General features: G+C 47.6%; 1 protein-coding gene and 1 pseudogene across 4 annotated transcripts; one reads left to right on the top strand and one right to left on the bottom strand.

The window, feature by feature from the left end:
• Positions 1-7,448: 7,448 nt before the first annotated feature.
• On the bottom strand, positions 7,449-39,441 carry LOC128848446 (myosin heavy chain, skeletal muscle-like; annotated as a pseudogene).
• Positions 10,954-48,991, top strand: LOC128848447 (myb/SANT-like DNA-binding domain-containing protein 2). Of its 4 annotated transcripts, XM_054048446.1 has the most exons (5): positions 10,954-11,291; positions 12,051-12,163; positions 42,513-42,930; positions 46,828-47,427; positions 48,360-48,991. In XM_054048446.1, the coding sequence occupies exons 4-5, from the start codon at positions 46,878-46,880 to the stop codon at positions 48,443-48,445; spliced, it is 636 nt and encodes a 211-aa protein (XP_053904421.1). In that variant the 5' UTR covers positions 10,954-11,291; positions 12,051-12,163; positions 42,513-42,930; positions 46,828-46,877; the 3' UTR covers positions 48,446-48,991. The 4 variants fall into 4 exon arrangements, with proteins under 4 accessions (XP_053904421.1, XP_053904424.1, XP_053904423.1 ...); XM_054048449.1 differs by lacking the exons at positions 10,954-11,291; positions 12,051-12,163 and adding an exon at positions 31,887-31,906; XM_054048448.1 differs by lacking the exons at positions 10,954-11,291; positions 12,051-12,163 and adding an exon at positions 40,992-42,349.
• Positions 48,992-58,573: the final 9,582 nt, after the last annotated feature.

Here is a 58,573-nt window from a genome sequence, read left to right as displayed (position 1 = left end):
GCCATGTTGTAGGTGAGGAGTGACCTAGTTGTGCTCTTGTATCTCCACAGGCAGCTGGGGGCGGGAGGGGGAGGGCAGATGTTATCGGTTGTTTGGGGGGATGGTTTCAAGACAGCTGATGTCATTCCCCCTAATGATGAAATAGTGCTCCTCATTAGAAAAATAAATGAACAACTCTTTTCCAGTGGGAAACAAGGGCATTGTTCTCTCTTCTGTGACAGCTCTTCCCCCACCAGGGCTGACAGACATGCAGAGGGCTGTGCTTAGCAAACAAGCAGAAAGAGATGAAGTGCTCAGCCTGAGATAAGAGCTACAGTTCCCAGGCACCCCGCCCCGCCGCTTGATCGTGAAACTGAAAACTCAGCACGGATGCCAAAATCTGTGAAGGAACTGTTCCGTATCACAGCCCCAGGCCTGCTCTCCTTCCAGCCACTCATCACACACACAAGAAGAATCCATCCATCATCTCACGAGTAATCAGGAGGAGTATCTTTAACACCAGTAAGTGGGGGAGCATTACCAGAGAGGCAGTCTGAGCATGTGCAGAAGATTAATTCAAACTGAAAGAGGTGCAGAGAAGAGCTCCGAGCATGGTCAAGGAAATGGAGGGCCTGTCTTATGAGAGGAGCCTGGAAGAGCTTGGCTTGTTTAGCCTGGCCAAAAGAAGGCTGAGGGCAGATGGGATTGCTCTCTAGAAATACTTTAGAAGGGTAAACACCAGCAGGGAGGGTGAAGAGTTATTTCAGCTAATGGCCAATGTTGGCACAAGAACAAATTTAAACTGGCCATGAACAAATTCAGGCTGGAAATTAGAAGCTTTCTAACCATCAGAGGGGTGAGGTTCTGGAACACCCTCCCATTAGCGGTTGTGAGGCAAACAACTTAAGTACTTTTAAAAGAGAGTTGGACAAATTTTGAGTGCAATTGTTTGACGGGGCTGTTTGTGATGATGGGGGAGTTGTATTTATTATGTTCCTAAAGCTCATGTTCCAGGGTGTCAGCTGGCCACTAGCCGGTGTCAGGAAGGGACTCTCCCCCAATGTATTCAGAGAGGGTATTTTTTATCTTCCACTGAAGCATCAGGGATGACCATGGCTGGAGATGGGACACTGGGGAGGGATATTGCTTTGAGGTGGCACCGTGCATTCTCTCTCAGGTGCTTGGCTGGTTCTACGCAGATGCTCAGGGTCTAACTGATTGCCACATCTGGGGTTGGATGGGAATTTCCCTCAGGTTGGAGTGGTAGTAACCTTGGAGGGCATCCACCTTCCTTTGCAGCATGTGGATGCGGGACACTTGCCAGGCTTATCTTAGTTCATCTCACTTAATCATTTCCATGCCCTAGCGGGGGCCTGGGATACTGGTGCACCTCGGTCCCTCCTATTCGCTGCCTGTGGCACAGACTAGTCTAATCTCCCGTGGGCTGCGATACTTTGGTCTCTTTTCCATTGTTGGGTTTAGTGCGGGGGGGCTGGTGGTGGTGGTGACCTGTGATATACAGGAGGTCAGATTGGATGCTCTAGTGGTCCCTTCTTGCCTTCACTCTATGACTCTATGAGAAGGCCCCTGGTTCTGACTGGTACTGGGGTGCCTGGCTCCTGGCAGCTGGTTTGATCTCCTCTGAACCCCAGATGCCAGCAGAGGAGCTTGGAGGGGAAGATCCGGGCTCAGTGTGTTTGTGCCGCCTGCCCTCTACACAGTGGATTGTTCCACCTGCCCAATGGAGTGTTGAGTCGTTTGTAACTGTCTTGCCCAGTAGGGTACAGCTGTGCCGCAGCGGGGATCGAGCCTCCCAGCCCGGTGGACAGACACATGCTAGTGGGGTTTGAGCTAGAGCAGTAAGAGTACCAATGTGGATGTTGTGGCTGGGGCTGGTGCATAGAGGTGGACTCAGGGCCGGCACTTCCACTAGGCGACCCTAGGCAGTCACCTAGGGCGGCAGGATGTGGGGGGCGGCATTTTGCCGCCCTCGGCGGAATTTTGGCAGCGATTCCTCTGGGTGGGAAGAAAAGCGGCTGCGGAAATACCGCCAAGAACCAGGGCCACCAAGAGGGGCTTCTTCCGCTCCGAGTCTTCTGCGGAAATTCGGCGGCGGGTCCTTCACTCGCTCCGGGATCTGCCGCCGAAGTGCCCTGAATACCCGGAGCTGAAGGCCCCCGCCGCCGAGAACGCAGCTTCAGAGGAGGAGCGCTGCTGCCTAGGGCACCAAAAGCCCTGGCGCCACTCCTGGGTGGACTTAAGAACCAAGCTCCAGCCCAAGCTGCAACTGCTATTTTTAGCACACTAGCTAGGGCCCTGTCTACCCAGGCTGCCAGCTGGAGTGCAGACATAACCTTAGTGGCTGGAGGCCCAGGTGGGTATAACCATGTCCTGTTTTGCTTCTCTGCAGCTCAGAAAGGAGTGAAAGGCAATGGGGACGGAGAGGTGAAACCATTACAATCTACTCAAGTCACTCTGGGCTACCAGGTGGTTCTCTGAGGATGCTCTTGGGACCTCCCCGACAGCAGAGCAGACGAGGTACTGAATATTTCTGAGCCGTCATTTCATCCTCGCCTCTACTGGGCCCTTCAGTAGGCAGTTCAGTAGGTGTTAACAAAACCAGTCAGTCCCCAAGGTGTTAAAGAGTCTGACAGCAATCCCTGCCCCCTCATGTCTCAGCCTGCACTCTCTGCACATTTGTGGTGTCAGAATGTCACTGGCTCTCCAGCTGCCAGAGCCGTCCAGCGCAGGCCAGACCTGAATTGTGAGCAGATAGCTTTTTAAAAACCTTTCATGCTGCATATACCATGAGGAAGAAATAACGAGCACAAAGCCATTTTTTCCTTTCATAATACCGCCAGTGCATGGAGACACTCTTTCAGCTCAGGTGAGAGGAGCCTGTCTTATTGGAGCAGAAAGTCATGTCTAATGTGCACAGTTAGCTGACAGCCAGGGTGTCTGACCATGACAACAGAGATGATGGGTTCCCTCATGTACACACCTGCACACATATGTGGGGGGAGGGATAGCTCAGTAGTTTGCGCCTTGGCCTGCTAAACCCAGGATTGTGAGTTCCATCCTTGAGGGGGCCACTTAGGGATCTGGGGCAAAAATCAGTACTTGGTCCTGCTAGTGAAGGCAGGGGGCTGGACTCAATGACCTTTCAAGGTCCCTTCCAGTTCTATGAGATAGGTATATCTCCATATATTTATTTATTAAACACTGAATTTCCAGCTACAACCAGAAGTGATAAAACAGCTCTGGCTCCCAAACTAAAGGCAGGAGAGGGTGGGATTCTGGCAGAATGAGAGGTGACCATAGGAACATCTAGTCTGAATTCTTCAGAAATATTTGCTGTGGGAAAAACTAACTGGTATGTTGGTATTTGCTGTGCATCTGTTGTGTTATTATCCTGGTAAAGACAGGAATTCCTCATCAGCTTAGCTACTTTCTGCAGTTGGCAAAAATAAGAGAAAGCTGCCCTGTTTCTCTCACGGAGTCACGTGGCTATGGGCTCCCAGATCTGTGCATCGTGTACTCCACCTCACAATGTTTATACCTCACTTGGAGCCATTCACAGCTGCTGTGTCTAGAGAGACTCAGCCTGTTCTCTCTGCCCAGTCTGCATGCCCCTTGAAAAGGGAAGTGTATTCTGTCCTTTTCTGAAGCCCAGTGGAGCAATGTCTCCCTCAGACTAATTAAACAGCAGAGAGTAGCTCCTAAGCTCTTTGAGGTAGGGTCTGTCTCTTCGACTGTTTGTGTCTAGGGCCGAACACTGGCAATGGGGCTTGATTCTGAGCGGGGGCCGTTGAGCACTGCTGCAGTGTTAGTGGTAATATTAACAGTAACAACAGCAGGAGTGTTTTCAAGGGAAATAATATTTGTCAATACCCTACTGACGCCCCACTTTCCTCAGACATCTCCTCTGTTGGCAGGACACACACCCTGAGTGCATCAGAACCACCAGCATTTTGACTGGGGTGCACATTGAGACACGAGGGAAAGCTGCCCCTCTGTCCCCAACACGGGAGAATGTGCAGGGATCTCCCACACAGGGAGCATTCCAGATCAGAGCGACCCACCATGGTCTGATTTGGTATGAAAATCTGTGTTCTATCCTGGGCTCAGCAATTCCTTCATAAGCATGTCTCAAAGGAACCAGAAAGCTATTTTTATGTGCAGCGGTATCCCTGCTCCCTGGGGTTAGGTTTCAGCAGAAAGAAGCTAGTTTTTCGCTGACATCTTAATACTTGAGGGGAAGTTTGGGCCTCTCAGGGGAGTGAGTGAGTGCAGCATATGGCTTTGCCAACTGCAGTGGGAATATGAGCTGGGCCAAATATATGAACTCAGGGATTTATACATTTGTTTTAAACATTACAAGTTCTTTTTAAGTAAGGAGTCTCTCTTCACCCACGCACACACCATTTATGGGGCTTCCAAATATTCCCTTTGAATAGACCTTGCTGGGCGGTGTAGACTGTGGAGCCTACTTGAGGAAGAAATCTCTTAACAAACATTGCAGACAACAAATATTCCTCACTTCAGGCAGCAGAATTGACTAGCAGAATTTATTTCTCCAATTCAGCTTCCCATTTCTCATTCCTAACTAAACACCTGAAATGAAATGTCCAAAACTAGCCTTTGGAATGAAAGTGAATCCCTTGTCTCAGAGGAGACAGCTTCCTGGGATGACTTCCTGGGGTAGGCCAGCAACAAATTACCTGCCCCAGGAGCAAGGGGGAAGCAGGGAAGGGAATTGTGCATCAGAGGGGTGTCTGAGGGCTTGTCTACACTTAAAACACTACAGAGGCACCACTGCAGCTGCTCCGCTGCAGTGCTTCAGTGTAGACACTACCTATGCCAATGGGAGGGGGTCTCCTGTTAACATGCGTAATCCAGGCAAACTGCTCCTCTGACCCCTCCTGGTCTCTCTGAGCATGCCCCCTCCAGCTCTCAGGATCCAAGTGGTCACCTGTTTCTCAGGGTGGGACCATGTGACTCTTGCCTTCACAGTCCAGGCCCTGGGCTTCAATCCCTGTGTATCTCAGCAGGTCTGATTTGTCTCCTGCACCTACAGGTCTGTTCACTCTGGGGCAAAGGCAGTGGGATCCAGTGATCAAACAGCCTCCGAGAGCAAAGTATTATTTATTTAACACAAAAACATTTCAGAGAAAGCAGAAGTTACAAGCAATAAAATCAGCTGTATGCATGCCTGCCCTTCCCTAAGGCTTAGCATTCCCTGGGCTGGGGATGGCTCTATGGCTAAGACACTGTCCTCAGAGTGTCAGCCTGTCCCCTACCTAGCTTCTGACAAATAAACCCTTTGCCCCCTGAGAAGGGCTTTACCATTGGTTAGTGGTTCTTTTGACCTCCAGGCTCTCAGCTCTGGCAAAACAAGGTTTTCAACCTGTTGAAAACAGAAGTCAGGATTTCTTAAAGCTACAGGTTGCCCCATTGTCCTTCAAGTATATACTGGGGTCCTTACCTAGATATATTGTGTTGCTTTCCTGTTTTCTCTTCCTGCAGCTATACATTCATACAGGAAATTCTAATAACCCACCATAGGAATACACTCACTCACCAGATCACTTACAATATTCATTCCATTATTATATACCAGTCTTCAGAGATTAATACATAACAATTCCCTGTACATCACACATACGTCTAGGAACAAAGAAAGCAGGCTGTATTTACACAATGGGGGACTCTCGTGGGAAGCCGTGCCCCTGAAAAAGACTTGGGGTCATGATAGATAATCAGCTGAACAGGAGCTCCCAATGTGATGCTGTTGCCAAAAGGGCTAATGTGAGCCTTGGATGCATAAAGAGGGGAATCTTGAGTAGGAGCAAAGAGGTTATTTTACCTCTGTGTTTGTCACTGATGCACCTGCTGCTGGAATGCTGTGTCCAGTTCTGGTGTCCAAGATTCAAGAAGAATGTTGATAAATTGGAGAGGATTCAGAGAAGAGCCACAACAATGATCCAAGGATTGGAAAACCTGCCTTATAGTAATAGATTCAAGGAGCTCAATCTATTTAGCTTAACAAAGAGAAGGTTAAGGGGTTATTTGATCACAGACTGTAAGTACCCACATGGGGAACACAATTTGAAAATAGAGGGCTCTTCAAATTGGCAGACAAAGGTATGTAACACATAACACAAGAACCCGGACTCATTCAATGAAATGAATAGGCAGCAGGTTTGAAACAAACATAGGGAAGTACTTCTTCACACAACGCACAGTAAACCTATGGAACTCATTGCCAGGGGATGTTATGAAGGCCCAAAGTATAACTGGGTTCAAAAACAAACTAGATAATATCATAAATGGGGTATTGGTGCCTGCTGTTATTTGGGGGGATCCTGGCTACCTGTTGCTACCATGGCTCATGAAAGCCTACCCCAGCAACAAAGGACCTCGCAGGTTCAGTTCAGTTACATGTTCAGCAGGTGCAGGATGACTGTGGAGTGTGCTTACAGAACAGTTTGGATGCCAATGTCGCCAACTCTGTCCATATGATTGTGGCCTGCTGTGCCCTCCACAACATCTGTGAGGCTAAAGTGAACATTTTCATATGGAGTGGGCGCAAGACAATGCTGGTTTGCTGGCCAAGTACATAGAACCAGAAAGTGCACCTGTCCTTTTTGAGGCTGCTTCCTAGAGTGCAAGGGAAATAAGGGATGCACTGTGTGCCCACATGTTTGCAATCCAGGGTAAAGTTAATGACATTTGATGATGTAATGGGATCCGGAACTGTTTTGACTGTTAATAAATTCAAGTTTTTCCATTTACATATTACATCAATATATGCTTGAATTGGTTCGTGGTTGACACTCTAATGCTGGGGAGGGTGCATGCACCACATATCATGGGTTCATGAGTGGATGACCAAGCCATGTGCACTGTTTTGGTGGATAGATGGCACAGGTGCTCAGGCATGTAAGCAGTGAACAGAGATGGATGCATGCACCACACACATGGTTGTGTAGGTGTCTGGTAACTTACAGGGTCTCAGATGCAGCTGTATGTGTAATTTCCCTGAATGTGAAGCTGCACCACTTTATTATGATCCCACCAATGTCTCACTGTTCACTGCAGTAAAGCACAGGTGTGAAATACTTCCATCAGTGCCAAACTACAGCTTTAATAGCAAACAAACAAGGGGAAAACAAATACATAACTAAGTGTTCAGTAAAGCATAAGTGCACCATAACTTCCACCTGTGCAAAAAAACCCAAATAATAAATAACCAAATGATCTATATAAACATTAAACTGTGCACAGAACAACTTTTATAACTATCAAAGACAGGGAAAAAACAAATAAGAATTTTTTTTCAAAGGTACAAAGTAAACTCCCAACAGCCACTATCAATGATGATAGCCATTGTCTGTAGTGCTGTTTCTATTCTCTTTTCTTCCTGTTCACCTTGACCTCCTGCCACATGGTTGCACAAGAGTTCAGGTTTATACAGGAATGAAGTTGATGGAGTGGTCATGATTCTCCAATATCTGCACAACAGCAAACTAAATTCAATACAAAAATCAACCAAAGCAGCAGTGTTTTTTCTCCCCTAGTTATCACATAGCAATCAGCAGTCAGCACTGCATTCCAGCTTAAAACTCCCACCTCATCCCAGCTCTGACAAACACCGCAACTGGCATCTGAACCAGTGGATGTGCTTGTCACCAGGGTGGTTAATTACTGGCGAACTACACTATTATTGGATTCAGCTTCCCAAATTAACTTGATTCCTGGAGAACCCTGAGTGCTGAAGGGGAAGAGAACCATTTCCACAGGAGTAAAGTTGGTGGCCATTAATAATCAGCCCATGAAAATGGCAGGAGAAATACAAGAGGTTCGGCATATTAAAGAACACTTTGTAGCAACAATTATTTCTCATGATGTTGCTGTGGGAGCAGACTTCAAAGCCCAGCACAAGAGCCCCTGAGGTATTAATGACTCAAATCTTGTCTTGGACAACATATCCTATAGGATCTTGGTAGCTAGAGATGTGGATCCTGAGATGGGGGGACATCTCTTGAAGCCTTAGAAGTGCTCCTGCCATCCTAACAAGTGGACAGGGAATTCCTCCCTGTGGTGGTCTTGAGTAAATATGTAGCCAAATTTTATGCACTAGTAGCTCTGTCAGTAAATAATGGCTGCAGTGGACCTGGACAAATGTTAAAGCTCTGAATTTTTAGGCCCATCTGCTACAGACAAGAGTTCTGTTTCAAGCAGCATCATGGGAAGGGTTCTGGGGAAGAACAATAAGCTTGTCTGATAAAGCTGTTCAGCTGGTGAAAAAGCAGAACCTGGGGACAATGTCACACAGATGCTGTCTCACATCCTCTGACAGAGGCAGAGGCTAAATGCTGCAAAGCAGCATACAGAGCAAGATTTGGGGTAAACTTGATGGAAGACTTGGTGAAAGCGATGGAAGAAATTAGAACTGTTGCTTCTATAGCGTGGCAAATTGTTTAAGAGATAATAAACAGCTCAACTGTGTAGTTGAGAAGACAGAGTTGAGAGCAGTGTTAGATTGTCTTTAACTCAGGGAGTGTAAATACAGCACCCATCTCAGATAGCCCTGCCATATCTGAATGAGAAGCTACTGTTATGAGCTGAGTGAAATGTTATGAAGGGTGAGATTGATAGGTGTGTGAATTCACCCTTCAGTTAACATAACTGTAAGCATAAGACCCACCTGCAAAAGGAATGTGTGAACCCAACCAGCAGTATTGTTTCGGTGGGGGGGGGGGTGTATGTATGTGTGAGACAGAGAGAGAGAGAGAGAGAGAAGGCAGAACACAAAGAAACTGAGAACAGACAAGAAAGACTGGAGAGAGAGAGAGACAGCTGAAAGCACAAGCTGAAAGCATGGTGGCTGACCCTGGAAGAAACTTGGAAGAGATTTTTGGGTCGGGGTGCCAGCTGAAAAGCCAACTCTTGGTGCTGTGGGCAAAAGAAGCTGTTTCTTGCTATTTGATTCCTTCTGTGTTCAGAGACACAGGACTTTGCAGATTCCTTGTAAATAAACACAATGGCATCAAAGAAAACATCAGACACCATCAGTTTCCACTTCCAACTGGAATATCCCACAGAACCCCCAACTTTGACTAGTCACTCGGGTCGAAAGGGCAACATTACTGTTTGTTAAAGGAGGGTTTACTGAGCAATCTACTTTATCCAAGCATCTCCAGCCATTGTAATGGTCAGAAAGTCTAATACAGACCTAAGTATCTGAGTTAACTATAGGACATTTAATAGCCAGACAGTTTAATAGTCACTAACTTCCTACCGCAGCTTCCTAGCACACCTGGGTAAGTGGAAAGGGTACTTTATTTTAGTAGTTTATATGGCATCCACCTACCATCATGCTGCAGTGGAAAAAGAAGATTGAGGGGAAATTGCTTTTGTGACACGGGAATGTTACAGTATCAGAGAACATGGGCTCCCTCTGAGCCTGGGATGGGTGTTCTGTCTATGGAACAGCTGCTGGGTGGTCCCATCACATCAGCAGCCTAGGGATTCCCTGCTGATTTCCCATTGACTGAGTTTCTAGTGGTCTTTATCTCCATATTGCCTGCAAATGTCTTTTGACCGGAGAGCCTCTTGGGGGGAAGGAAGTAGTCTCCCCCATCTGATCCCAGATATAACATGAATAGTTTCCCTATGTGTTTCCTCCAGGTTTTAACCACTTCACCAGCATTCCCTGCTGCCGTTGGTATCAGCATCTTTTAAGGTAACAGAAGTTTCTACTACCACATTGACAATCTTGTGGAAGGTTTTCCCATTGTGGACTAGCTTCTGATAACTTTACTCTTTCTAAAGTACTGCACTCACTGGGGCTACTTGTGGAGAAAGATGTTACCCAGCATGAGTAAGGGCACCCTGGAATCAGCCTCTATGAACTGAGATCATGAACTTTCCCTGCTGAGCCAGTTATAAACCTCAGTTTGCCTTTTGGCAGAGCCCCCTTCCTAAATTGATGAGGGGGTGTAGCAGCTTCTGCTTCCCTTGGGTCATCTCCTATTTGGGGCAAAGGCAGGAGAAGCTCTGTAAGGCTCTGGCTACACTGGGGAGCTTACAAAAAGTCCCACAGACCCTAACATTGTCTTCAAATGAACTGTCATTAAGCCAGTGGGAGCCCCAGTGAAGACAATTCTCTGGCAGCCAGACTTGTGTTGCTACCACTTTAGTTACTCCTACTGAACAGAAAGCCTACAGGAGGCAAGGGTAAAAAGGGATCCAGCCACCAGAACCTCATCAGCACTAGGATTCTCAATGGCTTTAGCACAGCTTCAGTGGAACCAGTTTTAGTTCAGTCCCATTACAGAGAGTTCCTGGGATGGGGTCTGTATTTTCCCAAAGTTCAGAGGGATCCATATTGGGCATTCTGGTTCAGGCTTTTCTCTAAGAGAAAATCAGTGGCACATCAGACTGTGTACAGAGGGTCTAGGTCACCAATTGGCAGCCTCACCCCAGGCCAGGCTGTCCCGATTCGAGGTAATGTTTATCAGGGATCACTTTTAAACACATATAATCTGACCCTGGATCCAAATCACCTAGTTCCACCTCTATAAAGATCTTGGATTTTAAACGTATTATATTTAATTCTGTTTAAAACAATTGTTTTGTTTCGGTGCTTTGACACTGACCCAGCAACATGAACTTTCCAGTGAAACCAAGCTACAAAATGTCTGAATTTCGACTCATTTGGGCCTGCTTTTGTTATCCCTCCTGACATGGAGCAGTATTTTATGCCAGTGAAATCAATGGAACTATCCCTCATCATGAGCAATGGGATCAGGACATGTTGCTTTCCAAATACAAGAATAAAACCATCATCCAGTAAGAGCAGAGGCTGGGACAACGTCACGCCCTTTATCGGCATATAGTAAAACATCACTGAAAACAGAGCAGAACCTTCCAAGGTATCCAGTGAAACTCTGAGATGCTGGCCAGATTTTGTACTGCTTCTGGATTAGCTGGTACATTAATTATTTTCTAAAAACATTCCCTGTGGGATTTTCAGCTTGCAAATGCTGCTGTCTGCCATGCTGTCAATATTAGTAGGGCATGCCTGGAGAGATTTCTTTGCCCTGCAGGTCCCCTATGGAGAGTGTGAAGAGGAATGCACAGCCTCAGATTGCAGCAGCATTTCTGCTGCTCTCCCTGTAAAATTAGAGCTACCAGGAATCTTGGCATAAATCAAGCAGAAATGCTGGCATGGTAATCCTGCCGGCAAAACGTCTCAACCCCTACACTTCTGCTAAAACACTGCTGGGCACTGGACCCTGGAGGTGGTAAGAATACATTTTCCATACTAAAAGGCTCTGTTTATGCTGCTGAGATGTCCTGGGTCAGATTAAGTCATATAAAAAGAGAGCTTTGTGTATTCCATGCAGCACTAACCTATTCCATCTGCTGCCAGAATACTGTATTGTCTAGTTAAGAAATGTCCTCGAGGGGTCTGATCTACCATTATGAGTAGAGTCCCATGCTGGTGGGGCAACAGCAGAGCTGGAAACATTAACTGATTTCAGAGAACAACAAATTGATGCTCATAACTGACAAGAGACTTCAACTAATCATCCTGACTGAAGGGCAATTTGGGCCAGCCATTGTTCTGTCTTATAGTGCATGAAAGCTAAGGGTTCTGAGGCTAAATGTAATCCCATGGAGAGTTTAGCTGTTGAACCCTTGCTTGTGTCAAATGGGCTGGACATGCAGGGGACTGACATGGCCGCCTTCTCTTCTAATTCTGTCCCTGGCCCTGCGCTCTCCCAGGAACGGGCCGTGAACACTCTGCCTCAGCCCCACAGCCAGGTGGATGAGGGATTTCCAGGTGAGTGATGTCTTCTGTTTCCAGTTATGACATCTGAGAGGCTTCCCTCTGGAAGCCAGAGAGTAGGAGAGAGTGAAACGCCAGGAGGGGCTGGGTGGCAACTTTCTGAACAGTAGAGAGACAGGTAAAAAACCCAGCTACCAGGGATTTTAGGGTAGGCAGCTCTTGATCATGCATCAGAGTTTCCTGGTTAATCAAACTTCTCCTATCTCTATAGTAAACACCAGAGAAAGCTATCTGGACAGCGAGTCCTAGCAGAAGAGGATGAAGTTCCAAAATGCCCTTCTCATCACACAGCAGAACAGCTGATGGGCTCAAGTTACAGAACAGGTGAGTGAGAAGCCTATGGTTAGGAGAAGGAGTGCAGACAAGGAGGAGAAGGAAGAAGGAGAGGGACAGTGAAGTGACAAGGAGAGTAAAGGAGGCTAGGAGTATAATATTAGCAACAGCAGCTGCTGGCAACTGGCTTCTAGAAAAAGAGGGAGTAGGTGACACGTTCCTTCCCTGACATTCCATCTGGGACATAAGGAAAGAGATCCCAGGATGAAGAAAGCTTAGTTCAGCTTTGATGTCTGACTGTGGATGCTGTTAATGGATGGTATACCTACACTGTAACTTATCCAAGCCTTTAACATACACTTGACCATATTGAATAGAGGGAAAATACCTGTTATACTACCAGGCCACTTCCCAAGTGGCAGAGTAGATTGGTCCCTGTAGTATATTTTTTAATGTTTGCTGCAGTCTAGTTTTTACAGTGCCAAGCAATGGGGCCCCTATCACTTCCCTGGGAGACTCATCCACAGCCTTATACTTCACGCTACCAGGCAGCATCTCCTGGTATTCAGCTTAAATGTTTCCTTATTTAACTTCACATCATTATACTCATTGTATCACCAAAGAATTTAATGCCCATGCCACTTAGTCATCGCTTTGCCAAGCTGGACAGATTTCTCTCTTTCCCTCTAAATCAGTCCCTCTGGTTTTGCTCTCTTCAGAATTCCCTCATTTGTCACGATCTTTCTGGAAGGCCGTGCCTAGTACTGAATTTAATATTCCATTTGAGGCCACACCAAAGTTGCATAGTGAAGGACTCATAGCCTCCCAATTCATGAAGGATGTTTCATAGATTCAGTTTCCAAGGCCAGAAGGAACCATTGTGATTATCTAGTCTGACTCCCTATAGGCCATAGAACCTCCCCAAAATAATTCCTTTTTGAAGTAGAGCAGATCTTTTAGAAAAATATCTAATCTTGATTGAAAAATTGCCAGTAATGGGAAATCCACCAGAGCCCTTGGTAAGTTGTTCCAATGTTTCATTGGCAAGATGCATCTCATTTTATTAGTTTCTGCCCATGGTTCTCCCCTGGCTAGGCCCCTTGGATTGTTTGTTGCTTGGAGCTACAAAATGAAAATTAGGTATTGGGTGCTATATACTCAACTTTAACCTCTTGAATGCCAAGAGAAAGTACACATTCAGAAACCACATTCGTTTCCAAACGCACCAGTCATCTGAAGGCAGGTGATGGGCACAAAATAAAGGGTCAGAGAGACAGTATAGCCTAAGACCCAGATGAATCCACTTGCCCAGATGTAGAGGACCCCATGGGCAGATGTTCCCAAAGATTCCTCTAGGTTACTGGGCTCTCTCAGTTACACATTTTGCCCTTCAACTTTGCCCATTAGGGACATAATTCAGTAATCTCTTCTTATACTGAATAGCATTTACTCACACCAGTATCCCTATTGACTTCAAAGGGACTACTCACATGTGTGAATGCTACCAAATATGAGTAGGTACAGCTCTAAAGTCAGACTTCAACAGCTTGACAAACCTTTCTTTCTTTCTTTCTTTCTTTCTTTCTTTCTTTCTTTCTTTCTTTTATGCATGAGAGAGAAATCAGCTCTTGCAGCAGGTAGGTTTGCTGAGGTACTAGCACACTGTTTAGGCAGTGTATGGAGAACTGAATAATTGGATTTGGCTTTGTAGACTGGAAGCCTCTGAATGAAAATGTCTTTCTGCAGCCCAGGGGCATTTTGTGAAATTCTGGTGATATTAGTGGGAATGATGCTTTGGTGCATCCATAAATACACACCACTCTCTCTTGTTGATACTGTTTAAAAGCCTCTGCAGTGCAAATGGTGCAGCAGCTTTGGGTGCAGCACATTAGCCGCATCTATTTTAAACCTTCTCCCAGTGATGTTCCTTTATGGCCATTATGGACCAATGTTTTCTCAAGATCAGTTACCTTTGCATCAGCACTTACCAGCTGACGCACAGCCTGAGTCCAGAAATAGTGTGTTGATGCAAAGTGACTCTTGTCCTCCATGTATGGCAGCAAATCACAAACTGAGGAGAAATTAATTTTCCATTCCCCTCTCATTAATGTTTCACTTTGATCCTGATAATCCATCATGCTTTATGAGATCCTCCATTCAATGGCACTACCAGCTCAGCACAGCAAAACACATGGGACTAGTGTGAATTTTCTAAAGATGACATTTAGCATAAAATACCTTGACTGAGATTTTTAGCTAAAGTTAGTGAAACTACAATGTTTATATTTTCCAAGTTAAAAATTAAAATGAATTTCTTCTAAAATAATCACATTCTGAAAAATAAAAGAGCCTACATTTTTCCAAGCAGATTTCAAGATCATTTAAAAGTTAAGTCACATATCTGTCAGTTCATCAACTCCAGATGGTCACTGAAACTTTATCCAAAGTTAATATAAATTAAATTGTTTTAAAATATATTCCGCAAACTGTAATCAGTATCTTTTGTATTCAACTAATTAAATGAATATACTCCTGAAATTAGAACTATTTCCTCACTAGGAATTTTTACAGATTCACAACAGCAACACATACAGAACACTCCAAGATTAACACTCCCTGGGAACAAAACGTCCTTATTATTTGGAATTATCAGGCATAGTGAGACATTTACAGCCTCCCACAAACAGGAACAATGGTACCATTCAGGACTGAGATCTGGCTGTCAAATATTGTCACCAGTGTCTAAATAGATGTGAACTTCATCATTACCTTCTTTTTGCTATGTTTTTCCTTAGACAAAAAGCAAACCTGTACATTCCAAGAGGATTAGTCTTATTTTAGATTCAGGGGAAACAACAAAGCAAGAAAAACTTGTATAAAGTCTCTGTGAGAGAGTACAGTGTGTGTGACTCACTCTGTTATAGCAACAACAAAGAGTCTGGTGGCACCTTAAAGACTAACAGATTTATTTGGGCATAAGCTTTCGTGAGTAAAAACCTCACTTCTTCGGATGCATAGAGTGAAAGCTACAGATGCAGGCATTATATACAGACACATGGAGAGCAGGGAGTTACTTCACAAGTGGCGAACCAGTGTTGACAAGGCCAATTCAATCAGGGTGGATGTAGTCCACTCCCAATAATAGATGAGGAGGTGTCAATTCCAGGAGAGGAAAAGCTGCTTCTGTAGTGAGCCAGCCACTCCCAATCCCTATTCAAGCCCAGATTAATGGTGTTGAATTTGCAAATGAATTTTAGTTCTGCTGTTTCTCTTTGAAGTCTGTTTCTGAAGTTTTTTTGTTCAATGACAGTGACTTTTAAATCTGTGATAGAATGACCAGGGAGATTGAAGTGTTCACTTACTGGCTTGTGTATGTTACCATTCCTGATGTCCGATTTGTGTCCATTTATTCTTTTGCGGAGGGACTGTCCGGTTTGGCCAATGTACATGGCAGAGGGGCATTGCAGCCATCTTAAACAGACTCAGTGGGTAGTGTCCCTACAGACCGGCTAGTGTGTCTACTTTATACTTAAAGTGAAGTTCATAGAAAATAGCCTTATAGTTAAACAGCTAAACACACCACACATCACAACAAGTTCAGTAGCAGCCCTACAAATTTCACAGCTATAGATGAAAGCTAAATCTAATGTAATTTGGTATGGAAGGTATGGAAAACATGTCTTACAATAAGAAGCTAAAGAAACATAATCCATTTAGGTGATAAAAGAGAAGTTTAAGGGTCTAGTTGACCATGGTTTATAAGTACCTACATAGGAAGATGATATCTGACACTCTTTAATCTAACAGACACTAAGGTATAATCCACTGACAGGAAGTTGAAGTCATCAAAGTGTACACTGGAAATAAGATGCACATTTTTAACAGTGAATGTAATTAACCATCAAACAGACTATCAAGGGAAGTGGTAAATTCTCCCGTTACTTGGAGTCCAGCACTAATACAAGTAAGGGGTATTTTTATAATACAATTTGACTTGTATTTTGAGTAATTGGCCTGGTATCTCTTGAACAAATACATTAGCAATGCTTGGTGGCAATATCCTTCTCACTACAGTAAGCGGGCGTGGGTGGGGGGGCTCCACGTTAAAAAAAATTATTAAAGTGGAGCATGATTCAGAAGAGGCTGGGAATTCCTGAATTAGAGCAGATTGTTTAGAACAACAGCCAATATTGATTTAAAAGTTGCACTGATGAAGAATCCACCATGACCCTTGTTCGCAGAGACTGCCGACTTGATCATGTCCCCTTCAGAATCTAGCTAGACAAGGAGGAGGTGGCACCAGCCACACTCTAACTTTTAGCCCAGCAGTTAGAGCACTCACTGGGGATGTGGGGGACCATGTTCAGTTACCCCCTTGCCAGAAAGGGAGAAAGGATTCGAACAGGGGTCACCCACATCTCTGAGGTGAGTGCTCAAACCACTGAGCTGTGGGGCACTCTGACATGGGAGCTCCCTCAACCCCCCCTGTTGATGTGATTCCACTGTGGATAAATGATGGAAGCATCACTGGGGCAGCGAAGGGGGAAATAACTCTGTAGCCTGGTGGTTAGGGCCCCCAAGTAGGAGGTGGGGGACCAACAGGCCAGTCCGTTGCTCCACCGACTCTTTAATTGTTTATCCCCAGTGGAACTGCTTCAACAGGAGAGATTGCTATCTCATAGCTCCGTGGTTAGCACATGCTCGTGTGAGCCCCTGTTCCAATCCTTTCTCTCCTTCAGCAGAGGAGGGAATTGAACCTGGGTTTCCTAGACACCAGGTGAGCATGCTAACCATGAGTTCTCCAAGAGAATCATTCTCATTTGCGAATCACTAGCAGACATTGGCACCTCCCTGCAGCCTGGCCTTCCTGAGAGGCGGGGCTTAGATTGCCATTCAGAACAACCACACTAGGCAGGGAGCTACCTAGGCTAGCCAATAGGAGATGCCGATGAGAAGGATGTGTGTTAAGGCCAGGGCCGGCTCTGTCACGGAGTATTGGGGAACTCAGGGCCCTGCACCCCCGGCTTCCTGCGATTCACCATGACTCTCAGCCAGCCAGTAAAGCAGAAGGTTTATTTGGATGACAGGAATACAGTCCAAGACAGGTCTTGCAGGCACAGACAACAGGGACCCCCCTCAGTTAGGTCCAGCTGGGGGTCCCAGGGCATGCCAGCCCACCCCCCTTGGGGGGTCAGAGCCATCTCTGCCTCCCAGCCATCTCTCCAGCCTGCTTCCAGCACTCTCCTTTCAGCGACCCCTCCCACAGCCTTTGTTCCGTTTCCCGGGCCCCGGAGTCACCTGACCTCCAACCCCCTCCTGGGTTCTCATGTTACAAGCTCAGGTATGTTCCCTCGGGCCGACTCCCATCCTCCGATGCAGACCATCCTAGTCACACTCCCCTGTCAGCATTCCCACACCCCAGCAAGAACAGTCCCAGTTCGTCACACGCTCCCTCTCCCCGCCCCCGGCAGGGAGTGCCGCGGGGAGGGCGGCGAGCCCAGCCGCGGCCCCGCTCTCCCCAGCTGGCAGGAGCACCGGGGGAGGGCGGTGAGCCTGCCGCGGCTCCGCTCTCCCCAACCGGCCGGAGCGCCGGGAGGAGGGCGGAGAGCCTGGCCACGGCCCCGCTCTCCCTGGCCGGCCGGAGCGCCGGGGGAGGGCGGTGAGCCCGCCGCGGCTCCGCTCTCCCCGGCAGCTGGAGCGCCGGGGGGAGGGTGGCGAGCCTGGCCGCAGCCCCGCTCTCCCCAGCCGGCCGGAGCGCCAGGAGGAGGGCGGAGAGCCTGGCCAGGGCCCCGCTCTCCCCGACCAGCCGGAGCGCCATGGGAGGGCGGCGAGCCCGCCACGGCTCCGCTCTCCCCGACCGGCCGGAGCGCCGGGGGAGGGTGGCGAGCCCGCCGCGGCTCCACTCTCCCCTGCAGCCGGAGCGCCCGGGGAAGGGCGGAGAGTCCGGCCGGGGCCCCGCTCTCCCCGGCCGGCCGGAGCGCCGGTGGAGGGTGGCGAGCCCGCCGCGGCTCCACTCTCCCCTGCAGCCGGAGCGCCCGGGGAAGGGCGGAGAGTCCGGCCGGGGCCCCGCTCTCCCCGGCCGGCCGGAGCGCCAGTGGAGGGTGGCGAGCCCGGCCGCGGCCCCGCTCTCCCCGGGTGAGCACCACCCCCCTCCAGGTGCCACCCCAAGCACATGCTTGGAGGGCTGGTGCCTGGAGTCGGCCCTGGCTAAGGCACCCTGTCTCTCCTCACACATTGCATAGGGAACCCAGGCTCCTAACTCAGGCTTTGTGAATTGCAGTGCGTTCCTGTGATTTTCTAGGTGCCTAAAAGTTAGGTGCTGCAATGCTGAGTGTCACATCCGAAGAAGTGGGCTATAGTCCACGAAAGCTTATGCTCTAATAAATTTGTTAGTCTCTAAGGTGCCACAAGTACTCCTGTTCTTCTTTTTGCGAACACTAACTAAAGCCGTTGCAAAAGGCCTTACGTATCTGTTAGAGAAACTGCAGACTCAGGGTGCAACATCTCTTTGCACTTCCACTGCTCACTGAAGACCACCAACCAAGGGATTAAAAGTGCAGACTAATCTAGCCTTTGACCAACATAGCAGATCCTTATGGGGATATCACCACCCAGCACAAGTCAACATTTTATACAGGGAAACATTTGCTTGATGAAGACAACGGTCTGCATGAGGTGGCTTAGGGCAGAAAGAAGGGGGAGCACAAACCCATAACATCTATCTAGCTTCAGGGTTCTGAACTCCCACCCAGCACTGTCCCATCTGAGCACCTTCCACATAAAATCAATTAGAAATAGTGAAGTCCTTCATGAACTTGATAGTGTTTGGCTCTTCTCTCTTCACGGAATGAAAACTCTGCTTGTGCTAGGGTTATGATTATCTTTGGCTGGTTGGTTGGATAGTGTTCTGGGGGAGATTTTTTTGAGGGGGGGTCAGGTTTTTGTGGAGAAGAAAGGTGTTAGGGTTGAGAGTGTAATTTTTGTTATGGTGGAAAAGCTTCGTCAAAGAAGGCTTTGTGACCTTCAGCAACATCTGGTTCTCATTGGAAGCCCTGCTGAGGGTTCACGAGTTATTCCAAACCTACATCTTGGAAATGGTCAAAAATGTTGCTGAGTGCATTTTTGGTGTTGCTGCTGCTGTTGTTATAGTGCATCACATCAAAAGGCACTTGATTACTATTATTTATGTGATAGCTGTCTCGATGGTGCAATTACTAGGGTCATTCAGCTAATAACAAATAGGTTGGTGATTTGAGCCTACCCAAGGATGGTATTATCTTAGTTTTTTTTAAACAAACAGATTGTATATCAGCCATTATGCATTTAAAACTAAAAATGCTCCAGCACTGACTGGCGAAAGTAAATAAGGAAATGTTATTTACTCCTCATAACACAAGAACTAGGGATCACCAAATGAAATTAATAGGCAGCAGGTTTAAAACAAACAAAAGGAAGTACACCTCTACCCCAATATAACGCGACCCGATATAACACGAATTTGGATATAATGTGGTAAAGCAACGCTCCGGGGGCGGGGCAGGGCTGCACGCTCCGGTGGATCAAAGCAAGTTCGATATAACGCGGTTTCACCTATAACGCGGTAAGATTTTTTGGCTCCCGAGGACAGCGTTATATCAGGGTAGAGGTGTATTTCTTTACACAATGTACAGTGAACCAGTGGAATGCCTTGCCAGAGGATGTTGTGAAGGCCAAGATTATAACAGGATTCAAAAAAGAACTAGATAAATTCATGGAGGATAGGTCCATCAATGGCTATTAGCCAGGATGGGCAGGGATGGTATCCCAAGCCTCTGTTTGCCAGAAGCTGAGAATGGGAGACAGGGGGTGGATCACTTGATGATTACCTGTTCTGTTCATTCCTTCTGGGGCACCTGGGATTGGCCACTGTCAGAAGACAGGATACTGGACTAAATGGACCTTTGGCCTGACGCAGTATTGGTGTTCTTGTGTTCTTATGTTCTTATGACTATCTTATTGCCCCACTGGGGGTGTTGGGAAGCTAGGTCCCCAGGGATCCCAAAGAACTGAGCAGCGTCTCCTTAGCATGTAGGCAGCTAGGATCAAGCATTATGAATGGGGAGTCTGGTGCACCCAGAAAACCCTGGATTTAGTCAATGAAATGCTCCTTCGTTGAGAATTTAATAACAGAATAAGATTAAAGCGATGCTGGAGAAGTGCAGCCAGCAATGGCTGATACTGCACGATGCATCCCTGGTAACATGTACTTAGTTTCCAGGTAAGAGTTGGCATTGTGGGTGTCTACAGGCAGTATCATGATATAAAAGGATTCAAGCTGACCCAGAGATTGGTTTTTGAGGCACCTCACTAAAATGTGACATAATTATCACATTAGAAAGTAGTCAGCACCCACTCTATGCAGCCCTCTTCATACTAGAAGTATTCTTTCCTCCTGGATAAGTGACGCTGTCAAGCCCTTATGAGTGTCTCATCACTAATACAGTCTTATATTTCTGCCTTAAAAATAGCCCTCAATACAAATTCTCCTGATACTAAGCCCATGAAACAATTCTTCTGGTCACCTTACATCCATTCCTGTTACAATTTCCTGCATCCTCCTCCCACCTTCCTGTCACCGGTACCTGTATCCTCCCTCCCACCTTCCTGTCACTGTTACTCATGTCCTTCCTCCTAACTCCCACCTTCCTGTCATCATAACCTGCATTCTCCTTCCCACGCCCACCTCCCTGTCACCGTTACCTGCATCCAATCTCCCACTCCCCACCTTCCTGTCACCGTTAACTGCATCCACCCTCCCACCCCCCAACCTCCCTGTCACATTACCTGCATCCTCCTTCTAACGCCACACTTTCCTGTCACCATTATACGCGTCGTCCCTCCTAGCCCCCACCTTCCTGTCACCGTTAACTGCATCCTTCCTCCAACCACTATCTTCCTGTCACTGTTATCTGCATTCTCCCCTCCAACCACCAACCTTCCTCTCACTATTACCTGTATCCTCCCTCCTACCTCCCACCTTCCTGTCACCGTTTTCTGCATCCTTTCTCCTTACCCACACCTTCCTGTCACCGTTTCCTGCATCCTCTCTCATTACCCCCACCTTCCTGTCACCGTTACCTGCATCCTCCCTCCCGCCTTCCTGTCACTGTAACCTGCATCCTAGCTCCCCACCGCTCAACTTTCCTGTCACAATTACTCACATACTCACTTCCAACCCCCACCTTCCTGTCACCATTACCTGGCTCCTCTGTTCTCACTCCCCAATGTCTACCTGTTATTGTTAATTTCTCCCCTTACCATCTAAGCTCTTTAAGGCAGGGACTGTTTCTCACTCTGTTTGTACAGCACCTAGTGCTGTGGGTTCCAAATTCTGATTGGCCTTTGGGGTGCTACTGGGGTGCTTTCCAGGACATAGTAAAATGGTCTGACCCCCGGTCTGACAGCCTCTGTGCTGTTGAGGAGGATGAAAGTCTCAGTGAAGGAGAACATCCAACTGGAGCAGAGGGAAATGATCCCATAATTGGGACTTTCCTTCCTGAAGATGTTGTGGTATCCTCTCACACTGAAGTATCCTCTCTTGGGGAGGGAACTCCAGTTATTAGAAAGAGACATGGGTGATTTGATCATTAGGAACATAGATAGCTGTGTTTGTGATGACCAGGAGAACCTCATGGTGACTTGCCTGCCTGGTGCGAAGGTTGTGGAGCTCTCGAGACATCTAGATAAACTTATGTGTAGTGCTGGGGAAGAGCCGGTGGCCATAGTACATGTAGGTACCAATCAGAAAGCGAGGAATAGGAGAGAGGTCCTGGAGGCCAAATTTAGGCTTCTAGGTAAGAGATTTAAGTCAAGGACCTCCATGGTAGCATTCTCGGAAATGCTTCCAGTTCAACACGCAGGGCCAGTTAGTCAGGTAGAACTGCAGAGTCTCAATACATCGATGAGACGATGGTGTAGGGAGGAGGGGTTTAGATTTATTAGGAACTGGGGAAAGGGGGAGCCAATACAGGAAGGATGAGCTCCATCTAAACCAAAATGGAACCAGATTGCTGGCACTTAAAATTAAAAAGTTTGTAGAGCAGTTTTTAAACTAAGGGCTGGGGAAAATAAGTGCTCAGGCCAACCAGTGCGATGGCTCTGGTGGGTGGGGGTGAGGCCTGGGGCGAAAGGGCTGGGGCCAGGGGCTAGCCTCCCCGAAGTGGGGGGTCCACACGCCACCCATGATGGAGCCTCTTTGTAGGATGCCCTTCGGAAGAGTGTCCAGAAGGGGCTGAAGAGAAGGATTTCCTCTATTATATGAACTCATCGGTGAATCTAATGTAAACTGCATTGCTAATCATTCCCTAGCTGTAAATGTCTTGGGATTGGTTTCAGTGCACCTGGCTGTGGCTGTCGCCTCCCTGCTTGGTCTCACAAAGCATGCTGCAAGCACATCTTCCTCTCCAGCATTTTTGTGTGGGAGGGAAGAACAGGGAAGAGTCTAGTGGGCTGGAGACTTGGGCTAGATCCACAAAAGCACTTAACTGCCTCATTAGGTGCCTGGAGCCTGGGCTGTAACCCAAGCCTGAATGTCTACACTGCAATTTCCCATCTCCACAGCCTGAGCCCATGAGCTGACATGGGCCAGCCATGGGTGTTTAATTGCTGTGGAGACATACCCTAGGGGTAAAGGGCTTCTGTTGTCCACTGGGGCCTTCCTGTCCTGGTTACTAAATGGCCTTTGCATTTATATCTCTTCCTTTGCCTTCTAACTTTGTCTCTCCATTCTCATCCAGTTTCCCAATGGACTTGAATCTTATATTTGGTTGGGTTTGGTGACATGTGCATCAGGGATTTTTCCCTTGTGTGCACTAGATTTTTACATAGTTTCTGTATGAATTAAAACTAGCTCCTTTTCCTGATGCTTCTGTCCTTCCCAAGACAGAGTCAGCTCCATAGATCTCTGTTGCCAATCCCTGGCATTTCACACCTGGCATAATGGAGATATCCAGGTTCCATCTTACTGAGATGCTGTGACTTTGAGGAGACCTCTGGGAACCCAGAGTGTTACACTGAGAGTTATAGCCTCTTGGTTCGATGTGTTAGCTGATGTAGTCCTCAGCACCAGAATCTGAGAGGGTGTGTGTGTACCCAAAGACCATCCTCTCATTCAGTGTCTCTGGGCTGAGGTGGCCTTTTCTAGCCCTATCTATAAAATCTCTGGCTTTACCCCCAGGCCCTGTAGGGAAATGTCCTGTTTCACAAAGAAACTGAGACATGTTAAATTAGTTAAGACTTAAGGCCACAGCCTACCCTCAATCTCTGTGCCAAACTCCCATTGATTCAGTCTCTAGCCCACAGACCTTAATGTGTCCCTCTTCACAGAATGAGTTGGAGGTCCGTGCACTCACCACTCTGAGAGCAGAATTAGGGGACGGGGAAAGGAAAAGAAAGCTAAAACCTTGCTGTCAATCTTTCTGACCACAAGATGTCACTATCTAAAGATGAGTGTTTCTCAACACCCGGTCCAGGGACCAGCGCCAGTCCTTGAGATCTCCCTGACACAGTTTAGGAAGGCAGCAAGCTGGTCCCTGGTATCAAAAATACTGAGAAACACTGGTCTTGATAATAGTCTTATCGTAGTGCAGAGGACTGGACTATATGACCTATCGAGGTTCCTTTCAGCCCTACATTTCTATTATTTCTATGATCAGCTGTCACAAATATTTGGGTAGCTCTTCTCTCCTTGAAGTGAATACACAGCTCTCAGTTTTGTGAGCACATGGAAGAGAGCATGGATAGAGTCCTCGCCAGATTCTGCACTGACAGTGGGTGTCATTCCTTTGACTTCAAAGGGGTCACTCCTGATTTACAGTTAGGGGAGTGCGAGCACAACCAGGCCTGTTGCTAATTTACACCATCATTTCAGCTGGGGAAGGAACTGTTAACTTGTAAATCTTTCTGAGATAAGAATAGAATCTGCCATTTTAGGGCATGACACAGTTGCCAACCTCTTGACATCATGGTACATTTCAGTGTGATACAGGAGGCAATCTAGCCCCTGCGGAATGTCTTCCATGTTTATTAGGAGAACAGTGTCACCAGCATAAGCAGACATGAGCCAGCTCAGGAGTCTTGTAAGGGACAGTTATTTTTAGCCCTCAAGCCAGCCCTTTGCAGAGTCTGAGAACACAGGCCAGACCCCGCTTCAAGCAGGCCACCATCCAAGCCCCTCCAAGCACAGCGACCTCCCCTCATCATTGTTCAGCCATTCCCAACATGCTCCTTTTTGCACAGACCTGATCATGGCTTTGTAAAGCAAGTTAAGAATAGTACAAGCATTGTTGATAACGAGTCTGCAGTGGAGCCCCAAGGAAGCGCAGTGCCCTGCCCCAACCAGCCAGAAGGGAGCAAAGCAGGCCCTGATTTGGCTTCCTTTCTATGTGTATGGCTAGCAGGGTTAGGAGATGTGCTGGTGAGCTGAGTCCTCCCACTGCTGCAGGAGTTAGAGGCTAGTATATAAGTCTGTAAATTTGCATGGAAGTCAAAGTCTCAAGTCCACAAGACTTTGCTTGTGCTGCAGGCAAATGCGGATTGATTATATCTGCCCAGCTCTGAGCTCAGGAATTCTTAGCTACTTTTTTGCTCCCTTTGTTGCATCACAACAAAACCTCTGGAATTACAATATAACTAGTGGCCCTGGCCATATTATTTAATGTATTTGGAACACAATGTAAATGTTGGTCACATTCTGGAACTAAACTATCCCAAAAAATTGAAATGGAAAAGATCTGCTAGGTCAGCTAGTCCCTCCTCCTGCCACCATTGTACTTTTGCTAGCACTTTGTCCATTTTTCATTCAAATAGCCCAAGTCCATCCAGCATTTCTCCTGGGAGACTATTGCATAATCTAATATAGCGCCACTTATATGGAACCCACAAAGAAAAAGAGAGCTAAGCACTGGACCATCTGCCGAATTCCCCACAGGAACCTGGCTTTGAGAAACAGTAAGCACAGGCACAAGCATTACAAACCATTTAAAATAATTATTTATAGGCCCTGTAAAAAAGTCCTTTAGCTGCTGCCATGGAGTGAAAATTACAGATGCAGGCATTATTATACTGACACATGAAGAGAAGGGAGTTACCTTACAAGTGGAGAACCAGTGTTGACAGGGCCAATTCAATCAGGTTGGATGTGGTATTTCACTAGGAGGGTGGTGAAGCACTGGAATGGGTTACCTAGGGAGGCGGTGGAATTTAACACCATTAATTTGGGCTTTGAATATAGGGACTGGGAGTGGCTGGCTCACTACAAAAGCAACTTTGCCTCTCTTGGGCCTTGGCTACCCTCAGAACTTCACAGCGCTGCCGCGGCAGCACTGCCGCAACAGCGCTGTGAAGCGCGACTGTAGAGAGAGTTCTCGCAGCGCTGTAAGTACTCCACCTCTCCGAGGGGAATAGCTTGCAGTGCTGCGAGCGAGCGTGCAGCGCTACAGGCTCTGATTACACTGGCGCGTTACAGCGCTGCACTCGCTGCGCTCGGGGGGGGGCGTTTTCACACCCCTGAGCGCAGCAAGTTGCAGCGCTGTACAGCACCAGTGTAGCCAAGGCCTTGGTATTGACACCTTCTCCTCAATTATTTGGAGTGGACCATAGAATCACAGAATATCAGGGTTGGAAGAGACCTCAGGAGGTCATCTAGTCCAACCCCCTGCTCAAAGCAGGACCAACACCAACTAAATCATCCCAGCCAGGGCTTTGTCAAGCTGGGCCTTAAAAACCAATAAGGATGGAGATTCCACCACCTCCCTAGATAACCCATTCCAGTGCTTCACCACCCACAGGTGATAGGATGGTTTTGTCTTTTGTCAGTTTCTTAGACTTGGTCTACACTAAACCCCCAAATCGAACTAAGGTACGCAACTTCAGCTACGTGAATAACGTAGCTGAAGTCGACATACCTTAGTTCGAACTTACCGCCGTCCAGACGCGGCAGGCAGGCTCCCCCGTCAACTCCGCGTACTCCTCGCGGCGAGCAGGATTACCGGAGTCGACGGGGAGCACTTCTGAGTTCGATTTATCGCGTCCAGACTAGACGCGATAAATCGAACCCAGAAGTTCGATTGCCTGCCGCCGAACCAGCGCGGTAAGTATAGACAAGCCCTTAGGTGAGTTCATTGGAGAGCATAGTGATTCATAGAATCATAGAATATCAGAGTTGGAAGGGACCTCAAGAGGTCATCTAGTCCAACCCCCTGCTCAAAGCAGGACCAATTCCCAGCTAAATCATCCCAGCCAGGGCTTTGTCAAGCCGGGCCTTAAAAACCTCCAAGGAAGGAGACTCCACCACCTCCCTAGGTAACGCATTCCAGTGTTTCACCACCCTCCTAGTGAAATAGTTTTTCCTGATATCCAACCTGGACCTCCCCCACTGCAACTTCAGACCATTGCTCCTTGTTCTGTCATCTGCCACCACTGAGAACAGCCGAGCTCCATCCTCTTTGGAACCCCCCTTCAGGTAGTTGAAGGCTGCTATCAAATCCCCCCTCATTCTTCTCTTCTGGAGACTAAACAATCCCAGTTCTCTCAGCCTCTCCTCATAAGTCATGTGCTCCAGACCCCTAATCATTTTTGTTGCCCTCCGTTGGACTCTTTCCAATTTTTCCACATCCTTCTTGTAGTGTGGGGCCCAAAACTGGACACAGTATTCCAGATGAGGCCTCACCAATGTCGAATAAAGGGGAACGATCACGTTCCTCGATCTGCTGGCAATGCCCCTACTTATACAGCCCAAAATGCCGTTAGCCTTCTTGGCAACAAGAGCACACTGTTGACTCATATCCAGCTTCTCGTCCACAGTGACCCCTAGGTCCTTTTCAGCAGAACTGCTACCTAGCCATTCGGTCCCTAGTCTGTAGCAGTGCATGGGATTCTTCTGTCCTAAGTGCAGGACTCTGCACTTGTCCTTGTTGAACCTCATCAGGTTTTTTTCTGCCCAATCCTCTAATTTGTCTAGGTCCCTCTGTATCCGATCCCTACCCTCTAGTGTATCTACCACGCCTCCTAGTTTAGTGTCATCTGCAAACTTGCTGAGAGTGCAGTCCACACCATCCTCCAGATCATTAATAAAGATATTAAACAAAACCGGCCCCAGGACCGACCCTTGGGGCACTCCACTTGAAACCGGCTGCCAACTAGACATGGAGCCATTGATCACTACCCGTTGAGCCCGACGATCTAGCCAGCTTTCTATCCACCTTACAGTCCATTCATCCAGCCCATACTTCTTTAACTTGGTGGCAAGAATACTGTGGGAGACCGTATCAAAAGCTTTGCTAAAGTCAAGAAATAACACATCCACTGCTTTCCCCTCATCCACAGAGCCAGTTATCTCATCATAGAAGGCAATTAGGTTAGTCAGGCATGACTTCCCCTTCGTGAATCCATGCTGACTGTTCCTGATCACTTTCCTCTCCTCTAAATGTTTCATAATTGATTCCTTGAGGACCTGCTCCATGATTTTTCCAGGGACTGAGGTGAGGCTGACTGGCCTGTAGTTCCCCGGATCCTCCTTCTTCCCTTTTTTAAAGATGGGCACTACATTAGCCTTTTTCCAGTCATCTGGGACCTCCCCCGATCGCCATGAGTTTTCAAAAATAATGGCTAATGGCTCTGCAATCTCACCCGGTTTCACTCACGTATTAGGGGAGTTAATACACTGGATGAAGTACACCACATGTTGTGATAGGCATGTGTAGGGTCCATGGCTCTCTCACCAACAGAAGTTGGTCCAATAAAATATATTACCTCACCCACCTTGTCTGTCTAATAACCTGGGACCAACACAGCTACAACTACACTGATTTGTTAAAGTCATTTTGATATTACCTAAATTTTTCAGAGCTGTCCTTTGGCAGGACATTTCAAAACTGTGATTTTCATCCCAAATTGGGATGAAAGGAAGTTTCAAAGTGTTGGAATTTCCTGCAGAATGGAAATTCTGTGTTTTGACCAGCCCTAGTAGAGCCCATGGGGTAGGGGAGAGGGAGAGTGATGGCTCTCAGCTTCCAGGATCCACACTACGCAGACCAACATCTGTCCCTGGAGATCACTAGGAAGCCAGTGGTGTTCCTTGGCAGCAGAGGTATTTATTCCCAGCAGTCACAACCTGCACCAGCTGAAGTTTGGAGTGGTTTATAGGTGTTGCCCTTGTAGAGTACATTACAACATAGGTGCTGGAACTAGGGGTGAAGGGGTGCTGCTGCACCCCCATCTTATAAATAAAATAAATACATAAATAATGGAGATATCCTATCTCCTAGAACTGGAAGGGACCTTGAAAGGTCATCAAGTCCAGCCCCCTGCCTTCACTAGCAGGACCAAGTACTGATTTTGCCCCAGATCCCCAGGTGGCCCCCTCAAGGATTGAACTCACAACCCTGGGTTTAGCAGGCCAATGCTCAAACCACTGAGCTATCCTTCCCCCCCAAAAAAAAGGTCACTGAGTCCAGCCCCCTGCCTTCACTAGCAGGACCAAGTACTGATTTTGCCCTAGATTCTTCAGTGGCCCCCTCAAGGATTGAACTCACAACCCTGAGTTTAGCAGGCCAATATTCAAACCACAGAGCTATCCCTCCCCCTATCCCTCTTGAAGTGGTTTCCATTATATAGAGGGTTCACAGTTTGGTTCAATGGCTCTCAGCTCCCCACTATAAAAATTGTTCCAGCCCCCCTGCATTACCCCATAAAATCATTAAAGGCGTAGAAGGTCTAGGACTAGCAAACTTCAACTGCAGGGAGACATTCAGTGATATAACAAAGCCACTCTGACTCCCAACCAAGGAACTAGAGTGCAGAAGCAGCTGTGATGGCACTCATGGATTTTATGGGCTGCCAGTGAAGCAGGCTCTCTAAAGCAGTGGTTCTCAAACTTTTGTACTGGTGACCCCTTTCACATAGCAAGCCACTGAGTACGTTCCCCCCCCTTATAAATTAAAAACACTTTTTTATATATTTAACACCATTATAAATGCTGGAGGCAAAGCGGGGTTTAGGGTGGAGGCTGACAGCTCGCAACCCCCCATGTAATAACCTCCTAACCCCCTGAGGGGTCCCGACCCCCAGTTTGAGAACCCCTGCTCTAAAGGTTAATGGGAAGCGGAGTATATGCTGAGATTTCTGCCACTTGCCACCTGCCTTGTTAGGTCTCTCACTCCTGAAAACCTCTGGAATCCCAAAAGAGAGCCATTTCTTCATTGTTCTTTCATACAGTAGTGAGGTTTGTGTTCTCGTATGTGCTCTGCTGATCACACTATGCTAAATGCAGCTGTAGGTGATGCTACACTGTGGAGTCAGGTAGGCTGAGCAGCAGTTTTGATAAATCTCTTTTAGCTACACGACCATATAGCATCATCTTGGAACTTCCTGGCAATAACAGTGTCTTTCACGTAGGGTGACCAGACAGCAAATGTGAAAAACTGGGATGGGGGTGGGGGGTAATAGGAGCATATATAAGAAAAAGACCCAAAAATCGGGACTGTCCCTATAAAATCGGGACATCTGGTCACCCTACTTTCGCGGGAACCAAAACCGTGATGGCTCTCTGCTCACAGATTGCACCTACGCTGCTCTCTGGTGGAGGGACGCAGAAGTAAAGGAATGAAATGACTTCTGCATGCAAAAACAAAAAATCTGTACTCTCCTCAGAGGTCAGTTTTGAGCAACTCAAATAGTAAATAACTGCTTTATTGAGACATGTACATCAGCAGAGACAGAGAGAAGAAACTGGTCATCTCTGTAAGCAAAGGGAATTTTGTTTTCTGTAAGTGTAAAAGCGGGACAACCACACAACAGCTACAGTCAGCAACAGGGGAAACATACATTATGCATGTTTCCTGTTTTTGTCCTGAAGGAAGCTCACGCTTCCCTTTCTATTACTACCTGGAAAGAGAGAAACATTATTTATTCCTTTTAGACATTAAGATTGGATTTTCAGCTGCCCTCAGCCAATTTCTAAAATGGCACCTGCAAGTGTTGTGCACTCACTTGTTTGCATATTCAAAAGCCACACAGGGGAGCACAGTGAGGCTGGATGGAACTGTCTAGCTTTGCTAAGAGACAGCGGGAGGAAACAGGACTATAATCTATGAGTTTCTGAACGGTGCAAGCAGCTGAGGGGGATGCGGGGGTTATTGAGTGTGATACCCTAGGATAGATGGAATGTAATGGAGAAAAGTATTTGCTGACTTTTCTAGAGTGCTGCTCATCACTAGAGTATCTGAGCATGCCACTGATCATTTAATTATTTATCCACAGTGGGACAGCTTCAACAGGAGAGCTTCAGCCTGGATCTGGCCCCGCACAGAGAATAGGCAGCCAAACGCCTCTCTTCCCCCTGTTCGTGAATCACTCTGCAGCTTAGGCAGGAGACAGGTCTCTAGGCACATGCCCAGAAACAGACTCCTAGGCACCAAGGGAACTTTTACCCTGAACATATAGGCTCTGAGTGCGTTTAGCACCGACAGGGTTTGACTGGGGTTTTGTGCGTCGCAGCAGAGCCTAAAACTGGGAGTTAAGCACCTAAGTACCCTTCTGAATCTAGTCCTAAGTGACTTGCCCAAGATCACACAGAAAGCCTGTGGTAGGGCCAAGATTTGAACCTGATTGTCCTGAGTCCCAGTCTGGTGCCTTAGCAAAAAGATCATTTTCCATAAAATTTCTGTTAAGGCAAATTTCAGCTAAATAGCAGGACAAGATTTCGAACAATGAGATCTATTAGACTGTGGAATAATCTCCATAGGGCAGTAGGGGAAGTTCCATCACTTGGGAATAATCCTGCCCTGGCCCCCATGAGATGGACTGGCTGACCTAACGGGTCTTCTAAATTTCTAATTTCAGTGATTCTATGACAGCTTCTGTAACTGCCTGAATGGGCATGCAAGTGTGACGTAACTGCCTATGTAACTGCCAGCATTCCCACTGTAACTGCCTGAATGGGCATGCAAAGGCAGATTTAGTACTTAAAATAGTTTCAGTCATAAAATTATAACCCTAATTATACAGGCTACTTTTGAAATTCGTCCCTAAAAATGTGCGGAAGAAGGGTAAACTGTGGGGATATAACAGTAACCTTGTGGGAAATATCCAGCCCTTACAGAAGAGTAGAAATTTTCCAGCAAATAATAAATTCACTTAAAAATGCATTTTCCAGGGCACTGAAACTATTCACAAATTCACGTCAAATGCAGCAAATAGTTTTGTGCAAACTTTTTTTTTCTTCAAAAAAAATTGAAATGTTTTGTTTCTGACCATTTCAAAACTAGAAGTTTTGACTTCATTTTAAAATGGTTTTGTTTAGAATTTTAAACAAATAGGGGGTGAAAAACACCCCCAAACAACTGAAAACTAAATAAAAAACTAAAGAAAACAAAAACCTTTGGGGTCAAAGGAAAGATTCATCTGATCCAAAACAATTTACTTTTTGGTTTTTCATTTCAGCCCCTGAACCAGTTGTTGTTTTTTTTCAGGGCAAAACTTGAACTGAAAAATCAGTTATTCGCTCAGCTCTACCAGCTCCGGTTTTCTAGTGTCCTGAGAGTGCTGAAGAGGTGAGAGAATTGAAGGAGCAGCGTGAGTAGGCTCCACTAGGGGTCAGTCCCTCCCATCCACTGCCTCTTGTTCAGAAGGAAAGGGGCTAAGAAGGTTGGACGGGGAAGGTGAAAGCAAGTAGCAGATACTATGAACAGTGCAAGCAAAAAAGGGCTGCAGTATAGAAAAAAAGGAAAATGGAACTGGCAATGCAGCTTTGACCAGGTACTCATACAGAATATGTTAAGGTAAATTATGAGGAGGCAGTAGTTACTTAAATGGAAGTTACATTAGGCATTTTTAGGGTGATCATGTTATTTCTACCCCTCTTCTGTAGGTAGCTTCTGAGCACTGGCCATACCGATGACACTACCAAGATAAAAGATCACATCCCATTACAAACTTAGGGCCAAAGTGATTTCAATGGAGTTACACCAGCAAAGATTGTGGCTCCTTAGTCTTAATTCTGCCTTTTTTGTACACCAATTTCTTGAGGTTTGTTCCTTTGTTTGTCATAGGGAAGCCTGGAGTCTATCTTACTGGTGAGCATAGCTGTGATTTCTAAGATAACTTAATCACCTTCAGGCATTCAGTGCAAACTGCACAGTTCCGTCTAACATTAATGGCTTACCTTTGTGGAGATAACTTCTAGGTTCTTAGCTCTAAACGTATTGACCTGAGACTCAGCAATATCTGCTCGTTCCTCAGACTCCTTCAGCTCATGTTGTACTTTCCTGAATTTGGAGAGGTGAACATTGACTTGTGCATCCTGTAACCAAAACACAAAAGGAACTAAGCCCAAGGAGAAGTGACATCCTGGAATCGAGTATCAGAGCTGAAGTGGGCATCTCAGCAAATTGTAAATGAATGTTTGTTCCTGTTAAATGACTCACAGCTTCCTCAACTTGTCTCTTGTAGGATTTGACTTTCAACTGAAGTTTATCCACCAAGTCCTGTAACTTCAGCACATTCTTTTTGTCCTCTTCACCCTATTGAAAAGAGACCATGCCAGGTTACCTTTACGTTTTTGATGAGAAAAAAACATTTCAGGTGGATTTTCTCTTTTGCACCTGCCTGGAAAGTCAGCTACTTGATGCACCATTCAGATTTCCGAATGCCTTGGATGGCATCTGCATCTCATTTTGGCTCTCCTTCCAGCTCAGACTCGAGCTCTTAGATCTGGGGAAGTAATTGAAAAATTAGGCACCAACTCTACTACAGGAGGCAGAGGCTGAAATTGTATTCTTCGCCACCAGCCTTCAGCTCCAGCACATACCCTGGACTCCAACTTCTGAAGCTGCTGCTTGCCATCCTTCAGTGACAGCTGCTCTGCCTCATCCAGACAGAGCTGCAGTTCCTTCACTGTCTGGTCCAGGTTCTTCTTCATCCTCTCCAGGTGAGTGCTGGTGTCCTGTTCCTTCTTCATCTCCTCCGCCATCATGGCTGCCTTGAAAGGTAAACCACACAATGAACTCAGTAAGGGACTCGGACAAACAGATACAAAGATATGGGCAGTCTGAGGGGTTGCTTATGACTCCAGCCACAGGATTCCTGTTACCTTATTAGCTGCTTGCTGAATGCTTATTACTGTGACCTTCCACCTGCAATGGGATAGAGTGGGGATGCTACAGTCTTGATAATGGAAGCAAGGCATTTGCACAATCAAATGGACTCTACTCACAGGGTGTGTCGAGTATGTCAATATGTGTGTACTGTATATGTGCATACATTGTTCATGCAGAGACACGGACAACTTTTGTGGTTACCTTTGAGGTTGCAGAAAAGATTTAAAACAATATAAATGTTATTTAAAACAAAACTAGCGTGTGTGCAGCCTAGCATTTTGGTCTCCAAAGCTCAGACTATCCCCAGGGAAATTCAGGGAATATATCATAATAGGCCTTAGTGAGCAGTACAGCTACACTTGAAAAGAACTGATTCTAAAGTTACAAAGTACAATACAAAATTCCATGAAGTTCTGAGCTGTACGTGTAGGAATGGCTGTGTCTCACACAAGTGCTAGGTCAATAATTGCATACCTAAGCTCCACACGCCCACTAACTTCAGAACAAGGGCTAGCTGCTTAGGAGCTTCACCAGCAGAGCTTAGCTGAACAGGTATATTAGCTGCCTAAAGAGGTGATGCTAGCTACATATGGACAGGGCGTATTTTGTAAGCTGTGCAAGGCAACTAGTTCTGGGGAAAGGTGATGGCCATCGTTAGGTGCACAATATAAAGTGAACAAGTTAGCTGAACATTTAACCTGTGTGATAGACCCAGGCCAGTTGGGTACAGCAGGGTAGTAGAAGGTAGATATACTGGCCACTGGATAAGCAGTTTTCTGTTCCCTGAGTGACCAGAGCAGGGGCTGTGCTAGAGTAATCAGGAACCTGCTAGAACCAATTAAGACAGGCAAGCTAATTAAGACACCTGGAGCCAATTAAGAACATACTAGAATCAATTATGGCAGGCAGACTAATCAGGACACCTGGTTTAAAAAGGACCTCCCATCAGTTAGTGAGGGGGTGTGCAAGGAGGAGGGAGAGAGAAGGTGTGCTGCTGGAGGACTGAAGAGTACAAATGTGATCAGGCTTCAGGAGGAAAATCCTGCAGTGAGGATAAAGAAGGTGCTGGGGGGAGGCCATGGGGAAGTTGCCTAGGGAGTTGTAGCTGTCATGCAGCTGATACAGGAGACATTGTAGACAGCTGCTGTCCACAGGGTCCAAGGCTGGAACCCGGTGTAGAGGGCGGGCCCGGGTTCCCCCCATTCCCCCAACTCCTGATCGGACACAGGAGGAGTTGACCTGATCTGTGAGCAACACCAGAAGGGAAGGTCTAATTTGGAAAGAGATCTGGCCTGTCCCCGACGCACTAGGTGGGACACAGAGACTGCTGGGATTGTTCTCCCTTTCCCCCATGCTGGCCAGTGATGAGGTTAGCTGAGTGAACGGCAGGTTTGAGCCTCTAGCAGAAGTGGCCAAACTGAGGGCAGCCGTGAACCTCTGAGGCGAGCAAATCTGCAAAAAGCACAGGACCCACCAAGGCAGAGGAGGAACTTTGTCGCACCTGCTATTCTGTGAAGCCACAAGGGACCATTATTTCTAAATTGTGTAAATTTTTTATCTCCTTTCTTCTGAGTTTTCTTCCTTAGGAATTAAATCCAAGTATCAGCAACATTCACTGACTGCCCCTGGAGATGTTATGAGTTTCCAGATTAATATGTTGGCCTTAGCTATGTTTTTAACAATATTTATGATTTAACTTCTCTTTTGCAACTAAACACAAATTGTTCCATAGAATCATAGAATCATAGAATATCAGGGTTGGAAGGGACCTCAAGAGGTCATCTAGTCCAACCCCCTGCTCAAAGCAGGACCAATTCCCAACTAAATCATCCCAGCCAGGACTTTGTCAAGCCAGGCCTTAAAAACCTCCAAGGAAGGAGACTCCACCACCTCCCTAGGTAATGCATTCCAGTGTTTCACCACCCTCCTAGTGAAATAGTTTTTCCTAATATCCAACCTGGACCTCCCCCACTGCAACTTGAGACCATTGCTCCTTGTTCTGTCATCTGCCACCACTGAGAACAGCCGAGCTCCATCCTCTTTGGAACCCCCCTTCAGGTAGTTGAAGGCTGCTATCAAATCCCCCCTCATTCTTCTCTTCTGGAGACTAAACAATCCCAGTTCCCTCAGCCTCTCCTCATAAGTCATGTGCTCCAGACCCCTAATCATTTTTGTTGCCCTCCGTTGGACTCTTTCCAATTTTTCCACATCCTTCTTGTAGTGTGGGGCCCAAAACTGGACACAGTATTTCAGATGAGGCCTCACCAATGTCGAATAAAGGGGAATGATCACGTTCCTCGATCTGCTGGCAATGCCCCTATTTATACAGCCCAAAATGCCGTTAGCCTTCTTGGCAACAAGAGCACACTGTTGACTCATATCCAGCTTCTCGTCCACTGTGACCCCTAGGTCCTTTTCTGCAGAACTGCTACCTAGCCATTCGGTCCCTAGTCTGTAGCAGTGCATGGGATTCTTCCGTCCTAAGTGCAGGACTCTGCACTTGTCCTTGTTGAACCTCATCAGTTTTTTTTTGGCCCAATCCTCTAATTTGTCTAGGTCCCTCTGTATCCGATCCTTACCCTCTAGAGTATCTACCACGCCTCCTAGTTTAGTGTCATCTGCAAACTTGCTGAGAGTGCAGTCCACACCATCCTCCAGATCATTAATAAAGATATTCCTTAGTGGTATGTACTATTCTGTAGAACATCAGTAACCTCTCCCTGCACTTATTACACAGAAACACTTACATTGATCTGGGAACCTGTGGGCTCAGTACAGGTACTCAATTTGGGTTTTATTTCTTACACAGTCACACAAATTGGAGGTAATTGTTCCATTCTACTCAGCACTGGTGAGACCTCAACTGGAGTTCTGTGTCCAGCTTTGGGCACCGCACTTTAAGAAAAATATGAGCAAATTAGAAAGAGTCCAGAAGAGAGCAACACAAATGATGAGAGGTTTAGAAAACATGACTTATGAGGAAAGGTTGAAAGGAAGTCTTGAATTTAGTCTAGAGAAGAGAAGGCTGAGGGAGGACATGATAACAGCCTTCAAACTGGTAAAAGGTTGTAAAGAAGATGATGATCAGTTGTTCTCCATGTCCACAGATGGTAGAACAAGAAATAATTGGCTTAGTTTGCCGCAAGGGAGATTCAGGTTGGATATTAGGGAAACTTTCTAACCATAAGGATAGTAAGCTCTAGAACAGGTTATCTAGCGAGGTTGTGGAATCTCCATCATTGGAGGTTTTTAAGAACAGGTTAGACAAACACCTGTCAGGTATGGCCTAGGTTTACTTAATCTTTTCATTGGGGGGAAGGGATTAAGTGACTTCTTGAGTTCCCCACCAGCCCTTCATTTCTATGATTCTGTGAAACTGCTAAAGGTTGCATTGATCCCTCGCACACCAGCCCCACTGCCCCGTGTGACTCCCTGCATCTTCATACATGGCTGCAGACAGATCTCTCATCTAGACTCTGACACCACACACTTTATCTCACAGCACACAGGGCAAATGCTAAACGGTAAAAGAAGTAAATGAAATGAAACATTTAGATCTGTGATTGCCTTCTTTGCCTTCTCTTCAGCATTTCTTGCCTCTTGACTGGCCTCCTCCACCTCACTTTGGATTTGGGCAATATCAGTTTCCAGCTTCTTCTTTGTATTCATAAGGATGGTGTTCTACAAAAGAGAGAGAGTGAAGTAGCTCTTGAGTCTCTGATCCTTTGTCCTGGGAAAGGATATGAAAAGATCCTGGAATTATTATTGGTTATTACTTGGTGTTTCTGTAGAACCAGGAATGTGTATAGCCCTGCAATGTGAGCTACCTGGGTATGCAGGAGCTGCACCTGCTCAGTGGTGTCCATGAGCTCCTGTTCAGCCACTTTCCTGCTCCTCTCTGACTGTTCCAGAGCTGTTCTTAGCTCCTCAGTTTCACCCTGAATCCGGTTAGCTCTGTGCTCAGCCATGGCCACCTGCTCCTTCAGGTCTTCTTGGCCTCAGAGAGCATCATCCAAGTGCTGTTGCATGTCCTACATATAAAGAAGAGTTGATTTTGTTACTGAGCATGCTGGCAACTGTTTGTATGATTCATAAAAAAAAGTATCAGTTGGAGAGTTAAAGCAAAGACCTTGAGCACTCCTTGTGCTTCTGTGCCTCTGCAGCCTGGGGGCTGGCATGGCTCAGCTGGATCTCCATTTCATTCAGATCCCCCTCCACCTTCTTCTTTAGCCTCAGGGCTTCATTTCTGCTCTTATTTCTGCATCTAGAGCACTCTGCATGGTTTCCACAGTTCTTTGATGGTTCCTCTTTAACTGATCGATTTCTTCATCTTTCTCAATGATCTTTCTATCAATTTCTGATTTCACTTGGGTCAGTTCAAGCTGAACATAGAGAATTTTGGCTTCTTCATGCTCAAGAGTTGCCTTTAGGAGAGTGGGTAATAATGCAAAAATTAAATTTCAGGAAAACAATATTCTTCAGGATCCATTAATGGCTATTAGCCAGGACGGGTAAGGAATGGTGTCCCTAGCCTCTGTTTGTCAGAGGGTGGAGATGGATGGCAGGAGAGAGATCACTTATGTTCTTATTCTCCCACTGATCTGATTAGGGAGTATTAGCAATGGTCACCCACATAAATGTTCTGTGCAAGTCCAGAACCCTGCACAGAATATTCCTCTCTTCCTTTGATATTTCAAATGAACTCACCTCTGCCTCTTCCAAATCCATCTGCATATCAGATTTTTCTATCTCAATCTGTTTTTTTGGCCTTTTCAAGCTCATGGACGGTTTTGCCATTTTCTGCAATTTCCTCAGTAAAGTCAGCTATTTCCACTACGAAATAAACACCACAAATGAAATAAAGTGAAAAGGAGCCAGAGAAAAGTGAGAAGCACTAAAATGTAGCTCGAGTGACTGAGATCAGCACCTTATACAGATACACATGGGAAAATAAAATAGATAAAGCTGCAGAATGTACAGCTAATACAGACTGGGGACATCAAAAGAGCTAGGACAGGTGCCTCAGTGAAGCTTCAGATAGCTCCGGCCTATCCACAGGCTGGAGGGTATTTTAATGATGGTGTCTGTTTATCCACTATTTTGACAACATTGTCCTTGTTAATATTTGTTAGCATCACTTCTGCAAAACGAAACTTTCAAAAAGCTGAGTTGCTAGTGACATCAGGTCAGCCTCTTGAGTACTGCTTTCTATTGCCAGGATTTCTGGCACCACAGCAAGATACCTGATGGGCCAGTGGGCATGTAGACATTTTGGGGGTATGGACTGGACAGTAAAAATCTCAGTATTTCTAGGCCTACATGGCACTGTATCCTGGCTACAATAGGTCTTATGGCTAAGGGCCAGATTTTCAAAGGTATTTGGGTGCCTAACAATACAGAACAAACAATACAGAACCTAATAGGATTTTCAAAAACGCCTATGTGCCTAACTCTCTTTGAAAATCTGGCGCTAAAGCATATAACTGAGAGCCAGGGTTTCTGCTTTATTTTCCTGATTCTGTCCAGATTTGCTCTGTATTGTGCATTATCATTGTTCTAATAGGAATATGAAAAGGAAACAAGCAGCCCAAAGAAAACCACTTACGCTGTAAATTCTTGTTTTCTCGTTTGATTGTTTCAAGCTGATCTAAGGTTTCCTCATAGGCATCTTTCATTTTGAAAAGTTCTGTGCTTAGTGACTGTGATTCCTTTAAGGAAGCTTCCAGCTCCGATTGGCTCTCCTCATACTTTGCCTTCCACTCAGCCAGAACCTGAAAGACATCAAAGATGGTTGATTAACTACCAGTGTTTAAAACTATTGTTTACTTTGTTCATGTCTCCATATCATCTGAAACCCATTTCACTACATAGCCAACTTTTGAAGGATCTACAGATGATTAGGCTCTTCTACAGCCCCAGTTTTTTCCTTGGGTGAGGACTGTAGATTTGGGCCCTTGAGAAGTTTAAAAGGTACCATTGCTCATCTCAAAGCTCATATGGCACCTTGTCAAAGTTCCTCTGTTTCTTGTCAAGAGCACCTGCCAGTGAATTTTCTCTCTCAACATCAATCATCAGGTTCTCCTCTTCGTCTTGGAGCCTCTGCTTAGTCTTTTCCAGTGAAGCACATTTAGAATTCACCGCTTCAGCCTGCTCCTCAGCTTCTTGCAGACGCCGAGCAAGTTTTTTCCTTAAAGAAAGTAAATAATAATCAATTTATGTAATTAAGTACATGCTCTTCTAACACTTTACCCTGCTTCTAAATCTGGATGCATGTCTTCACAAGAAACTGAAGCACCAGAGAAGCCCAACGATTAATCTGGTATTTTTTTTCCATTAGTAGCCAAAGTCAGAGACCTTCTAGAATTAGACAGAGCTCCGCAGTAAATGTGAAGAGAAGTGTAAAAGCCTCATGATGCACTTGCTTGTGCAATATTATAATGCAGGTGCAAATTTCATTCTGAGTACATCTAGTGAAGAAATTATGATCTAAAACATGAGGACCAATAGTCTTTTTAATAGCTTTGGTAGCTAGTGGAACTGCTATTCTTATATATTTACATGTCTAATTTGTTTTCTAAACTTACTAAACAGTTGTCCTGAGACCAAGCAGAAGTAAGGAAATCTTTGTGCTATTCCAGTGTCATTGTTTTTTTCAGTGCAATCGTGAAAATAAAAAACACTAGAAATTTGGTCCTAACTGTATGTGATATCGCTTTGTCTGTGCAGTTAATAAATTGCAGTTAATAAATTGCTTCAATGTCAAATGCATTGTTGTTCCGATTCCAGAGCCAGACGAGTACCCAGAAGTCACCTCCTACAAGACAGGCCCAACAAAGAAAATAACAGAACACCACTAGCTGTCACCTTCAGACCTCAACTAAAACCTCTCCAGCGCATCATCAGAGATCTACAACCTATCCTGAAAGCTGATCCTTTACTCTCACAGATCTTGGGAGACAGACCTGTCCTCACTTACAGACAACCCCCCAACCTAAAGCAAATACTCACCAGCAACCACACATCACTGAACAAAAACACTGACCCAGGAACCTATCCTTGTAACAAAGCCCGGATTGGTCCGCTTCCTGATTGGTCTCAGCCCTGCATCCACGGTTGATTGGTCCATTCTCCTGCAGCCACAGCTGCCAGATCCCGCCCACCCAGGCCCTGGCTCCCAGCCCTGGGGAGGTGGTCCCCACAGGAATGTGTTGACTGATGGCTATTGCTGAATCCTGGGCTTCCACCAGCCACCCTGCCACCGCAACAGGGAGCAACACTGCCCCCCACCTCCAGTTTGTACCCCACCACAAGTACCCCGTACAGCACCCCCAAGTGTACCTCCCCAGATTTCCCCCTCCGCCCCCCCCCCCCCACCAGCGTACTTGGGACTGTGTATGCTGCATCCCCTCCCATCTCCTACATGCCACCTGGACTGCAAATAAGCCATCCCACTAAGCAGCTGTGCATACACCAACCTAGGGAAGCAGGGACTGAGCAGGACTTTCCCTGCAATTGCTGGTCCCAGCTGTCAGGGGCCACTGTGGGGCCAGGCACCAGAGCTGAGAGCAGGGTGATTGTGCTTCTGTGCTCTGAATGCTAAACCTGCTGGACCGCAGGCAGCATGGAGGAGGAGCAGCCTGGCTGGAATGTAGAGGGGTGAAGGAGTTCTGGGGTGGGTGGGAAGAGATGCAGGGAGATGGAGAGATACAAACCTGGCGGGATAGGGGATGTGGGCAGGGGAGAATAGACGAGAGGGGGAATAGGAACAAATGGGAGAGACACGCAAGAGCTGGGGGCGGGATAGGATAGGACCAGAGCGGGGCAACATGGGCAGGAGCTAAGGACAGGCAGGAGCAGAAAGCAGGCGGAATTGGGTGGGCAGGAGCTAGGTGGAGATAGTAGCAGGGAAGGGGAAGAGGCAGGAATTGGAAGGGGGATAGGAGCAGAAGGGAGCAGGTAGAGGCTTGGGGGGGCAGAGACACAGGGCTTGGTAACCACTAGAGAACGCTCCACTCCAGATCTGAACTAGAACCCATTGTTTAGAGTCTCAACATTCTTTGCTGTCTAGCAGTAGCTGTGAAACCCACTGGCAAAGTGTGTGTCCTATCCCCCTTTAGTGGCTGGTCCACATAAAAGATAACAACCTTCTACTGCTATCAGTTACTCTGTTAGCTCTCGTGGTAGAAGTGTGCGCTGTGAATCCAAAGGTCGCAACCTTGTTGACGATCCATCAGGGGTCCCCAGTGTGGTCCCATGGAATGACATTTTTGTTTTTTCAGTGTTTTAGTTTATTAAAACCATAGGAAATTACACCCAAAACACTACATTAAAATAATGTTACGGCTGTGCCTTGACTTTACAAAAGTTAGGAAATACAGTGTTACATTTTCCTATGCAACCTTAATTTGCCCCTGTTGTGTTTATGTATTATGATATAGTCTTCAATTATGTGATCAAATGCTGGTTCCCTGGATGTGGAGCCAAACATAGGGAGCATGTCCTGAAATGATACCCACAGTGACAGAGCTTAGGGAGTCCTGCTGGCTCTCTACGGTCCTCTTTGACTTCCTGGAGTCCCTTCACACATGGCCAGCATGGAAACTTTAGGCGGATGGCTAAGCCCTACTCGGGGTGCAGCTAATGCTGGCCAGGCCTGGGCTAGGGCTGAGTCATAGAGGGCCAAGGCTTGTGTGACAGTCTGCCATTACAAACAGGCAGCTGAGAATCAACAACTGATGAAAGAACAAGAGAATCCTCCCTGCCTGCTCCCTCATCCTACCACACCCCACCTCCCCTGCAGGCAGGAGGGCCCCATGCCTGGCTTCCATTGAGGGCAGTGGGCATGGGGCACCAGAAGGGACCTTGCAAGCAGCTTTCTCCTCTAGCACAAGAGGGATGTTCCATCCCTGCAGCGGGGAGCTGGCCCCTGGGGTGGGAGTGCAAAGTGCCTCCCACCAAAAATGGAAAACAAGAGAAAATCAGGGATCAAGACTCCAATACACCTTTTCTCAATTAGTTATTCATGAAAAATCTATATTCAGAAATCCACAGTTCAAATTAAATTAAAATAAATCCAAATATGTTAAACTATGGAAATACACAGGTAAGGCATCCAAATAGCCTTAACTCTGCCTTGTAATGATGTGTTGCAATAACCATGCAGTTATGATTAAGGCATTTTAGTGTTTATGGTTTATGTTTATAGATTTAATTGATTTTTAAACACATATTACATTGTTTTCAGAGTTATTTATTTTTCTCCTCAGGATGATGGCACTACAGGGCAGAGTTAAGATCTTCTGTATAACAGAGCACATCCTACATGTAGGCAATGGAGTCACATGATAAGTGTTGGCAAGGAAATGAAGAAGACTGGACATTTATCAGCAACAGAAGTAGGAGACCCCAAAGAATAACTTCACAGATGGACGTATGGAATCACTACTGGGGGCTGAGCAAGATGTCTGAAGAGAACAAGCTGCAAGAACCAACTGGAGGAAAGGACCTACAGATAGTGCAGGAAGGAACTGAGAACTGCTGCTCTGTTTAAACCAGACTGACCTTGGACAAACCCAAGAGAGCATCCACAACTGGCCAAAGAAGACAGACAATCTTCACTGGGGACTCCATACTAAGAAAAATGGACAGACCATTCTGCAAGGAGCAGAAGGACTAGAGTCCAAGGTGAGCAGGACCTTGACAGTGTTCCAATGACACTGTGACAGAGTATGTATTCCCTATGTTCACACCCTACACACTATTGTAATAATGTTTGTTACAAGGCATGTCTTGTGAGGGATCATTTAAAAACTCATAATTTGCTGATCAATAATAGCACAGCAAAATGCATGTAGCAGCGTTATATGTGAAGTTATACACACAAGCTGAAATCATGACTAAAGTATGTTTTCCAGATAAGTCTGGGGAGTGGGCAAACCCGTTCCTCAAAAACATAGGGCAATCTGATGCCTCAGCCAGGTGTCAACAAGGCTAATGGACCATTACCAGCTAAGTGGCCATTATTTGGCAGGAAAGGGGGCATGGGCAAAAATCTACATCTTCTCAAGGGAACAGTATGGAACTTCCTTCCACACAGACAGCCTGTCGCCTTGCTCCCAGCTAGAAATCCTTCTCAAACGGTAGGGGAGTAGGACTATAAAAAGAAGGAACAGACATCCCCCTCTCTCTCTCCCTGCCCTTCACATTCACTGCACCTGTGGAGACAAAGGTTCAGATACACCTTTTCTCAACTAGTTAGTCATGAAAAATCTACATTCAGAAATCCACAGTTAAGATTAAATTAAAATAAATCCAAACATGTTAAACTATGGAAATACACAGGTAAGGCAACCGTAGGGTTACCATTCGTCCGGATTTACCCGGACATGTCCTCCTTTTTGTGCTAAAAATAGCGTCCGGGGGGAATTTGTAAAGCACTCACAATGTCCGGGATTTCCCCCCTCCCCCGGAGCGGCTGGGAGGGCTGCAGGGAAGTCCCGGGCTGGACTCCGGAGCAGCTGGAGAGGAGCTCCGCCCTGCATTCTGAGCAAGTGTCTCAGCACAAAGTGCAGCCCTCCCCTTTTGCAACTGGGAGCGGTTACTGCCATGCAGCGTAGCAAAACGGGAGCGAGAGCACTTTGTGCTGATACAAGGGCAGCTCTCTCCTGCAACCCGGTCCGGGCCAGGGACCGGGTTTTGTTGTGCAGGGCCAGGGACCGGGTTTTGTTGTGCTGGGGAGCTCAGCCACGTGTCCGGCTCGCACAGAGCCCAACACCCTGTTCTGAGCAGCAGGGTAAGGGGGGCAGGAGAAGGGGCAGGGAGGTTCTGGAGGGGGCAGTCAAGAAACGGGGGGGGGCTTTTTGGGGGGAGTGGAGAAAGTTTTGGGCAGTCAGGGTACAGGTAGGGGGTAGGGTCCTGGTGGGCAGTTGGGGGGGGGGGTCTTAGGAGGGGGCAGTTAGGGGACAAGGAACAGGGAGTCTTAGGTAGGGGGTGGGGTTCTGGAGGGCAGTTAGGAGCAGGGGTCCCAGGAGGGGGCAGTCAGGGGACAAGGAGTGGGGGGGTAGGGGGCTGGGAGTTCTGGGGGGAAGCTGTCAGGGGGCAGGAGTGGGGAGAGGGATCGGAGCAGTCAGGGGACAGGGAGCAGAAGGGTTTAGATGGGTTGGGAGTTCTGGGGGGGGCTGTCAGGGGGCAGGAGTGCGGAGAGGGATCGGAGCAGTCAGGGGACAGGGAGCAGAGGGGTTTAGATGGGTTGGGAGTTCTGGGGGGGAGCTGTCAGGGGGCAGGAGTGGGGAGAGGGATCGGAGCAGTCGGGACAGGGAGCAGAGGGGTTTAGATGGGTTGGGAGTTCTGGGGGGGGGGCTGTCAGGGGGTGGGGAGTGGTTGGATGGGGCGTGGGAGTCCCAGGGGTCTGTCTGGGGGTGGGGGTGTGGATAAAGGTTGGGGCAGTCAGGGGACAAGAGGCAGGAAGGCTTAGATAGTCCTGGGGGGCAGTTAGGGGCAGGGGTCCCAGGAGGGGGTAGTCAGGGGACAAGGAACGGGGGGAGGGTTGGGAGGTCAGGGGGGGCGGGAAGTGGGAGGGGCAGGGGCGGGGCTAGGGTGGGGCTTCTCCCGTCCTCTTTTTTGCTCGCTGAGATATGGTAACCCTAGGCAACCGTTGGACTCATGGGGAAGGGTCCTGACCTAAACAGCTTGATCAGTAAGACTGCTGAAAGCATGTGGTGAAAAACTTTGCATTGAATCTAACATAGTTTGTTAAGTTAGTCAGCAGTTCACATTTTATCTTTATTCTTTTGCAACCATTTCTGACTTTGGCTGGATTATTACTTGTATTCACTTAAAATCTTTCTCTTTTTATAATTAATACATTTGTTGTATTGTTTTCTCTAATCCTGTGTGTTCAAGTTGAAGTGTCTGGATAACTCCATTTGGGGTGACAAGTTATGTGCATATTATACCCCTCAAGGAATATATATTTGTACTGTCCAGGAGAGGGCTGGGCAGTACAGGACATATATTTCTGGGGGGAAAGTTGGGACTGGGAGTGCGTTGGGGAATTACCCTGTGGTAATCTTTAAGGCTAGCAAGAGTAAAGGCGTGACTGGCTGCACACAGACATGGCTGGGGTGATTTACATGCTAGAGGGTATTCCATGGAAGTTCCCTCCATTTTATACTAGTCTAAAGTAGACCACAATGGAGAAAAGGTGAAAGAGCCCCCTCAGTCTGATCTAACAGCCAGAATCTGTATTTCTTTGTTGTACAAACACAGTGAGTGGATTTTAGCCAGCAGAGCAGCTGTTTAACACTTTGTCCAATACAAAACGAGAAAGTATGAATCCAGCACATCTGAAAATTGTGATCACTGTGATCTGATAAACATGCATTTTGTGAAAATGCAATTTTATAAGATGATTTTTCAGTAATGACCATTACAATGATACATAAATAAGGGGCACTCCTAAGAGACTCCAATAACAACTGAGGCTAATCAGGAGCTCTCCTCACCCAAGCAGATTTCCAGCAGTGCATGGTTTTCAATAGAGAAAAATCAAGTTACAGCATTCCATGGGCCTGGCCAGTCAAAGGCCAGATTTTCAAAGGAGCTCAGCACCAGCTGAAAATCTGGCCACTTTAGTTAGGTGACTAAATGGATGCTAAGCACTGCTGAAAATCTGACCCTAGACACGGAGCAAGATGTCAGTCACATAAAAGTCAGGGATTCTGCCCAAAGGGGCTTGCTCAAGGTAAAAGCAGATAATTCTCTAATTATGTTTGCAAAAAATACTGCAGTGTCAGTAATAATCTTTCTATTCCCAGCTTATCAGGGAAGCACATTTCACTGTAATTACAGAGCACCATGAAGCTGACAATTATTACTATCCAGGTGTCCCATAGCATAGCTTGCACTGCAGAAGACATGTCCTTCAGAAGTGTAAAAAGAGCAATTACCTTGCTAATGAAAGGTGACCATGTCTAGAGCTGATAATTGTTAGCTAAGTGCTGGAGGCTGGATCTGAATCACTCCTCTAATGAGATACATTGAGTGGCAGCAGGGTACAGTATCACATTGGATAGATAAACACAACCACAGTGAAAAGGACTCACACGTCCATAGCGCGCCTTGCACAGACCTGGAGCAATGCTTCTCACTGTATCAACATTCAGCCCATACTACCAGGTAAGGGCGTGAAGAACAGATTGAAAAATAACTTTCGGTCAGTTAATTCGACATTCCCTGCCTCTTCTTGAGCCTGGTCTACACTACGAGGTTAGGTCGAATTTAGCAGCGTTAAATCGAATTAAGTCTGGACACGTTCACACGGCTAAGTCCCTTTTTTCGACTTAAAGGGCCCTTTAAACCGGTTTCTTTACTCCACCTCCGACGAGGGGATTAGCGATAAAATCGGCCTTAGCGGGTTGGAATTGGGGTAGTGTGAACGGGATTCGACGTTATTGGCCTCCAGGAGCTATCCCACAGTGCTTCATTGTGACCGCTCTGGACAGCACTCTCAACTCAGATGCACTGACCAGGTAGACAGGAAAAGCCCCGTGAACATTTGAATTTCATTTCCTGTTTGCCCAGCGTGGAGAGCACAGGTGACCACGCAGAGCTCATCAGCACAGGTAACCGTGATGGAGTCCCAGGATCGCAAAAGAGCTCCAGCATGGACCGAACAGGAGGTACGGGATCTGCTCGCCATATGGGGAGATGAATCAGTGCTAGCTGAACTCCGTAGCAGTAAACGAAATGGCAAAATATTAGAAAAGGTCTCCAAGGCCATGAAGGAGAGAGGCCATAACAGGGATGCACAGCAGTGCCGCGTGAAAATTAAGGAGCTAAGGCAAGCATACCACAAAGCCAGAGAGGCAAACGGAAGGTCCGGGGCAGAGCCGCAAACATGCCGCTTCTACACGGAGCTGCATGCGATGCTAGGGGGTGCAGCCACCACTACCCCAACCGTGTGCTTTGACTCCATCAATGGAGAATCACGCAACAGGGAAGCGGGTTCGGGGTACGAGGAAGATGAGGATGAAGACAATGAAGATATCTCACAGCAAGGAAGTGGAGAAACCAGTATCCCCAACAGCCAGGATATGTTTATCACCCTGGACCTGGAACCAGTAACCCCCGAACTCACCCAAGGCGTGCTCCCAGACCCTGAGGGCACACAAGGGACCTCTGGTGAGTGTACCTTTGTAAATATTACACATGGTTTAAAAGCAAGCGTGTTTAATGATTAATGATTATTTTGCCCTGCCAATCGCGGCCAGTACAGCTACTGGAAAAGTCTGTTAACGTGTATGGGGATGGAGCGGAAATCCTCCAGGGACATCTCCAGAAAGCTCTCCTTCATGTACTCCCAAAGCCTTTGCAAAAGGTTTCTGGGGAGGGCTGCCTTATCCCGTCCGCCATGGTAGGACACTTTACCACACCAGGCCAGTAGCACGTAGTCTGGAATCATTGCATAACAACGCATGGCAGCGTATGGTCCCGGTGTTTGCTGGCATGCAGACAACATCCATTCCTTATCGCTCTTTGTTATCCTCAGGAGAGTGATATCATTCACGGTCACCTGGTTGAAATGGGGTGATTTTATTAAGGGGACATTCAGAGGTGCCCGTTCCTGCTCTGCTGAACAGATATGTTCCCCGCTGTTAGCCACGCGGTGGGGGGGAGGGGTGAAGTGATCATCCCCGAGAATTGGGTGTGGGGGGGAAGGGAGGTTAGTTGGGTTTGTGCTGCATGTTAACCCGGAAACCGCAGCCCCTCCTTTTACATTGCAAACCCATTTTAAATGGCCAACCCAACGGGTGCTTGGTATGGGAAATGAGGGCGCTACTGTTTGAAACCATTTCCACATGTTAAGAAGGTTAAAAAAGCCAAAAGACTGTGGCTTACCATGGCTGCCTGTAAGCCAAAATCTGTTGCTGGCACTGCGTGAGTGATCTCTCACACCAAACCAGCAGGCCCTCAATATAAGAGGAAAAATGCGACCTTGTAACAAAAGCACATGTGCTGTGTAATGTGAACAGCAAAATTTAACATGAAAGAGTGTACCCATTGTTCTCTAAAATGTGTCTTTTCTTAACCACCTCTCCCTTCTCCTCCACCAGCTGCAAATGTTTCTCCTTCGCAGAGGCTAGTGAAGATTAGAATGAGAAAATGGCGGATTTGGGATGATATGTTCTCGGAGCTCTAGATGTCCTCCCACGCTGAAAGAGCACAGCAGAATGCGTGGAGGCAGTCAATGACTGACTACAGAAAAGCACAATATGAATGAGAGGAGAGGTGGCAGGATGAATCACGGGCTGAAAATGATAGGTGGCGTCAGCTTGTAGACAGAAGGCAAGAGTCGATGCTCTGGCTGCTGGAGCATCAAACTGATATGCTCCAGGGTATGGTTGAGCTGCAGGAAAGGCAGCAGGAGCAGAGACCGCCGCTACAGCCCCTGTGTAACCAACAGCCCTCCTCCCCAAGTCCCATTGCCTCCTCACCCAGACGCCCAAGAACACGGTGGGAGGGCCTCCGGCCACCCAGTCATTCCACCCCAGATGATTGCCCGAGCATGGGAAGGCTGGCCTTCAATAAGTGCTAAAGTTTTAAAGTTTTAAACTGCAGTGTGTCCTTTTCCTTCCCTCCTCCCCGACCCCTCCCGGGCTACCTTGGCAATTATCCCCCTAGTTGTGTGATGAATTAATAAAGATTGCATGAATGAGAAGTAACAATGACTTTATTGCCTCTGCAAGCGGTGCTTGAAGGTGGGAGGGGAGGGTGGGGTGGTTGGTTTACAGGGAAGTTGAGTGAACCGGGTGTGTGTGGGGGGCGGAGGGTTCATCAAGGAGAAACAAACAGAAGTTTCACACCGTAGTCTGGCCAGTCACAAAACTCGTTTTCAAAGCTTCTCTGATGCGCACCGTGCCCTGCTGCACTCTTCTAACCGCCCTGGTGTCTGGCTGAGCGTAATCAGCGGCCCGGCGATTTGCCTCAACCTCCCACCCTGCCATAAATGTCTCCCCCTTACCCCCACAGATATTGTGGCGCGCACAGCAAGCAGCAATAACAATGGGGATATTCTTTTCGCTGAGGTCTGAGCGAGTCAGTAAGCTGCGCCAGCGCGCTTTTAAATGTCCAAATGCACATTCCACCACCATTCGGCACTTGCTCAGCCTATAGTTGAACAGGTCCTGACTACTGTCCAGGCTGCCTGTGTACGGCTTCATGAGCCATGGCATTAAGGGGTAGGCTGGGTCCCCAAGGATCACGATAGGCATTTCAACATCCCCAACGGTTATTTTCTGGTCCAGGAAGAAAGTCCCTTCCTCCAGCTTTCGAAACAGACCAGAGTGCCTGAATACGCGAGCATCATGTACCTTTCCCGGCCATCCCACGTTGATGTTGATGAAACGTCCCTTGTGATCCACCAGGGCTTGCAGCAGCATTGCAAAGTACCCCTTGCGATTTATGTACTCGGTGGCTTGGTGCTCTGGTGCCAAGATAGGGATATGGGTTCCGTCTATCACCCCACCACAGTTTGGGAATCCCATTGCAGCAAAGCCATCCACTATGGCCTGCACATTTCCCAGAGTCACTACCCTTGATATCACCAGGTCTTTGATTGCCCTGGCAACTTGGATCACAGCAGCCCCCACAGTAGATTTGCCCACTCCAAATTGATTCCCGACTGACCGGTAGCTGTCTGGCGTTGCAAACTTCCACAGGGCTATCGCCACTCGCTTCTCAACTGTGATGGCTGCTCTCATCCTGGTATTCTGGCGCTTCAGGGCAGGGGAAAGCAAGTCACAAAGTTCCATGAAAGTGCCCTTACGCATGCGAAAGTTTCGCAGCCACTGGAAATCGTCCCACACCTGCAGCACGATGCGGTCCCACCAGTCTGTGCTTGTTTCCCGGGCCCAGAATCGGTGTTCCACGGCATGAACCTGCCCCAGTAACACCATGATTTGCACATTGCTGGGGCCTGTACTTTGTGAGAGGTTTATGTCCATGTCAATTTCCTCATCAATCTCGTCGCTGCGCTGCAATCGCCTCCTCGGCTGGTCCTGGTTTTGCTTTGGCATGTCCTGGCTCTGCATATACTCCAGGACAATGCGCGTGGTGTCCATAGTGCTCATAATTGCCGCGGTGATCTGAGCGGGCTCCATGATCCCAGTGCTATGGCGTCTGGTCTGAAAAAAGGCGCCAAACTAGTATCTGACGGAGGGAGGGAGGGGCGAGTGACGACATGGCGTACAGGTACAGGGAATTAAAATCAACAAAGGTGGCTGTGCATCAGGGAGAAACACAAACAACTGTCACACAGAATGGCCCCCCCAAAGATTGAACTCAAAACCCTGGGTTTAGCAGGCCGTTGATTTCATGGAGAGAGGGGGAAGCAAATGAATACAGAACAAATCTGGTCCATCTATTTTTTATATCTTAAGCTGGCAGCCGATGGTGCAGCATGACTGATAGCCCTCAGCATCTTCTGGGTGCTTGGCAGAAAATACTGGGAGCTTGGCAGAAAATAGTGTACTAAGACTGATAGCCATCATCGTCAAGACGGTTCGATAGGACTGAGCATGTCTGCCCAGGTGCCCATGATTGAACTGCAATATGACAACAATGGATATCAGTCTTAATACACCATCTACTGCCAAAAGGCAAGGGGCTGCTGCTGTGTAGCAATGCAGACCCACGTCTGCCAGCCCCACGTCTGCCAGCACCCAGATCGCAGATGAAGGCTACCAGTCATACTGCACCATCTACTGCCAAAAGGCAATTAGTTAGCTGCTGCTGTGTAGCAATGCAGTACCATGTCTGCCGGCACCCAGATGACATATGGTGATGGTGAGCTGAGCTGAGCTGAGTGGGCTCCATGCTTGCCGTGGTACATTGTCTGCACAGGTAACCCAGGTAAAAAGGCGCGAATCGATTGTCTGCCGTTGCTCTGATGGAGGGGGAGGGGCCTGACGACATGTACCCAGAACCCCCCGCGACACTGTTTTGCATCATTCAGGCATTGGGATCTCAACCCAGAATTCCAATGGGCGGCAGAGACTGCGGGAACTGTGGGATAGCTACCCATAGTGCAACACTCTGGAAGTCGACGCTAGCCTCGGTACTGTAGACGCGGTCCGCCGACTTAATGCACTCAGAGCATTTTATGTAGGGACACACACAATCGGCTGTATACAACCGATTTTTATAAAACCGGCTTCTATAAATTCGACCTAATTTCGTAGTGTAGACATACTCTTGGTTTCCTCTTCACTTAATTTGCATTCTGCAATTCTATTGGTTGAAATGAGCCAGTGGAGTGAGGTGACTGTACACATGCCAAGAGGTCCCATTGATAGATTACTTGCTCAGCTGGGGCCCATGCATGGGTGTGCCCTAGCACAGCACTGAGCGGAGGGTTGGGTCAGAGGAGGCTTAAGACAACTTTAAAAAGCAACAGAGGGTCCTGTGGCACCTTTGAGACTAACAGAAGTACTGGGAGCATAAGCTTTCGTGGGTAAGAACCTCACTTCTTCACTTGCATCTGAAGAAGTGAGGTTCTTACCCACGAAAGCTTATGCTCCCAGTACTTCTGTTAGGCCTGGTCTACACTACGGGTTTAGGTCGACTTTAGCAGCGTTAAACCGAATTAAGCCTGGACACGTCCACACAACGAAGCCCTTTCTTTCGACTTAAAGGGCCCTTTAAACCGGTTTCTTTACACCACCTCCGACGAGGGGATTAGCGATAAAACCGGCCTTTGCGGGTCAGAATTGGGGTAGTGTGGACGGAATTCGATGTTATTGGCCTCCGGGAGCTATCCCACAGTGCTTCATTGTGACCGCTCTGGACAGCGCTCTCAACTCAGATGCACTGACCAGGTAGACAGGAAAAGACCCGCGAAGGTTTGAATTTCATTTCCTGTTTGCCCAGCGTGGAGAGCACAGGTGACCACGCAGAGCTCATCAGCACAGGTAACCGTGATGGAGTCCTCCCAGGATCGCAAAAGAGCTCCAGCATGGACCGAACGGGAGGTACGAGATCTGCTCGCCATATGGGGAGATGAAGCAGTGATAGCTGAACTCCGTAGCAGTAAAAGAAATGGAAAAGTATTAGAAAAGATCTCCAAGGCCATGAAGGACCGAGGCCATAACAGGGACACACAGCAGTGCCGCGTGAAAATTAAGGAGCTACGGCAAGCTTACCACAAAGCCAGAGAAGCAAACGGAAGGTCCGGGGCAGAGCCGCAAACTTGCCGCTACTACGCGGAGCTGCATGCGATCCTAGGGGGTGCAGCCACCACTACCCCAACCGTGTGCTATGACTCTCTCACTGGAGAAACACACAGGGAAGACGGTTCGGGGAACAAGGAAGATGACGATGGAGGTACTGTAGGTAGCTCACAGCAGCAAGGAAGCGGAGAAACCGGTTTCCCCAACAGCCAGGATATGTTTGTGACCCTGGACCTGGAACCAGTAACCCCCGAACTCACCCAAGACCCTCAGGGCACACAGGAGACCTCTGGTGAGTGTAACTTTGTAAATATTTGTAAACATTACAAAAAAAAAGCAAGCGAGTCTGTTAACGTGTATGGGGATGGAGCGGAAATCCTCCAGGGACATCTCCAGAAAGCTCTCCTGGTTGAAATGGGGTGATTTTATTAAGGGGGACATTCAGAGGCGCCCGTTCCTGCTCTTCTGACCAGAAATGTTCCCCGCTGTTAACCACGCGGTGGGGGGAGGGGTGAAGTGATCATCCCAGAGAATCGTGTGTGTGTGGGGGGGGGGGGTTTACTTGTGTTTGTGCCGCATGTTAACCGGGAAACCGCAGCCCCCTCCTTTTACATTGAAACCCCATTTTAAATGGACAACCCAATTCATCCTTGATATGGGAAATGCGCTGCTGTTTGCAACCTTTCCCGCATGTTAAGAAGGTTAAAAAAGCCAAAACACTGTGGCCTACGATGGCTGCCTGCAAGCCGAAATATGCGACCTTGTAATGAAAGAGTGTACCCATTGTTCCCTAAAATGTGTCTTTTTTAACCACCTCTCCCTTCTCCTCCGCCAGCTGCAAATGTTTCTCCTTCGCAGAGGCTCGTGAACATTAGAAAGAGAAAACGTAAGACGAGGGACGAGATGTTCACGGAGCTGCAGATGTCCGCCCAGGCTGATAGAGCACAGCAGAATGCGTGGAGGCAGTCAATGTCAGAGATGAGAAAAGCCCAATATGAACGAGAGGAGAGGTGGCGGGCTGAATCGCGGGAAGAACAGAGCAAGTGGCGGGCTGAAGACGATAGGTGGCGTCAGCTTGAAGACAGACGGCAAGAGGCAATGCTCCGTCTGCTGGAGCATCAAACTGATATGCTCGAGCGTATGGTTGAGTTGCAGGAAAGGCAGCAGGAGCAGAGACCGCCGCTACAGCCCCTGTGTAACCAACAGCCCTCCTCCCCAAGTTCCATAGCCTCCTCACCAAGACACCCAAGAACACGGTGGGGGGGCCTCCGTCCACCCAGTCACTCCACCCCAGATGATCGCCCAAGCATCAGAAGGCTGGCCTTCAATAAGAGTTAAAGTTTTAAAATGCAGTGTGTCCTTTTCCATCCCTCCTCCCCCACCCATCCCAGGCTACCTTGGCAATTATCCCCCTACCTCTGTAAGGAACTAATAAAGAATGCATGAATGTGAAAAAACAATGACTTTATTGCCTCTGCAAGCGGGAGGGGAGGGTGGGGTGGGGTGGTTGGTTTACAGGGAAGTAGAGTGAACCGGGTCGGGGGGGCGGGGGGGTTGGAGGGTTCATCAAGGAGAAACAAACAGAAGTTTCACACAGTAGCCTGGCCAGTCACAAAACTCGTTTTCAAAGCTTCTCTGATGCGCACCGCGCCCTGCTGTGCTCCTCTAACCGCCCTGGTGTCTGGCTGCGCGTAATCAGCGGCCAGGCGAGTTGCCTCAACCTCCCACCCCGCCATAAATGTCTCCCCCTTACTCTCACAGATATTGTGGAGCGCACAGCAAGCAGCAATAACAATGGGGATATTCTTTTCGCTGAGGTCTGAGCGAGTCAGTAAGCTGCGCCAGCGCGCTTTTAAACGTCCAAATGCACATTCCACCACCATTCGGCACTTGCTCAGCCTGTAGTTGAACAGGTCCTGACTCCTGTCCAGGCTGCCTGTGTACGGCTTCATGAGCCATGGCATTAAGGGGTAGGCTGGGTCCCCAAGGATCACGATAGGCATTTCAACATCCCCAATGGTCACTTTCTGGTCTGGGAAGAAAGTCCCTTCCTCCAGCTTTCGAAACAGAGCAGAGTTCCTGAAGACGCGAGCATCATGTACCTTTCCCGGCCATCCCACGTTGATGTTGGTGAAACGTCCCTTGTGATCCACCAGGGCTTGCAGCAGCATTGAAAAGTACCCCTTGCGGTTTACGTAGTCGGTGGCTTGGTGCTCCGGTGACAAGATAGGGATATGGGTTCCGTCTATGGCCCCGCCACAGTTTGGGAATCCCATTTCAGCAAAACCATCCACTATTGACTGCACGTTTCCCAGAGTCACTACCCTTGCTATCACCAGTTCTTTCATTGCCCTGGCAAATTGGATCACAGCAGCCCCCACCGTAGATTTGCCCACTCCAAATTGATTCCCGACTGACCGGTAGCTGTCTGGCATTGCAAGCTTCCACAGGGCTATCGCCACTCGCTTCTCAACTGTGAGGGCTGCTCTCATCTTGGTATCCTGGCGTTTCAGGGCAGGGGAAAGCAAGTCACAAAGTTCCATGAAAGTGGCCTTACGCATGCGAAAGTTTCGCAGCCACTGGGAATCGTCCCATACCTGCAGCACGATGCGATCCCACCAGTCTGTGCTTGTTTCCCGGGCCCAGAATCGGCGTTCCACGGCATCAACCTGCCCCAGTGACACCATGATTTCCACATTGCTGGGGCCTGTGCCTTGTGAGAGGTCTATGTCCATGTCAATTTCCTCATCACTCTCGTCGCCGCGCTGCAATCGCCTCCTCGCCTGGTCCGGGTTTCGCCTTGGCATGTTCTGGCTCTGCATATACTCCAGGACAATGCGCGTGGTGTTCATAGTGCTCATAATTGCCGCGGTGATCTGAGCGGGCTCCATGATCCCAGTGCTAGCTATGGCGCCTGGTCAGAAAAAAGGCGCGAAAGTAGTATCTGATGGACCAGGAGAAGGAGGGCGGGAGGGAGGGCCGAGTGACGACATGGCGTACAGGTACAGGAACAGGGAGAAACACAAACAACTGTCACACAGAATGGTCCCCCCAAAGATTAAACTGGAAACCCTGGGCTTAGCAGGCCGTTGATTTCACGGAGGAAGGGGAAGCAAATGAACACAGAACAAATCTATTTTTTACATCTTAAGGTGGCAGCCGACGGTGCAGCATGAGTGACAGCCATACCAGTATGACGACGATGGGTACCAATCATAATATACCATCATCTGCCAAAAGGCAAGGGGCTGCTGCTGTGTAGCAATGCAGCCCCACGTCTGTCAGCCCCACATCCGCCAGCACCCAGCATCGCCCTCGGCCTCTTCTGGGTGCTTAGCAGACAATACTGGGCAATTGGCAGAAAATAGTATATTACGACTGGTAACCATCATCATCAAAACAGTAGCATGTCTGCCCAGGTGGCCATGATTGACAGCCATACCAGTATGACGATGACGGGTACCAGTCATAATATACCATCGCCTGCAAGGGGCTGGTGCAATGCAGCCCTACGGCTGCCAGCCCCACGGCTATCACTCATGCTACACCGTCTACCGCCAAAAGGCAGTTAGCAGCTGCTGCTGTGTAGCAATGCAGTCCCACGTCTGCCGGCACCCAGAGGACATATGGTGACGGTGAGCTCAGCTGAGCTGAGCAGGCTCCATGCTTGCCGTGGTATGTTGTCTGCACAGGTAACCCAGGTAAAAAGGCGCGAATGTATTGTCTGCCGTTGCTGTGACGAGGGGGGAGGGGCCTGACGACATGTACCCAGCACCGCCCGCGACACTGTTTTGCATCATCCGGGCATTGGGATCTCAACCCAGAATTCAAAGAAAAGGCGCGAACCGCTTCTCGGCTCTCTGAGCTGTGGCGCAAACGTAGTATCTGACGGACTAGGGGAAGGAGGGAGGGGGGCCGAGTGACGACATGGCGTACAGGCACAGGGAATTAAAATAAAGAACGGTGGCTGTGCATCAGGGAGAGACACAAACAACTGTCACAGACTGGTCCCCCCCAAAGATTAAACTGAAAACCCTGGGTTTAGCAGGCCGTTGATTTGACGGAGGGAGGGGGAAGCAAATGAATACAGAGCAAATCTATTTTTTTACATCTTAAGACGACGGTGCAGCGTGACTGATAGCCCTCGGCATCTTTCTGGGTGCTTGGCAGCAAATACGGGGCGGTGTATGACAATGGTCTTCAGGCCTATTGCACAATCGGCTGCTCAGGGAAGACTCTGCTAACGTACGATGACCCGACTTGTAATAGGATGGCTAACAGTCGTAATACACCATTTACTGCCAAAAGGCAAGCCCCACGGCTGCCAGCACCCAAATCGCCGATGAAGGCTACCAGTCTACTGCACCGTCTACCGCCAAAAGGCAGTTAGCAGCTGCTGCTGTGTAGCAATGCAGTCCCACGTCTGCCGGCACCCAGAGGACATATGGTGACGGTGAGCTCAGCTGAGCTGAGCGGGCTCCATGTTGTCTGCACAGGTAACCCAGGTAAAAAGGCGCGAATCTATTGTCTGCCGTTGCTGTGACGGGGGAGGGAGGGGCCTGACGACATGTACCCAGAACCGCCCGCGACACTGTTTTGCATCATCCGGGCATTGGGATCTCAACCCAGAATTCCAAGGGGCGGCAGAGACTGCGGGAACTGTGGGATAGCTGTGGGATAGCTACCCATAGTGCAATGCTCCGGAAGTCGACGCTAGCCTCGTACTGTGGACGCGGTCCGCCGACTAGAGCACCTAGAGCATTTTATTGTGTGGACACACACAATCGGCTGTATACAACCGATTTCAATAAAACCGGCTTCTATAAATTCGAACTAATTTCGTAGTGTAGACATACCCTTAGTCTCAAAGGTGCCACAGGACCCTCTGTTGCTTTTTACAGATTCAGACTAACACGGCTACCCCTCTGATACTAAGATAACTTTGAAATTCCCAGGTTTCGGGGCTGGCCAGGGTCTGCCTCAAGGTGACACTAAATTACATTTGACTGCAACTGTCCCAAGAGCCTGTTGTGGCAGCAAAAAACAAACAGAGTGCAGCAGTGCTCTGGCTTTCCTCCTGCCCCAGCCATGCCCCCAGGGCCGGTGCAACCACTAGGCGAACTAGGCAGTGGCCTAGGGTGGCAAGTGGTTGCGGGTGCCCGGGGCCATCCTCAGGCATAGGCAGCTGGGTAGGGCACCTAAAAATTTAGGGCACCACTGGGTCTTAGTGTCCACCCCACTGGTTTTCCTATCCCTGTTCTGACCCTTCCTGCAGGCTCTGAGTCTTCCTGGGAAGGGGACCTAGTAGTTAAAAGAGAAACAGTCTCCAGCCTGCCAGACCTATTAGCACAACACTGAAACTGTTAAAGAGCCATTCAAGGGGTAATGAAGACATTTAACAGGCATTTGCCAACCCCCAGATATCTACTGTCAGTTTCTGAATGTACTGACAAAAACAGTTGTGCATGACTGTAATATTTTCTCAGAACATGTCAGTCTACAGGATCTTAGTTTAAAATTTGCTTTAAAAATATTTCATTAGTGTGTTGCTGAAGATTATAAAATCACATCTCTAAAAAATCCTTGCATAGATTTTTAGATGCACAATCATCTTTAGCCTTAAACGCTTGGATCTTCAGACATATGGTTTTTTAAATAAATTCTTCAAAAGACCACCCTTATCTAAAATACACATTTTAATTACTATAGTAAAAAAAAAAATTACTTCTAAAGTCTTCCTGTCCTTTCTGTCCATCCATTTCTCCCTTCACCCCCTCTCCCGCCCACTCACCCCCCACTGAAGGAAGCAACAGCCTTTTGCTTCCAGATAGCTGGACAGAGTTTCCCTTTCTTTACTTCTATCTGATGAACTAGTTTTAAGCAAAATCAGTACCTTAGTAAGATATAAAATCCTTTGTTATGCCTAAAATCTTTGGAAACATTTTTTAAAGTTGGTGAAATTTCATAAACGTGTATTGTTATGGAGATCACACATAGTAAATTACTGTTCCCTTTTTCCAAAAACAATTAACATTATTATGAACACACTAAACCTCTGTGACTGATTAATTTAAAATAATGTCTGTTTCAGTGAATTAAAT

Source organism: Malaclemys terrapin, chromosome 13 (genome assembly GCF_027887155.1).
Source record: "Malaclemys terrapin pileata isolate rMalTer1 chromosome 13, rMalTer1.hap1, whole genome shotgun sequence".
In the NCBI taxonomy this organism is placed as follows: domain Eukaryota; kingdom Metazoa; phylum Chordata; order Testudines; family Emydidae; genus Malaclemys; species Malaclemys terrapin.
The sequence above is the reverse complement of the archived record's forward strand: the minus strand, read 5'-3'. Positions and strand labels throughout refer to the sequence as shown.

Excerpts from the sequence above, each read along its gene's own strand:
- LOC128848447 (XM_054048446.1), top strand. The coding sequence starts at position 46,878 with ATGGAGTCCCAGGATCGCAAAAGAGCTCCAGCATGGACCGAACAGGAG. Across the intron at positions 47,428-48,359 it reads GGGCACACAAGGGACCTCTG|CTGCAAATGTTTCTCCTTCG; the intron begins GTGAGTGTACCT and ends CTCCTCCACCAG.